The sequence below is a fragment of the Malus sylvestris genome, chromosome 3, assembly GCF_916048215.2.
Source record: "Malus sylvestris chromosome 3, drMalSylv7.2, whole genome shotgun sequence".
NCBI lineage: Eukaryota > Viridiplantae > Streptophyta > Magnoliopsida > Rosales > Rosaceae > Malus > Malus sylvestris.
In genome coordinates, this window is record NC_062262.1 from 27,206,370 (window position 1) to 27,278,458 (window position 72,089).

At 38.4% G+C, this 72,089-nt stretch overlaps 2 protein-coding genes, 1 long non-coding RNA gene and 1 pseudogene across 36 annotated transcripts in view; 2 read left to right on the plus strand and 2 right to left on the minus strand.

Moving 5' to 3' along the window:
- Positions 1 to 9,141: 9,141 nt before the first annotated feature.
- Positions 9,142 to 38,480, minus strand: LOC126617120 ((-)-germacrene D synthase-like; annotated as a pseudogene).
- Positions 38,481 to 49,188: 10,708 nt separating this feature from the next.
- LOC126615303 (uncharacterized) lies at positions 49,189 to 56,508 on the plus strand. 30 transcript variants are annotated; one of them, XR_007620731.1, is made up of 17 exons: positions 49,190 to 50,235; positions 50,347 to 50,414; positions 50,517 to 50,576; positions 50,842 to 50,916; positions 51,079 to 51,131; positions 51,354 to 51,459; positions 51,927 to 52,030; positions 52,192 to 52,292; positions 53,442 to 53,934; positions 54,128 to 54,375; positions 54,485 to 54,637; positions 54,853 to 54,917; positions 55,349 to 55,377; positions 55,588 to 55,616; positions 55,920 to 56,028; positions 56,117 to 56,181; positions 56,275 to 56,508. XR_007620731.1 is itself a non-coding variant. In XM_050283120.1 (7 exons), the coding sequence occupies exons 2-6, from the start codon at positions 54,522 to 54,524 to the stop codon at positions 56,151 to 56,153; spliced, it is 348 nt and encodes a 115-aa protein (XP_050139077.1). In that variant the 5' UTR covers positions 54,215 to 54,375; positions 54,447 to 54,521; the 3' UTR covers positions 56,154 to 56,181; positions 56,275 to 56,508. The 30 variants fall into 30 exon arrangements, 2 of the variants coding, with proteins under 2 accessions (XP_050139077.1, XP_050139076.1); XR_007620749.1 differs by having other exon boundaries at positions 55,357 to 55,377; XR_007620739.1 differs by lacking the exon at positions 54,853 to 54,917 and having other exon boundaries at positions 49,191 to 50,235; positions 54,102 to 54,208; positions 54,325 to 54,375.
- Positions 56,509 to 61,887: 5,379 nt separating this feature from the next.
- LOC126617121 (uncharacterized mitochondrial protein AtMg00810-like) lies at positions 61,888 to 62,901 on the plus strand. Its single transcript, XM_050285174.1, has one exon. The coding sequence runs from the start codon at positions 61,888 to 61,890 to the stop codon at positions 62,899 to 62,901; it is 1,014 nt and encodes a 337-aa protein (XP_050141131.1).
- A 6,353-nt stretch (positions 62,902 to 69,254) lies between these two features.
- Positions 69,255 to 72,089, minus strand: part of LOC126615304 (uncharacterized) — a 21,081-nt gene continuing 18,246 nt past the window's right edge. For 4 of the 5 annotated variants that reach the window (XR_007620758.1, XR_007620759.1, XR_007620761.1 and 1 more), the window contains one exon: positions 69,255 to 72,089. This exon is cut by the window's right edge. This is a non-coding gene — a long non-coding RNA (uncharacterized LOC126615304). The other variant, XR_007620760.1, reaches the window with a different exon arrangement.

Genomic DNA, 72,089 nt, shown 5'->3' on the forward strand with positions numbered 1-72,089 from the left:
CCAGAAGCCAGACAAGTCATTACGTCTGTATACTGGCCGTTTCAGCCATGAGTATTCCTGTTGTGCCGAGGCAAACGACAAGATTGCCCTCAAAGCCTTCACGGCAGGCCTACATGACTGTTTCTTCAAGTACATGATCAATGCCAACACTTGTAAGACTTACTCTGAGGTGATGGCACATGCTTACAACCATGCCTCCGCCGAGGTAAGGACATATCAAGGGAAACCCTCCATAACCACCCCTTATGAGTAAGTAGGGAGTAGAAGCTAGATCCAACCAAATGAGAAGACCTCAACCTTCCAAAAGGCAACGGTGCCTCCCCCTGCCTTACTTAATACTTTGCCAAGTCAACATACATATCAATCTCATGGCAAAAGGAAAGATTTCTATCCTCACTAGTCTCATTTTAGTAAAAGGAGTAAGGGACACTACCGCGATAACCAAGGGTATCGTCATGATAATCCTCGACCCCAGACAATCAACACAGTGGGTCAAGCACGTGTCAGGACAGCCCTTACCCCGAGGTATGAGGCATACACACATTTGAACGCCACATGCGTGGCCATTTACCTTAACATAGCACACTTGATACGGAAGCCAAAGCCGAGGCACCCGGATTACAAGTCCACGAAGAACATGGGCACGTTTTGCTGCTACCACGAGCATAACAGCCATGACGACGAGAAATGTATCACCTATCGTGATCATATTGAAGCTTTGGCACGTGAAGGAAAAATTGATCAATTCCTCTTTCACCCTCTAAGGGGTAACCGTAACCAACGCCAGGTGAATGTGATATATTTTATAAATGGTGGCACACCCATATCTAAATCTTCCAACAGGGCCATGAAAAATAGTGAACGAGCTTTAAGGTTTGGCCACCAAGTGTTTCACATGGAAGACATCAGGGGAGGTAAGTATCAAAAGCCTAACACATAGCCAACTTTGAAGTACGACGAATCCTGGTAGACACGGGGGCTTCAATCAATATCATGTTTGCTGAAGCTTTCAGGGCACTTAATCTAGCTGAACACTTGCTTGATCGCTTGATTTCCCTTCTGATAAGCTTATCCGGTGATATTGTGCAACCTTTAGGGAGCATACAGTTACCTTTCACCATTGGTATAGGCCCTTACACAGCTACTATTACCATTAACTTCCTGGTGGTTGATTGCCCAACGGCATACAATGTCATCTTCGGACGCACAGGCATCAATGATCTCAAGGCCATAGTATCCACAAATATGTTGTTGATGAAATTTCCAACCCCCTATGACAATGGTTACATCAGAGGAGATCAACTTAGTGTACGATCATGTTACAACACTTCGGTCAAGCAACACCACCTGCCTGTGCCCAAGGAAACCATTTCTATACATGACCAAGTCATAAATACCAGCCCAAACGAAGCCAACTTGGATCTTCAAGGTGGCAACAGTCAACCCGACGATCCTTGAGATGACTCTTTCACCAGCAAGCACAACCCACTGAAGAGTTGAAGAATGTCTCTATCTCAAAAGATTATCCGGATCGCATGGTGAAGATCGGCCCAATGCCTGCAGAGAAGGGCAAAGTTCGCTATGCAATCGTTGCAGTTGACTACTTCACAAAATGGGCCGAAGTATAACCCTTGGCAACCATTACTGAGAAAAAAATCGAAGACTTCGTATGGAAGAACATCATTTGCAGATTCGACATTCCTAATGAGATAGTCATTGACAACGGGCGACGGTTTGACAACAATAAGTTCAAGATGTTCTGCTCTAAGTTCAACATCAACTTATGTTTTGCCTCTCCAGCTTATCCCCAATCTAATGGACAAGTTGAAGCTATCAACAAAATAATCAAGCGAACTTTGAAAACTAGCTTGGACAAGGCTAAAGGTTGTTGGCCAGAATTTGTACCCCAAGTTCTTTGGTCACACCGCACTTCGTATTGGACATCAACAGGAGAAACCCCATTCTCACTTGCCTTTGGTACAGAGGCAGTTGTCCCAGTTGAGCTTGAGCAAGTAACGTTCCGAGTCCAGAACTACGTGCAAATCGAAAATGACAAACAACTTACCCTCAACTTAGATCTAGTCGAGGAACACAGAAACCAGGCTCACTTGAGAAATGTCGCCTACAAGCAGCGCATCTCCAACTACAATGACTCAAGGGTCAAACCTCGTTTTTTCAACGTGGGGGACTGGGTATTGAAGAAAAGATTACTCTGCGCCAGAGTCCCGAGTGAAGGAACACTTGGTCCAAACTGGGATGAACCGTTTGAAGTTGTTGGCATCAGTCGCCCTAGCTGCTACAAGCTTAGAAGCTCCGATGGCAAGACCCTTGGCCATCCATGGAACACTGATCACTTGAAGTACTATTACAAGTACACTCACATTGTACAAGTGTTAAGCTTGAACCGTTCGGCATCCTATGTAACGAAGACTATTTGGCATGAATTCAATAAAGAGGTGATTTAGACAACTCGTTTATAATCCTCTTACATTCCTGGCAATGAAACACTCGGGTTCAAATCTTCAACATGAATGCTTCAAACATGAAACAAAGTCTAAGTATATGTCAACAAGACTATACAAACAAACGAACAGTTTCACAGTATATTCATTCAATCATACATTCCAACACATTCATACATAAGCCAACTGTGCTTTGAAAGGGTTTAACATACTCTGTGTCATTCGACACTTGCTATAATGTGCCTAGACACCTTGCCCTTATTCTCACCAACCAGGTGATGAAATGTACAACCCGTACTCTCCTTCATGCCACCAACCAGGCGATGAAATGTACAACCCGTACTCTAATATCATTTGGCAACTTGCCATTCATGCCACCAACTAGGTGAAGAAGGAACTCATCTTCATGCCACCAACCAAGTGATGAAATATACAACCCGTACTCTCATTCATGCCACCAACCAGGTCATGAAATATACAACCCGTACTCTAATATCATTTGGCAACTAGCCATTCATGCCACCAACCAGGTGATGAAATGTACAACTCGTACTCTCCTTGCCACCAACCAAGTGATGAAATGTACAACTCGTACTCTAATATCATTTGGCAACTTGCCACTCATGCCACCAACCAGGTGAAGAAGGAACTCATCTTCAAGCCACCAACCAGGTGATGAAATGTACAACCCGTACTCTCCTACATGCCACCAACCAGGTGATGAAATGTACAACCCGTACTTTAATATCATTTGGCAACTTACCATTCATACCACCAACCAGGTGAAGAAGGAACTCATCCTCGTGCCACCAACCAAGTGATGAAATGTGATGAAAGGTGATGAATGAACTCACCTTCGTACCACTAACCAAGTGATGAAAGCAACTCACCATTCATTCCACCTACCAGAAGACGAATGGTACAACTTGTACATGTGAACTCCTAGCATTCACAAATAATAAAAAACCCTCAAGCTTGACAACTCAACTAGGGGAGCACTTATGCCCAACAAGAGTTATAGTCACCAACAAAGTCTTATTGCAAGCCAATAACAACTTCAGTGCATGGCATACGAAGATCAAGCTATTCAGCCTTCTTGCATCTACTTTAGACATTTCTTATCTGTAACAATGCAAACACTACAACTCGTAGAAAGCTTCACACACTTTTGATCAAGACAGTGTGAAGCAAAGCCAATTCATGGTGCCAACAAGAGCTTCATCAATGGAGGGCAACCACAATTCTCAAAAGCTTCACACACTCTTGATAGAGACCGTGTGAAGCAAAACCAATTTATGGTGCCAACAAGAGCTTCATCAAAGGAGTTCAACCAAAATTCTCAAAAGCTTTACACACTCTTGATCAAGACAGTGTGAAGCAAAACCAATTTATGGTGCTAACAAAAGCTTCATCAATGCAAGGCAACTACAATTCTCAAACATTCGAAGCAAATTCAAGATTGTTCGAAGCAAATTCAATTTATATGGTTCATCCAAACCTTCGACTACTACAAGGTGTGGCTTGCATCACAATTTCTTACTCAACAGTATGGAAGCAAAATTTGTATATGTTGTCTTTCCCACATTTTCAAATTTCTAGTTTCCAAAAAAAAAAAAAAAAAAGGGAAATTCAACAAAGCTTCATCAATGGAGGACAACTACAAATTCTCCAAAACTTCACACTATCTTGATCAAGATAGTGTGAAGCAAAATCAATTCGTGGTACCCAACAAAGCTTCACCACAAAAGCTTCACCAACAAAAGTTTCATCAATGGAGGACAACTACAAATTCTCAAAAGCTTCACACTATCTTGATCAAGATAGTGTGAAGCAAAATCCATTCATGGTACCCAACAAAAGCTTCAACTCCAAAGCTTCATCTACAAAGCTTCAACGCCAAAGCTTCAACTCCAAAGCTTCACCCACAAAAGCTTCAACACAAAAGCTTGACCCACAAAAACTTCAACACAAAAGCTTCACCCACAAAAGCTTGACCTACAAAAGCTTGACCCACAAAAGCTTGACCTACAAAAGCTTCACCCACAAAAGCTTCACCCACAAAAACTTCATTGACAAAAGCTTCACCAACAAAAGCTTCACCCACAAAAGCTTCACCCATAAAAGCTTCACCCATAAAAGCTTGACCTACAAAAGCTTCACCTACAAAAGCTTAACCCACAAAAGCTTTAACACAAAAACTTCACCTACAAAAGCTTCACACTATCTTGATCAAGATAGTGTGAAGCAAAATCAATTCATGGTGCCCAAAAAAGCTTCACCTACAAAGCTTCAACCTCAAAACTTCACCTACAAAGCTTCAACACCAAAGCTTCACTTACAAAGCTTTAAAAAAAAAATATATATATATATATATATATTTTTTTTTTGGGAAATTCAAAAATTCGGAAATTCGAAAATTCAAAAAATCGAAAAAAAAAATAATTTCGAAAAAAAAATAAAATTGCCTAGGCCTCATTTTCTTTGGGCCTAACAACTTTCATAACAAATATATATGAAGAAGGAGTTTTGGGCTGCCACTTAGAAAGGAAATGCCTCATTCGTCAACTCCCTCGACCAGAGACTTGGGGACTCTTATCATATGCTACTGCACCTTGATACTCGGAAGTCTCACGACCACTCAATGACTTGGATTTTTCAAGTCTCCAAACGAGAAGTTTTCCTCACTCAGGAAATTAAGGGAGCACTACCTCAATCTACATGCTTCACTCACAAAGTTTCAACATACAAGCTTCAACAAAAGGAAAAATTCAAAGAACTTAGTGAAGAAGACCTTGGTGTATTTAACACAATACGTTGAAATGAAGCAAAACTTGTTTATTGATATCTCCGATAAGTTACAAATATGTACATATATATGAATCAAAATAAACAAACAAGAGAGATTTCACAAAGGTTGCTCAGGAGAAGTCTTAGAAGTCGGCAGAGCCCCAGAAAGAAGAGGCACCAGAGGGTGATTATTCGGAGCCTCAGTACTAGGCAGAACCCCAGAAGGAGGAGGCACCGAAGGTTGATCATTTGGAGCTTCATTACGCGGTACAGCCCTAGAAGACGAAGGCAATAAATGCCTTTGGAGCAAACCCACAAACCTCTGATGATCAAGTAAAATCTGACCATCAGATTCATGCAGTTGGTCGAGCTTCCTCTTCATGTTTGTAGTATAGTCATGTGCGAGCCTGTGCAACTGTTTATTCTCATGCTTGAGCCCTCTTATATCCTGTTTGAGACTTATCACTTCAGCCGCCAATGATTCAACTTGGCAGGTTCGAGCAAATAGGCGTTGAGCCTTATTAGACACAGAACCTGCACACTGAACACTGAGAGCTAAAGAATCCTTAACAGCCAACTCATCAGACCGTTTGGAAAGTAGTCTGTTATCTTTGGGAGTGAGAAGGTTCCTGGCCACCACCGCAGCGGTCATATCATTCTTCATCACAGAGTCCCCAACGGTAAGATGACTAGTAGACGATAAGAAGGATGGGCGCCATATGTTGTCTTGAGAAGGCATGGCTGCCTCTTCACCAAAGTTCAAGTCAAAACGACGATCAGATGGGCCAGACATTCTCAAAAATGATGAAGGAGAAATGAGGTGTAATAAATCTCTAAAGTAAGGGGAAACTTCCTACAAGCAATAACTCTCTGAATATACTCCTTGCACACAATTGGTGCCCTTATAAAAGAAAGGGCAATAACGCCATTGGTTCAAAAATCGAAAAGGCACCACTCTCCGAATTTCGAAAAGGCACCACTTTCCACACGCAACATCAACTCATCGGGTACCACAAATAACTTTGCCAAAGATCTCTGACAAAGTTTAGACACATAAATTTTGAAGGTCCAGCTACCCTACTATTACCCACAAGGGTAAAGGAACAGCACCACTGTTTGATAACAAGAAAGTCCTAATGTGTGTCAACCTCCGTGCTCCGTGGCAAGGCAGACTGAAAAAAATGCCCAACTTTTACTCACATTCGAGAAAACACTCCTAACAAGATTGCTTGCTAAAAAATTGAAGAGGAACCACTCTCCAAATCTCGAGAGCCAGACTCCCAACATAATTACTTTCTAAAAAATCGAAGAGACACTGCTCTCCGAATTTCAAGAGTCAGACTCCCAATAGGATTGCTTTCTCAAAAATCGAAGAGGCACCGTTCTCTGAATCTCGAGAGCCAGATCCTCGACAAGATTGCTTGTTCGAAAATCGAAGAGGCTCCACTCTCCGAACTTCGAGAGCTAGATTTCCTTGGATAAAGCTTGTCTGCAATCTTCACACGCAACATCAGCTTTCCAGATACCACATACCATTTTTTCAAGGCGCTCTGACAAAGTTAAAACATGTGAAGCTTGCAGCTTCCACTACATTGCTATGACCAAGAAAGGTAAAGAAATAACATTATTACTTGCTCAAAAATCGAAGAGGCACCACCCTCCGAATCTCGAGAGCCAGACTCCCAACATGATTACTTTCTTAAAAATCGAAGAGGCACCGCTTTCCGAATCTCAAGAGCCAGACTTCCAACAGGATTGCTTTTTCAAAAATCGAAGAGGCACCGCTCTCGGAATCTCCAGAGCCATATCCCCGATAGGATTGCTTGTTCGAAAATCGAAGAGGCATCGCTTTCCGAACTTCGAGAGCTAGATTTCCTTGGATAAAGCTTGTCTGCAATCTTCACGCACAACATCAGCTTTCCAGATACCACATACCACTTTTTCAAAGTGCTCTGACAAAGTTAAAACACGTGAAGCTTGCAGCTCCTACTACATTGCTACGACCAAGAAGGGTAAAGGAATAGCACTACTACTGGTTGTTAGGGAGACTCCTATATATGTCGACCTCCATCCTCCACAACCAAGCAAACCTGCAAATAAAAAAAAATGCTCAACTTTTCTTCACATCCGAGAGGGCACTCTCAGCAGAGTCTCTCGAAATACTCATCTTCTTTTCCTCCCGATAATACCTCTGCAAAAAAGCCACACCAGAGCAAGAGTATCTTATATCATCAGGGTTAAAAGGAAGAGTATCCCATATCATGCTTTTTCCCTGTCTTTTCCATTGGCCTTGTTCTTACCTGCAAGACAAGGAGAAAGAGAGCAATCAGTCAGCACTTGGAATCAAGCTTCTAATCAGGAACTGACTGCCTGGAACCTCTTGCCTGATTACTTACCTGGCATTGCTCTCGAGTACTCATCTTCAACATCTTATGCTTCCAGAGAAGATACAACATCTGCCTGAGGAACAAATAGGGCAAGTGAGAAGGATACAAGGAAGCATGTGGAGACAAGCGTAACAGAACACGTGCCAATACATCCACTACTTTGTCAACAACAAAAGTATCCCATATCATTAGGGTCGAACGTACTCTAGATTTGATGGACTTGTTTTGACCTTCAAATTCTTGAGTCGGCCTTATACTCTAGAGGAAACTAGAAAACCCTCCAGCCTAGTTCAATAATAAGCCGGTGGAAAGTTACTTCTTCAAAAGTAAAAGTACCTCATATCATCTCTTCTTCATTTGCTTTTTCTTATCCTTGGTGCTATTTACGACACAAGGAGAAGGAGAACAATCAACCGGAAGCCGAAGTCGAACCTTCGATCCAAGTTGCTTGCTTGGAAGTCTGATTGCTTACCTTGTCTGTTACCTCCTTCGGCAAATCTCCTAGCTTGGTGACTTGGGGGACTCCTATTATAGGGTTTGTATCGCGCTTGACCAAGCCCGAAACTACAAGTAAGCTTCAAGTGAAATTGATACATTACCTTGTGCATCTTCATCGATTAAAGATACCACCCCTGGATGGAGGAAAAGTACTTCCAGAGAAGATGCCACACTACATATGAGACAGATAAGGCAAGTGAAAATGATACCACACTTCGGTACTTAAAAGTTTCGTGATTACTCAATGGCTTGGATCTTGGAAGTCCCTAACCGAGGGGCTTCCCTCACTCGGGAACTTAGGGGAGCACTGTTTGTACCATACTTGACTAATATCGAAACTACTGAGCACCGGTCAACGTTATACCGTCAAGGACCCAGAAGAGTTTCCCTCCAACCAAGAGGCCAATCACAGTGCGACACGTGTCGACATCAGAAGCCAATCATAGCGCGACACGTGTCAACATCAGAAGCCAATCACAACACGACACGTGTCAATGTCAGACTGAAACTAGAAACTCTCTTCTATAAATAGAGATCATTCTCACAATATTTTCGAATGTCATTTGTACTAAATCATTCACTAGTACTCACTAAAGGAGAGCTTGAACCTATGTACTTGTGTAAACCCTTCACAATTAATGAGAACTCCTGTACTCCGTGAATGTAACCAATCTGGGTGAACCACGTACATCTTGTGTTTGCTTCCCTGTCCCCATCTATTTACTTACTTATCCACACTAGTGACCGAAGCAATCTAGCGAAGGTCACAAACTTAACACTTTCTGTTGTACCAAAGTCCTCGCTGATTTTGTGCATCAACACTTTCCATTCGAAAAATCACCATATCTTCCATAAAAATTAAAGTTTCCAACCAAATTACCGTGGCCATATTATTTTTAAAATTCCTAGCTATACTTATAATTGTCAAACCACTAATTTCATTTATCTTCATCAGTGACTAGTTGGCTGGAAAAGATTGTACGATACCTAGCCAATACACATCATACTTTCTTTTCCTTCTTTTTTTTTTTTTTTCATCCTCACAGCCCACACAAGGAGCTTTTCTTCCAGAACACTGGGCCTTTGTGCCCATCTATTTCTCACATCCACAGGCCTTTCTAGTCCAATTTCTCATTCACGGGCCTTTTTCACCCAATTTCACATGCACAGGCCTTTTCGCCCAATTTCACATTCACGGGTCATTTTCGCCCAATTTCACATGCACGGGCCTTTTTCGCCCGTTGGATATTGACTAATGTGAATGGTTTAAAAATTAAAAATATGATGATTTTCCTAACGTTACTTATCATATGATAATAGCTAGCCGCTTGGAAATGTTAGTGAGACTTACTGCTTCTCTAGCATAGTGGATGCGATATAAGTTCCCCTCATTTCGAAGCTTTTCTTCCATTTCTGTGTATGAATCCAACATTGCCTGATAGCAAACTTTCATGTACTGTGGCAGACGATCCATGGCAGAGATATCCCACCTGATGGTGATCGGAAATTCAAAATAAGAGCATATATAATAACCAAAGCCTCCTCCAAAATCCTTTTAAATTTACTAATTAATGTAAGACTTCTGCATTCACGTAGGATACCACTGTGCCTTCACTTGTGGCCCAAGGTCCGTTTAAAAATATCAAAATATATCAACGAAATATTGTATATATATGGCTAATCAAGGAGACATATTTGTTGTAATTTGTCTGTTTGTTAAATCATGTAATTGTGTAAACTTAAAGTAGAATCATAATAGCATTTAAAAATTAAATTTTCATAGACTTTGTATTACCGCTAAGATAATAAAACTTATCATAATTAGGATTTATTTTTGTTTTTAAGATAAAAGAAGAGATGAAGAGAGTGAAAGAGAACATGGGAGTGGAAGAAAGAGAAGAGAGGTTTATTTTTTATTTTTTAAAATTAGACGTTAAAATTATATGTGGTTGATGCTTTAAAAAAAAAAACAAATTTTGTCACTTAGTACTACGGTTTAATGATATTCCTCGTTACTTGTAAGTTAGAGGTCTTAAGTTTGATTATCGCCAAAGATATATTTGAGCCACATTATTGCTAACCGTTGTGAGGCTAAGCTCACCCCCTCCCCTTAATGTAAAGAATGTCGTTTTTTTTTATTTTTAAATTTGTTCTTATAATTACTAAATTGCCCATAATTTTATTTCTATTTAGTTTTAATTAAAGTGTTAAAATTATAACTTCCTAAAGTTTTGATTAACAACCAAAGTTCTATTAATATGTAGTTTAAATAAATAAGCAAAGGATCATAGGGTTTATATATATAATTCTCATACACTTGACCCGTTCCCTCTCTCCTGACCCAAGTTTTTTTTTTTAATATTTTTTTTAACAAATGATATTATCTACACTAAGGGGTAAGGGTAGACTTAGCATCACAATGAGCTAGCAATAATATGATTCAAATTCACCTTTGGTAAGAAATGAACTTAAGACCTCTCATTTACAAATGAAGAGGAATATCACTACACCGTAGTATAAAGTGGTCACTTTTAAAGTTAGTTTTACAGTAATATTCAATTTATAAATATAAATTATTGTAGAAAACCATTATAAATATATATAAAATCATGGTGCGTTTTATTTCTTGTTCATTAACCAGTCCAATCAAACCAAAAGTTCTTTGAATTTTTTTTTCCAAATAATAGATATGAGTACAAATTAATGAACATATTCTAAAGTCACATTTAAAAAAAAATTATTATTGACACTTCTCATTTTTCACTCTAAACTTTCTATATTTACAAAAAATAAATACAATGTAAGGAGTGTAAAATGAGATTTTTAGAGTAATAATAACAATTTTGTAAAAAATTTCTTCTTTTTTTTTCACAACTTTCATCCTTTCTAATTATGAGCTGTTACCAATATTGTCACATCCCAGACCAGATCCGTCGTAATATGATATTGTCCGCTTTAGGCCCCGACCACGCTCTCACGGTTTTATTTATGGGAAATCAGACGAGAATTTCCTAGTGGGTCACCCATCCTAGGATTGCTTTTACCTGAACTCGCTTAATTTCGGAGTTCTGATGGAATCCGAAGTCAGTGAGTTCCCAAAAGGCTTTGTGCTATATGGAAGTGGACATGTACATATAAGACACATCATCCTCTCTCCGTTGGTCGATGTGGGATGTTACAAATATGAATATTTCCATTGAAATTTCCCTATTTTAGCGCTTGAGTCAAGTGATATGTGTCATCATTTGTAAGTGATTATTAGCGAATGATGATGTAAAAAGGGAATTAAAATTGGAGATTGAGCTAAATTCCAAACCTCTCAACAGCTTCGGTAAAGAGCTCTAGTTCTTCAAATGTGCCATAGACATCATAGATGTCATCAATACCCACAATAAGGCCAATTACTTTGCTTAGTGTCATCCGAGCAAAGTCATATTGAGGTTCAAAGTAGCACCCTAACCCCCAAAGGTAGCTCTCAACAATTCTGTCTCTTGCAAAAGGTAGTTTGCTTACAAAATCCAAGTCCTTCGACCACCTGCATCAGTTAATTAAGTGGACAACAATTTGTTTAAATAGCTAGTAGAACTAAGTAGTCAGATTCTTTAAATTTAAGTGTAGTTAATTGGTTTTGTGTAACCTTGAAATTTCACTTAGTTCTTTCTGATGGACTTGCTGCAAGAGATTGAAATCCAACTTTGCAAAAGTTAAAGAGAGTTTCATTATGTGAATCGTCTTCCTGGTAAATGGACAAGTAACGCCTTGCTTCTAGCCTTGGGTTGCCCTTCCAAAATGGCTGGTACAATGCATGAGTTACGAGTTCCGAAAGCGGGGAGCTCAAACGATTTTCTACCGACTTCAAATGAGTGGTGGTGAAGGTTAATGCCTCTTCTAGTATATCCTCACCGTGTACCCTTAGCTGTGTTGCTTCGTACAAGCTTAATAGTCCGATGACATTATTGACAAGTGACTCCTTAAATTTGCCATCATCGTCCTTAAACTTGTTGAACATTTCTGCTTCCCAAATTCATGCATTATTAGGCCTAGCAATTCCTGACACGACCCGATAACCCGACACGACACGACACGAAATTAACAGGTGTTCGGGTTGACACGATAACGAAACGGGTCGTTATCGGGTAACCCGATAAGCACCTGTTAAGATAACGGGTTGTTTCGGGTATACACGTGGGTAACACGATACACGATAAGCAGAATATTAATTTAATGATTTTATAACCCTAAAAAAATACTATAATTACTATATATATTAATTTAACAATTTTATACGCCTAAAAACTATAATTATATATATATATATATATATTAAATTAACTATAATAATTATAATAATTATATATACTATAATAATTATACCCCCAAAATATTAACTATAATAGTTATATATATATATATATATATATATTAAATTTTAAATTAAATTTTATACCCCTAAAAACTATAATAATTATACATACAAAATAAATAGATTTAAATCTACTTAATAAATAAATAAATACACACACACACACACCATTGAACTTCATGGGATACGAAACTAATTTCAATTATTCAACCGTCAAACTTGTTTGTATATGCTTCGAGATCGAATCAGCAAAAAATTACAAAAAACAAACATTCACAGATCAAGTAACGAGACAAAACTTTTCGACGGTTATAAACGAAAAATCACGATTTAACGGTTATTTTAACTCCGATTTTGATGATTTTTTACAGCTACACTCCTTGACCCTATATGAATACAATGAATGAATTTGATCTTCAATTTAAAATATTTACACTAGTGGATACCACAAAATCTTATGTTATACTTGATGAAAGTATGAATAAACTCTTAAGTGTTAGTGAATCTATTGTTTTGATGGAATACGCATTCTACGAAACTAGTTTCAACGATCCAACCGTCAAACACGTTTGTATATACTGATGTGTAAAATAACTAAACACACAAATTAAACCCTCTTTTTATCAATTGTAGTAAAGTATGTAAGTAGGGATCGTTCTAGGCCGGGGATTAGGAGGGATTGCTAAATCACTTGGAAACTGACTTGAAAACGTGAAAACAAAGTTTAAAACACTAACTAGACTCAAAGAATGCAAAACTATACTTTAAAACACTAAAACAAACCAAAAGACTCAAAACAGCCCCTAAACACTCAAAACTACCTTAAAAACACAATCTGGGCAGTTTTGGGACTCTCACACAAACTTGGACGAATTTTGGTTTTCTAATGAACTAAAACACTTAAAAACAAAATCTAAGACAAGTTCTAATTAATATCACTCAAAGAAATAAGTTGGGGTTGATTTTGGACGAAAATAATTAAATTAAGACAAGAACAAAGTAAACAAATTCTTAGACAAATTTGGGTGAATTAAAACACTCTAAAACACAACCAAAACAGAAATTAAACACTTTGAAACAATAAAGTAAAAGGGGGATTTTGGTTTTAATGAATTTGAAAACAAAACAAACTTTGTAAAACAAAACAGATTGTAAATGAATTTGAATGAAACTTATGGATGGAAGGCTAGCTAGGAGGTTCTTCTCCACACATGTCACACTTGCATACAAAATGATTTCCAGTTGCTTTTCGATAAACTATGAATACTCAACGCCCCAAATTAACCGTGAATTGCACTAATTAACCCTCAGTTTTTCCACAAGTTATTAGGTTGGATGATCGCATACGACAACCCAAAACATTCCCTACAAGTTCCCTACATGAATTGCATAATAGAGATACAAGCAAGAATCATTAAGTTCTATGAAAAACATAAGCATTGACGAGGCACTCGTTACTATGATTTGCATGAAACTTATGCCAAGAATTTACTTAACGTGATTGTGACTAGCAACCTTCACTACTTGTGAATATAAGTTCATAACGATTAGGTGAAACTCCCTTATATTCTAGCGTCAAATTCATGCATGAAAATTAAGCGTGCACTCTCAACCAACATACACAAATCAGTTTTTATACGAACGGATAAGTAAATTGAATTCACAACTTATGAATCACAATTGGATGTAATCAAATCATATTGCAAGCATGAACATAGTTTCGAATCACCCCCTAACTAAGAGGGGTTTAGTTCCTCATACTCACAAAGCAAAGATACATAAAATTAGACATTAAAATCAAAGGAAAGAAAACACCTAAAATGCTCCAACTTGGTAGCAAGTGCATCCAAGATTCCTCCTTTCCCTTGCTTGCGGCATGAAGCTTGTGGACAGATTTTTGGGTGGATTTATGGTGTAGAATGGATGGGGAATTTTGTGAAAGGGTTTAGGGTGAGAGTGGAAGAGTGTTTGATGGTTGGGGAGTGGTAGAGAACTAGGCAAAGAGGGTGGAAGAAGGTGGAGTGGCTGTTATGTTTTCTAGGCACTAGAATGGTGTTTTTGGGGTGTTTTGCTTCCTAGGGTGTGTATGGACGAATTTTTGTGATAAAATGATGAATATGGGGGATTGTCCTTTGGCCAAGGGGTGTAAACATGTATTTATAGGCCCCAAAAACCTTAGAAAATCAGGTTAGGTTAAGGATGAAATGCATGGTAATTTGTGTGTGTGGTGTGCAATGGTCCAAGGGTGAAAATGAAGTGATGATGCAAAGTGTGAAGGGTAAAATGGAGTGGTCTTGAAGCTAGGGAGCATGAATGATTGTGTACATTGCATAGAGATGGAAAGGGAGGTGAAAATGTGTCAATAAATGGGTCAAAGGTGCAGCAACATGTGGTACACAAGGCATGGGATTCCAAATGTGAATGATGGAGCATCAATTGGTGCATGTAATGGATGTAAATGTTGTCTAAAATCTAATGAGTGAAGGGAACAAGAGGTATCAAGCAATTGAGTGTAATAATTAAATGAATTGAAGCATGAAATTAGAAATTATGTAGGGGACAAGAGTGATCAAGCATGGCATGGAATCCAAAGGGAATTCTATGTGGTTTGCATGGCAAGGAATGCAAGTTGGGGTGACAGATTTTTGGGCTGTTTTCTTCATCTTTTGGACCATAATTCTTCATATTCTTGGCCTCTTTAGTTCTCAAATTCGTCCATCCACTTGGCCCATGCATTTGCTATCCATTCCAAGCCCGAAACATGCTCCAAAGGCCTCCAAAATGCATCTTCTTGCATACTTTGTACTTAGAGTCTGAAAACACACGAAAATGACTTTAAACATTAAAATAACTAAGGAAACACGACATAAATGCACAAGAACAAGCCAACTAAGTCGCATAAATATGCTCCTATCAAATTCCCCCACACTTAGCTTTTGCTAGTCCTCGAGCAAAACAAAGAGATAAAACGAAACAAAGTAAATAAAACACAACCTAAACCTTCCAACATTTGCCTCAGGGATTTCCAATGCACATGACATGTTAAAAATTATTATCCCCACAGATTTGAGTCATCTTCACACTTAAGCACGTACTTAATCATAGTCACCACTTACTTGTTCACAATTAATCGATTAAAATAATGTTTTTGATGTAGTAACATGCCTTAGAGAAATCACTCAATTCCTTACAAGATATGCACTCAATTTTCACTCAGATTTTCTAACTACACACCCTATACTAGTTATATGTGAGAAGATTGATGTAGATATGAAAACGAACGCTCACATATATGTATCACAAAGAAAGCAATTTCTGGAGTTAATAAGCATGTTTAGATATGATCTCATGAATGGAATGCTACTACTTAGATGCGAGAACCAGTGACACCATATGCTCATACCAAATTCAAACTCCACATATTGAAACGCATGACACTCAAGATGAAGTTAAGGGTTGTAACGGGGCTTGGGGTGATGGCTAACAAATGAAGGATAAGGATAATAATCGTTCTTAAAGCAATAGCAAGTAAAGTAATGAAATTGAAACTTAGAATTCACTTAGATTGCAGAAATCAGCTTTTAGACACGAAGGGAAAATTCAAGCAATAATTAGGGCCAAATTCAATGTTTTGGACCCTTTCTTCAACAAGCAGCACTTTAAAACTCTTTTTTTTTTTTTCTCAACTCTTCTTTTCTTTTCAACAAGCATAATAACTCACACTTCCCCCACACTTGTTTTCTGCCATACATTAATCAAAAGAAATTCAATTTGAATCATGTTTTACTATGCTTCAAGAACAAGGGTATGGATGGTCCTAAACTAGGCTAGGTAAGGATAATGTGGTTTAACAAAGAATGTAGGCTATCAAGGCTCAATGGGGTTAACTTAAACATATAACGATATGGGATACATGGCAGTTTGGCTTTGGTGGTGGTAACTACACAACTTCATCTTGAATATGTGTTATGCAAATCAATAGCATGCTTTGAATGAAATAGGCATGAGTTCTAGCATTTGGAACTAAATGATGAAACGCCTTCTAAGTAATAACCAAGCACAGAATAATGAGATCATGCAACGACTTTAGAAAACAATAATGCACAGATTTTAACTCTCCAAATAAACATTTAGGCTCAAGTCTCACAAGGTTGTAGCGTTAGTTTGAGTTCTTTCCTTCAAGCATGTTACAAAAAAAACTAATTTTTTTTTTATGATTACATGTGATTTCATAAGTTATAACCACAATCACGCATAAATAAAGAGTAAATCAAACTTTCATCCATGTTTATAACTCTCTTTAACGGTCATGCAATTACAAACTGAATCCTCATCATTGTGTTGGAAGGTACCCTAAGACACAAATAAGCACACAAAAACAACTCTTTTTGGGATTTTCAAAAACAATTTTTCAAATTTTTATGAATTTTCGGATATTTATGTCAAAACACACTGAAATACTCCAAAACAGCTTAAAAAAATACTTAAAACAGTAAGGAACAACACTAGAAGTAATGGGTGATAATTTTTTACGAATTTTATGCAAAACACTAGTTACCCCCCCCACACTTAAATCAAATATTGTCCTCAATGTTTCAAGCATATACTCACACCAAAAACAAGCAAATAACAAACGACAAATAAACATGACAAATATGGCAAAGTAAAAACCAGACAGAGTAGAGTTTAAGAACGCAAATCTGGTTTTGGAGATAGTTGATCTTGTTGACTTTCCACAGCTTTTATCTTGAACTGGTTTGGAATTCTGAGCGGGGAATATCAGAGTGCAGTCTGCATTCTTCTCTGCTTGTTTCTTCTGCACGGTGGGCAGGCACGAGGCAAAGGTGTTGGTCTGTTTCTTTCTTCAATCTTTCTAAATGCCCCCACCTCTTGCTCTCTTTCTCCTTGTCCCTAGTTGAGGATGAATCAGCATGTTGTCTCCACATGCTTCGAGGTATCATCTTCACTTCCCTTATGCGTGAGAGACGAAGCGGAAACATAAGATGATGAGTACTCGAGAGCAGGTGCTGGCTGGAGAAAGGACAGGGAGAAAGCATGATATGAGATACTCGTGCTCTCAACCTTTATGATATGAAATACTTGTGCTCTGGATGGGTTGTTTGCAGGGGTATCCCAGGGAATAAGGAACACTGAGTGACTCGAGAGGGTTTGTTGGAAAGCCATTTCAGAGAGATGAAGAAGTGCTGAGAGGGTGTGTCTTTGCTGTGGAAGGCGAAGGTAGATACTTATAGGGCTTTTCTTCACAACCGAAAATATTCTCTCACTCATTGTCGGCAGCCGGTGGATGGATGAATAGTACAAATTACGCGCTTTCTGACAAAGCTGCCCGTAATTTTCGCAAAGCTGCAAGTTGCATGTGACGAGTGACGACACGTCTGGACAAATTGATCTTTTGAAATCCGGGGTTCGGCTCGTGGTTTCTGAGCAAGCCCATTTTTTGAGAAATGAAACGCCTCTTTTGAGAAAAGAATCCGACTTTTGAGAAATGAGCCTCGACTCTTCGATTTGCGAGAGGACGCTTCTTCGATTTCTGAGGAGCGCTTCTTCGATCTCTGAAATCCCATCGCGTGCTGATTTTTATAGAGGTATGTAGGACGTTCAAAGCACTCTTGAATTTCTGCCTGTAAAAACTCTCGTTTTGCACTTCTACGATCTTGACTTGTCCGATCTCCTCTTTCTTTAACACCTCTGAAAAATGTCTGGCCCTTCCGACCGTCGTTTTGACTTGAACCTTAGTGAAAGAGCAGCTCATCCCTCTCCAGACAACATATGGCGCCCGTCCCTCATATCCCCTACTGGTCATCTCACCGTTGGGGATTCGGTGATGAAAAATGACATGACCGCTGCAGTGGTGGCCCGGAACCTTGTCACCCCCAGAGATAACAGATTGCTCGCTAGACGGTTTGATGAATTGGCGGTTAAGGAGTCTCTGGCTCTTAGCGTGCAGTGTGCGGGTTCTGTGTCCAACATGGCCCAACGCCTATTTGCTCGAACCCGTCACGTTGAATCGTTGGTGGCTGAAATACAGAGTCTCAAAGAGGAGATTAGAGGACTCAAGCATGAAAATAAACAATTGCATAAGCTTGCACACAGTTATGTCACAAACATGAAGAGGAAAATTGACCAGCTGCAGGAAACTGATGGTCAAATTTTACTTGATCACCGGAGGTTTGTGGGTTTGTTCCAACCGCATCTGCCTTCGTCTTCTGGGGCGGCACCGCGTAGTGAAGCTCCAACTGATCAACCTCCGATACCTCCTCCTTCCGTGGCCCCACCGACTGCTGAGACTCCGCCGACTACTGCAACTCCGCCGACTACTGCGACCTCTCCCAAGCAGCCTTTGTGAAGGCTCCCCCTTGTATTATGCTATGTTTTTTTTATTTCCCAGTTTGCTGTTCATTTCCACAAAGTTTAATGTTAAAATCCTTTGCATATTTGTTAATGTTTCAAAATAGAAAATCACAACAAAAAATAATTAAACAAGTAATAAAATTGATAATCAAGCAGAATAAATGGGTTGCCTCCCTTAAAGCGCTTGCTTTAACGTCTTCCAGCCGGACGATGAACACAATTATTCCCCACTGGAGCCCACGGCATGGAATTGATCCTTGAATGGACGGTGATACTTGACATGATCCGGCAATGGTTTAAATTCTAGTGTAGGTGCCTGAATCATCAAAATCAACAAGTTAGTATATACTAAAATCGAAGTTGGAGAAGATGACTTACTTGCTTGCTCCAACACAAACTCAATTACGAACACCACATCTTTGAAGGTTGCAGGGATATGGGACTTGGCTAGATTTGGTGTTTTGAGAGTTATGACTTGTCCCGTGTCATAAAATCCAACTTCTTTGGGAATTTTCGTCTCAAGTGTATCTTCTTTGATGAATTCTAGACATTCCCCATCCGCTTCTTGCTCTTGATTCTTTGGAAAGGTTTCGAAGATGCCTTTCTCACCTTCTTCTTCCTTGGATTGCATGATCCTACAAGGAATAAGGACATTTGGTGAAACGGGGTCAAGACAAATTGAATTTAGGCTTACCTTGGTTGTAGTGGACGGCATAGATGGCATATGGGGCTGCGGCAATGGTGGTTCTTCCATTGCCGTGGTCTTGTTACTCTCCTCCTCTAAAAGCAGCAGCTGTTCATCCATGTTTTGGCTTGGTTTGGATGTCTTCGGTTCACCTCCAACCTCCATAGCACTTCCCAAAGTGATAGCATCATGGATTTCAAAATCTTCCTTCAAATTCTCAACAGTTGAGTTGGAGAATTCACTTTGCTCTTGAATTTGTGCTGTGAACTCCATAATTTGCCCAAATTGCTTTTCCAATTCGCCCGTCTTCTTGGCTTGATTTTGTATCTCTTTGTTTTGATTTTCTACTTTCTGGTTCAAAGAGGTGAGTAACTTATTAAACATATCATCATCCAAAGACGTACCTGAATTGAATTGGGCAGATTGTTGTGGTGACTGTGACGGTTGATATGGCCAGTGATAGAACTCCTCCGATGGTGGCATTTATTCTTCTTGTTGTGAGCCCTGCACCCTAGAGTTTAATTCATTAAGAATTTGATTGTAATCTATTGACGAGTCTGAGTTTGATTGGGCATATTGTATATGAGGTTGTGGTGGCTGCATAGGTCCTGAATAGAACTCCTCATATGGCTGCCAATATCCTTCATGTTGAACTTGTTGAGCTTCCCACCACATAGAGTTTGAATGATCACTCCAATCTCTTTGTGGGCATTGATTGGCTTGATATCCTTGCCTATAAGACGCACCAAATGTAGGGACACTTTGCATTGTGGTCCTTTCGGCATACTGTGACAATTGAGAAGTAAGATTTGCCAATTGAGTTTGAATGCTAGCAAAATCCATGTCTTACTTCTCTAGTACCTAAAATCAAAGAAAGAAAACTAAATCAAATATCAAAAGTAAAACAAAAGACATGAAAAAGAAACAACGGGGGATTAGCAAAGTTGCTAATCCCCGGCAACGGCGCCAAAATTTGATGCGTAAAATAACTAAACACACAAATTAAACCCTCTTTTTATCAATTGTAGTAAAGTATGTAAGTAGGGATCGTTCTAGGCCGGGGATTAGGAGGGATTGCTAAATCACTTGGAAACTGACTTGAAAACGTGAAAACAAAGTTTAAAACACTAACTAGACTCAAAGAATGCAAAACTATACTTTAAAACACTAAAACAAACCAAAAGACTCAAAACAGCCCCTAAACACTCAAAACTACCTTAAAAACACAATCTGGGCAGTTTTGGGACTCTCACACAAACTTGGACGAATTTTGGTTTTCTAATGAACTAAAACACTTAAAAACAAAATCTAAGACAAGTTCTAATTAATATCACTCAAAGAAATAAGTTGGGGTTGATTTTGGACGAAAATAATTAAATTAAGACAAGAACAAAGTAAACAAATTCTTAGACAAATTTGGGTGAATTAAAACACTCTAAAACACAACCAAAACAGAAATTAAACACTTTGAAACAATAAAGTAAAAGGGGGATTTTGGTTTTAATGAATTTGAAAACAAAACAAACTTTTTAAAACAAATCAGATTGTAAATGAATTTGAATGAAACTTATGGATGGAAGGCTAGCTAGGAGGTTCTTCTCCACACATGTCACACTTGCATACAAAACGATTTCCAGTTGCTTTTCGATAAACTATGAATACTCAACGCCCCAAATTAACCGTGAATTGCACTAATTAACCCTCAGTTTTTCCACAAGTTATTAGGTTGGATGATCGCATACGACAACCCAAAACATTCCCTACAAGTTCCCTACATGAATTGCATAATAGAGATACAAGCAAGAATCATTAAGTTCTATGAAAAACATAAGCATTGACGAGGCACTCGTTACTATGATTTGCATGAAACTTATGCCAAGAATTTACTTAACGTGATTGTGACTAGCAACCTTCACTACTTGTGAATATAAGTTCATAACGATTAGGTGAAACTCCCTTATATTCTAGCGTCAAATTCATGCATGAAAATTAAGCGTGCACTCTCAACCAACATACACAAATCAGTTTCTATACGAACGGATAAGTAAATTGAATTCACAACTTATGAATCACAACTGGATGTAATCAAATCATATTGCAAGCATGAACATAGTTTCGAATCACCCCCTAACTAAGAGGGGTTTAGTTCCTCATACTCACAAAGCAAAGATACATAAAATTAGACATTAAAATCAAAGGAAAGAAAACACCTAAAATGCTCAAACTTGGTAGCAAGTGCATCCAAGATTCCTCATTTCCCTTGCTTGCGGCATGAAGCTTGTGGACAGATTTTTGGGTGGATTTATGGTGTAGAATGGATGGGGAATTTTGTGGAAGGGTTTAGGGTGAGAGTGGAAGAGTGTTTGATGGTTGGGGAGTGGTAGAGAACTAGGCAAAGATGGTGGAAGAAGGTGGAGTGGCTGTTATGTTTTCTAGGCACTAGAATGGTGTTTTTGGGGTGTTTTGCTTCCTAGGGTGTGTATGGACGAATTTTTGTGATAAAATGATGAATATGGGGGATTGTCCTTTGGCCAAGGGGTGTAAACATGTATTTATAGGCCCCAAAAACCTTAGAAAATCAGGTTAGGTTAAGGATGAAATGCATGGTAATTTGTGTGTGTGGTGTGCAATGGTCCAAGGGTGAAAATGAAGTGATGATGCAAAGTGTGAAGGGTAAAATTGAGTGGTCTTGAAGCTAGGGAGCATGAATGATTGTGTACATTGCATAGAGATGGAAAGGGAGGTGAAAATGTGTCAATAAATGGGTCAAAGGTGCAGCAACATGTGGTACACAAGGCATGGGATTCCAAATGTGAATGATGGAGCATCAATTGGTGCATGTAATGGATGTAAATGTTGTCTAAAATCTAATGAGTGAAGGGAACAAGAGGTATCAAGCAATTGAGTGTAATAATTAAATGAATTGAAGCATGAAATTAGAAATTATGTAGGGGACAAGAGTGATCAAGCATGGCATGGAATCCAAAGGGAATTCTATGTGGTTTGCATGGCAAGGAATGCAAGTTGGGGTGACAGATTTTTGGGCTGTTTTCTTCATCTTTTGGACCATAATTCTTCATATTCTTGGCCTATTTAGTTCTCAAATTCGTCCATCCACTTGGCCCATGCATTTGCTATCCATTCCAAGCCCGAAACATGCTCCAAAGGCCTCCAAAATGCATCTTCTTGCATACTTTGTACTTAGAGTCTGAAAACACACGAAAATGACTTTAAACATTAAAATAACTAAGGAAACACGACATAAATGCACAAGAACAAGCCAACTAAGTCGCATAAATATGCTCCTATCATATACTTCGAGATCACATACGCCAAAAATTGCAAAAAACAAACATTCAGAGATCAAGTAACGAGACAAAACCTTTCGACGGTTATAAACGAAAAATCACGATTTAACGGTTATTTTAACTCCAATTTTGATAATTTTTTACAGCTACACTCATTGACCCTATATGAATACAATGAATAAATTTGATCTTCAATTTAAAATATTTACACTAGTGGATACCACAAAATTTTATGTTATATTTAATGAAAATATGAATAAACTTTTAAGTGTTAGTGAATTTATTGTTTTGATGAGATACGCATTTTACGAAACTAGTTTCAACGATCCAACCGTCAAACTTGTTTGTATATGCTTCGAGATCGCATACGCCAAAAATTGCTAAAAACAAACATTCGGAAATCATGTAACGGGACAAAAAATTTCGACAGTTATAAACGAAAAATCACGATTTAACGGTTATTTTAATTCTGATTTTGATGATCTTTTACATTTACACTCCTTGACCCTATATGAATACAATGAATGAATTCGATCTTCAATTTAAAATATTTACACTAGTGGATACCACAAAATCTTATGTTATACTTGATGAAATTATGAATAAACTCTTAAGTGTTAGTGAATCTATTGTTTTGATGAGATACGTATTCTACGAAACTAGTTTCAACGATCCAACCGTCAAACATGTTTGTATATACTTCGAGATTGCATACTCCAAAAATTGCAAAAAATAAACATTCAGAAATAGAGTAACAGGACAAAACTTTTTGACGGTTATAAACAAAAAATCACGATTTAACGGTTATTTTAACTCCGATTTTGATAAATTTTTACAGCTATACTCCTTGACCCTATATGAATACAATGAATGAATTCGATCTTCAATTTAAAATATTTACACTAGTGGATACCACAAAATCTTATGTTATACTTAATGAAAATATTAATAAACTCTTAAGTGTTAGTGAATATATTGTTTTGATGAGATATGCATTTTGAGAAACTAGTTTCAATGATCCAACCGTCAAACTTGTTTGTATATGCTTCGAGATCGCATATGCCAAAAATTGAAAAAAACAAACATTCAGGGATCAAGTAACGGGACAAAACTTTTCGACGGTTATAAATGAAAAATCACGATTTAACGGTTATTTTAACTCCGATTTTGATGATTTAATACAGCTACACTCCTTGACCCTATATAAATACAATGAATGAATTTGATCTTCAATTTAAAATATTTACACAAGTGGATACCACAAAATCTTATGTTATACGTAATGAAAATATTAATAAACTCTTAAGTGTTAGTGAATATATTGTTTTGATGAGATACGCATTTTGGGAAACTAGTTTCAACAATCCAACCGTCAAACTTGTTTGTATATGCTTTGAGATCGCATATGCCAAAAATTGCAAAAAACAAACATTCAGAGATCAAGTAACGGGACAAAACTTTTCGACGGTTATAAACAAAAAATCACGATTTAACGGTTATTTTAACTCCGATTTTGATGATTTTTTTACAGCTACACTCCTTGACCCTATATAAATACAATGAATGAATTCGATCTTCAATTTAAAATATTTACACTACTGGATACCACAAAATCTTATGTTATACTTGATGAAAGTATAAATAAAATCTTTAAATGTTAGTGAATCTATTGTTTTGATGGGATACACATTCTACGAAACTAGTTTCGACGATCCAACCGTCAAACTTGTTTGTATGTGCTTTGAGATCGCATATGCCAAAAATTCCAAAAAACAAACATTCAGAGATCATGTAACGGGACAAAACTTTTCGATGGTTATAAACGAAAAATCACGATTTAACGGTTATTTTAACTCTGATTTTGATGATTTTTTACAGCTATACTCCTTGACCCTATATAAATACAATGAATGAATTCGATCTTCAATTTAAAATATTTACACTAGTGGATACCACAAAATCTTATGTTATACTTGATGAAAGTATGAATAAAATCTTTAAATGTTAGTGAATCTATTGTTTTGATGGGATACATATTCTACCAAACTAATTTCGACGATCCAACCGTCAAACATGTTTGTATATACTTCGAGATTGTATATGCCAAAAATTGCAAAAAAAAAACATTCAGAGATCAAGTAACGAGACAAAACGTTTCGATGCTTATAAACGAAAAATCACGATTTAACAGTTATTTTAACTCCGATTTTGATAATTTTTTACAGCTACACTCCTTGACCCTATATGAATACAATGAATGAATTCGATCTTCAATTTAAAATATTTACACTAGTGGATACCACAAAATCTTATGTTATACTTGATGAAAGTATGAATAAAATCTTTAAATGTTAGTGAATCTATTGTTTTGATGGGATACGCATTTTACGAAACTAGTTTCGACGATCCAACCGTCAAACATGTTTGTATATACTTCGAGATTGTATATGCCAAAAATTGCAAAAAATAAACATTCAGAGATCAAGTAAAGCGACAAAACTTTTCGACGGTTAAAAACGAAAAATCACGATTTAACGGTTATTTTAACACTGATTTTGATAATTTTTTTACAGCTACACTCCTTGACCCTATATGAATACAATGAATGAATTCGATCTTCAATTTAAAATATTTACACTAGTGGATACCACAAAATCTTATGTTATACTTAATAAAAATATTAATAAACTCTTTAAGTGTTAGTGAATATATTGTTTTGATGAGATACGCATTTTACGAAACTAATTTCAACAATCCAACCGTCAAACTTGTTTGTATATGCTTCGAGATCGCATATGCCAAAAATTGTAAAAAACAAACATTCAGAGATCAAGTAACGGGACAAAACTTTTTGACGGTTATAAACGAAAAATCACGATTTAACGGTTATTTTAACTCCAATTTTGATGATTTTTTACAGCTAGACTCCTTGATCCTATATAAATACAGCAAATGAATTCGATTTTCAATTTAAAATATTTATACTAGTGGATACCACAAAATCCTATGTTATACTTGATGAAAGTATGAATAAAATCTTTAAGTGTTAGTGAATCTATTGTTTTGATGGGATACGCATTCTACGAAACTAGTTTCGACGATCCAACCGTCAGACATGTTTGTATATACTTCGAGATTGCATATGCCAAACATTGCAAAAAACAAACATTCAGATATCAAGTAAAGAGACAAAACTTTTCGACGGTTATAAACGAAAAATCACGATTTAACGGTTATTTTAACTCCGATGTTGATGATTTTTTACAGCTACACTCCTTGACCCTATATGAATACAATGAATGAATTCGATATTCAATTTAAAATATTTACATTAGTGGATACCACAAAATCTTATGTTATACTTAATGAAAGTAAGAATAAACTCTTAAGTGTTAGTGAATCTATTGTTTTGATGAGATACGCATTCTATGAAACTAGTTTCAACGATCTAACCGTCATACTTGTTTGTACGCCAAAAAATTGCAAAAAACAAACTTTTAAAGATTAAGTAACGGGACAAAACTTTTCGACGGTTATAAACGAAAAATCACAATTTAACGGTTATTTTAACTCCGATTTTGATAATTTTTTACAACTACACTCATTGACCCTATATGAATACAATGAATGAATTCGATCTTCAATTTAAAATATTTACACTAGTGGATACCATAAAATCTTATGTTATACTTAATGAAAGTACGAATAAACACTCTAGTGGGTCACTTTCATTAAGTTTTGAGTTTCATTGGCAAGGTTTAAACTTTTGAGAAAGGCTTCACAACCTTGAAAACAAAAACGGTTTCATTTGTCATATCCTTGCACATTTAATATTTGTAATAGATTAGTAGTGTATGGATGTATTTTTTATGAGGCTCTTATTTTCGAGTGTAGATGTAGTCCTTAAACGACAAATGTGTTTTAATGTTTTGAAGTATTATTTATGTGACAATGTGTGGTATGTGCAAATTTAAGGAAAAAAAAAAATTTCTTAACGGGTCATAACGGGTCGGGTCACTTTACTCGTTGGGTAAAGTGACCCGACCTGTTAAGGACCCGTTAAGATAACAGGTGTGACACGACACGACCCGTTAAGATAACAGGTGTTACACGAAAACGACACGAACACGACTGACACGACCCGTTTGCCAGGAGCATTATGTAATTGGAGAAAAAAATAAAATTAAATCGAAAGTTATATAATTAAGTGTGAGTGTCAAGAAGGGAGGGACTTACCACATGATATATCATAACCTTGTTGTCTAAGCAATCGAAAATATAGAGCATCTGCGTGAAGGTTGTGATCGTCATCCCTCCCTTAGTGTTGGTGACTACCATCGTAAGAATCCTTGCGAATTTACTACAAAACTTCATCAATCTCATCCTCAAAATGGTAGGAAACGCTTAAGCGTTGAATCGTATCGACCAAGTCCAGCTTATCTGAACGCTTACATGGTGTTGGAGCCAATATCATTCTCTTCATATTTTCCTTTTGTTTGTACCATACTGAGAGCCTCCGTATTTAGACCTCGTATAAATACTTGGGGGACTCAAATGTAATTATGTGATAAATGAAGGGGCAAATTTGTAATAAGTGAGGAGCCCTTATTCTATAAAAGGACTCATCACTCTCCTTATTGAAGAAAGCCAATTCTTAGGCCTGAGATCCCCAAACTCGCTCACATTCAGAGAGCCTCATTCTCACATTACAGAGTCTCTCTCCCTCACAATCTTCTCTGAGAAATACAATAATCAGTGTGGACGTAGCCCAAACATTGGGGTGAACCACGATATATCTTATGTTATTTACTTTCTTGCAGATTCACAATCGGATTTACGTTGTTCCAAGACCCCTCCGGTTTTGTGCATCAACATTTGGCGCCGTCTGTGGGAATCAACACGAAAAACTATGTCGGTTCTCTTTCATTTTTTCATCTCACCACTATGAATCTGCAAAAATCCCAAAAGCCTTATACCTGCAAGCTCCTGAAAAATCCACCCTAGAGTAGTCATCCCTGTAAAAGGAAGGGCAGCAACCACAGCAAACCTAGTCAAGGCTCCGACAAACACAAACCCAGTAAAAAACAGAAGTGGGCTGAAAATAAGCAGAAACGGCCAGCTCAAAACCAGCAGCGTCACCGACGCCAAGAAGCTCAACCTCATCAACCCCATAAGTAACCCTCTGATTGCTAAGTCAGTGAAAGCAGCCAAAAGCACTTTTGTGCCTGAGGTCTGCAACTTTTGCTGTTGCTGTCTATGCTGAATCTTCATTGTGCTCTGCTTTATATATACTTCGTGAAATGAAGATCCGTATAATTCTCAACTCTCTGGGTTTTTTGAAGTGGGAAAAGTTGTTTTATATTGAGGTGTTGTAGCTGGGTTTTGCTTACCTGTAGGTTTTGATATCTGTTGTTAACTTGTTATATATGTGGCAACTGCTGGAGTTCATGTGGGACACGTGGCAGTGACTTAATTGTATACAAATGATCCGGCGTTTTGTCCAAAACCACTGGGTTGTTTTATCGACGCGGCTGTCCAAAACCACTGAGACACCCTAGAGTAGTCATCCGTATAATTTGGGGCCTTACCAAGACAGACTGAGGACATTCCCTAACATGCGTGGTAAATCTTACAACCCATTGATTTTTCGGATTCTGATGCGGATAAATGTCCGTGTTCGTTTTGTTATTTTACTTATTGCGCTTGGAGTGGTCTTTACATTGGAGCAAGTACTTCTCCTATCATTGTGTTCGTCTTTGCAATTTGTATTATCAGCTTTCTGGTGTCTATGCACCTGGCGAAATGGGTTCTTACAAAAGATGAGGGACCTCTGGAGATGGGTCAGATATTAGATGCAATACGTGATGGAGCTGAAGGTTTCTTCAGGACCCAGTATGGGACCATCTCTAAGATGGCATTTTTACTAGCTGTGGTTATTTTCTGCATATATTTATTTCGCAGACCGACACCTCAGCAAGAATCATTTGGTCTCGGGAGGTTCACTTCAGCTTATATTACGGTAGTTGCATTTCTTTTGGGAGCTTTGTGTTCTGGTGCTGCTGGGTATGTTGGGATGTGGGTTTCAGTTCGTGCAAATGTTTGAGTCTATAGTGCTGCAAGACGGTCTGCAAGAGAGGCATTACAGATAGCTGTTCGTGCTGGTGGTTTTTCTGCTTTGGTGGTTGTTGGTATGCTGTACTTGGTATAGCCATCCTGTATGCCACATTTTATGTTTGGTTGGGAGTGGATTTGCTAGGTTCAATGAAGGTTACTGACTTGCCTCTTCTGCTTGTTGGATATGGATTCGGTGCTTCTTTTGTTGCCTTATTTGCTCAGTTGGGAGGTGGAATATACACCAAAGCAGCCGATGTTGGAGCAGATCTTGTTGGAAAAATAGAGCAGGGAATTCCTGAAGATGACCCTAGGAATCCTGCTGTGATTGCAGATCTCAGAGGGAACGAGGAGAAGGTTATGGGGCCTATGTTTCCGAGGCTTCATGTGAATGATGCAGATAAAAGAGGACCAAAAGCTGGAATAAGATGGCCCTTTATGAGCAGCTGAGTATCCCATCTCAGAGGTTCAATCCTGGAGTGCTGCCTCTTAATGCAAAAGCTTGATCAACCCATCCGAAGGAGGGCACGCTGTTGACCACCCACATGCAAAAAAGGGAAGTTTTGCTCTACGAGAGCACATGGGAAACAAAAACAAAAGCAACAAAGATGCAGAAGAAAGGAAAAAGCAATCAAGTGAGCTGCGGGAAACAAAGGCAAAAGCAAGGAATAAAAAGAGAAAGGAAAGGATTATACTTTAGCTTTTGTCGACCACCAAAGCAGAAGATGCCATTAACTTTTGAAAAAGAAAACTTTCATCATGCATGTTCCCACTTTTTTGAAGAAGCCATTGGAATACGCACATGGAAAAAGATCTACAACAACCCAGTACGCAGTAGGTGCAATACGCACCAACGATCTGCAACTGTCGAAACCTTTGTTTTGAATGATGTAATTTATTTTTCTTATTTTTCGGAGACATCTGTATGAACCCCATCAGAGGGTAATCATAAAAAAAAAAAAAAAAAGGGCAAGCCCAAAATAATGGGCTGGAATGTTGTGTGAAGGGCGAATGCCCATATGCCCAAAAGAGCCAGACCCTCTATTATCACTAACCAGGTGATCAAAAGTACGTCTAGTACTACAAAAAATTATTCGGCAGCCTGCCGCTATTATCACACACTAGGTGATCAAAAGAAAGCCCAGTACTCCAAAATTATTCGGCAGCCTTCCGCTATTATCACCAACTAGGTGATCAAAAGTACACCCAGTACTCCAAAATTATTCGGCAGCCTGCCGCTATTATCACCCACTAGGTGATGAAAAGTACGTCCAATACTCCAAAATTATACATAAGCATCACTCATGTCATTCATACATAAACATTAATGAGCATCACTCCTGACAATCATACATAAACATTCATGACCATCATTCATGTCAACAATCATGAGCATCACTCATGTTAACATTCATGAGCATCACTCATGTCAACATCCATAAGCATCACTTATATCAATCAACATAAACATTCATGAGCATCACTGATGACAATCTAGGTTCAAAAGCTTCATTTACAGAGCTCTAGCTTCGAAAGCTTCATTTACAGAGTTTTAGCTTCGAAAGATTCATTTACAGAGCTCTAGGTTCAAAAGCTTTATTTACAGAGCTCTAGTTTCGAAAGCTTCATTTACAGAGTTTTAGCTTCGAAAGATTCATTTACAGAGCTCTAGCTTCAAAAGCTTCATTTACAAAAGCTCCGGCTTCGAAAGCTTCAGTTATAGAGCTCTAGCTTCAAAGCTTCACTTGCAAAGCTTCACCTACAAAGCTTCAGTGTAGGGTATACAAATACTGCCTCCGAACAACCGCCACTTCGGCCCATACATGGATTCAATTTGAAGTCTCCAACTAACAGACTCTATTGACCGAAGACTTGGGGGACTACATTATGTACCATATATTGGGCCTCATGAAAAATACTTGGGGGACTTAGCCCATTATTTATGTACTGAGGAGCGAGCCCTTATTCTATAAAAGGGACTCCCTCATTTTCATTAGAGAGCACCCATTATTCATGTACTGAGGAGAGAGCCCTTATTTTATAAAAGGGACTCCCTCACCTTCATTAGAGAGCATTGTCGCCAGCTGAGCAACCGCATCGCCGCGAGCATCACTCCTAACCCATCACTTATGTATTGAGGAGCGAGCCCTTATTTTACAAAATGGACTCCCTCACCATCATTAGAGAGCATCAGCTCTAGCCCATCATTCATGTATTGAGGAGCAAGCCCTTATTCTATAAAAGGGACTCCTTCACCTTCAACGTCACAAGCCGAGCCAACCAAGGCAACATAAGCCACAAGCAAAGCAGCCTCGCAACATGTGCTACTTCTAGTTGAGCATCATTTCAGATTGAGCACCGCCTCATATCGAGTATCAGTCCTAGACGACATCTAGTTACTTCGGCCAACACATGGATTGAATTTCAAGTCTCCAGCCAAAAGACTCTCTTAACTGAAGACTTAGGGGACTACTGTTTGTACCATACTTAGGGCCTCCGTATTTAGACCTCGTATAAATACTCGGGAGACTTAAATGTAATTATGTGATAAATGAAGGGGTAAATATGTAATAAGTGAGGAGCCCTTATTCTATAAAAGGACTCCTCACTCTCCTCATTCAAGAAGGCTAATTCTTAGGTCTGAGATCCCCAAACTCCCTCACATTTAGAGAGCCTCATTCTCACATTACAGAGGCTCTCTCCCTCACAATCTTCTCAGAGAAATACAATAATCAGTGTGGATGTAGCCTAAACATTGGGGTGAACCACAATACATCTTGTGTTATTTACTTTCTTGCATGTTCACGGTCGGATTTACGTTGTTCCAAGACCCTTCCGATTTTGTGCATCAACACCTTTAATTCTTGGACAAGTTTCTTAGCTTCAATATTTTTTTCCTGCAAACACAAACTGAAAAGGGAATTATACTTTTCCTGCATGGGGCACATAATTCCAAACTATTAATCTCAGTGAATTTCCTACTACCACTGAAGCATATGATAAAAAATAATCTCCCCAAAAGTTAGGGGGAAAATTAGCTGAACGTCAATTAACATCACTGGGAATTGTTTTTGAGGAATGAGCTTGAGATGGTGATGACATTTTATTCCTAATTTGGAGAAGGTGAATAGGCTTTTTAGTTGCATGAGTTAAAGAGGTGGTGTGCTATGTTATTTATAGTGAGTGAAACAGTGAAAAACAAAAAAGGAAAAAAAACTGAGGTAAAAGTGTTTTCATTACTAACTTGTTTCACATGTTTAACACACTTTTAAAAGTGTTTTCATTACTAACTTGTTTCACACGTTTAAGACGTGTTGGAGTAAATATGTTTTTATTTAAATATTTAATATATATATTTATGTTTTGCTTAATTACCAATATTCTATACATAACAGCCAATTTATTTTGGCCTTATCAATTAGATAAGGAGTTATCTTCTCTTAAATATAAAACGTGGGATTCCTTTTCTATATAGAGAAGATGATCATGTTATTAAGCATATTCAAACTGTTTTGTCCTTTTCACTTTGAATTTGCCTTACGTTTTAACTAATATTTATGCTGATAAATATTCAAACGTTTTGACTAATATATATTAATAACATGTAAAACAACCCATATACATAGAAAAGCATCAGATGTACTTTATATATATTTTAACCGTTTTGCCCTTTTCTATGTGATTACTTTATGTTTTGGTTTTTCCGTTTTGTTCTACTTTCAAAGCCCTCATTAATCTCTCAAATTCTCAACGTCGTTTTCTCTCTAGTATATATAGTAGTCCTTGGATACAATGAAATTATGGAAAAAATATATATATTTTCTGATATATAGTTTTGAAAAGCAACATATTGAGAGGGTGTGAGTTCGAAAGTTCTTCCACTGTGCAAGGAAGAACTTTATCAGACGAAGAAGATTCAGGACATTTTTATCCTGGAGATGACGTGATGTTTGTGAACTGCTTGCACACTTTGGGTAGAGCCGCGAAACGTCTTAAAGAGAGCGACTTAGTACGCGACTCATCCCAAGAATCATTCACCACTCAAGGCTTCTACATTTTTTGGGTAACTTCGTTCCTTTCTATTTCAGTTTACAACAATTTTAAGACATATTCTATTTGTACCATACTTGACCAATCTCGAAACTACTAAGCACCGGTCAACGTTATACCGTCAAAGACCCAGAAGAGTTTCCCTCCAACCAGGAGGCCAATCACAGCACGACACATGTTGACATCAGAAGCCAATCATAGCGCGACACGTGTCAACATTAGAAGCCAATCATAATACGACACGTGTTAATGTTAGAATGAAACTAGAAACTCTCTTCTATAAATAAAGATCATTTTCTCACAATATTTCCTAATGTCATTTGTACTAAATCATTCACTTGTACTTACTAAAAGAGAGCTTGAACTTATGTACTTGTGTAAACCCTTCACAATTAATGAGAACTCCTCTACTCCGTGGACGTAGCCAATCTGGGTGAACCACGTATATCTTGTGTTTGCTTCCCTGTCTCCATCCATTTATATACTTATTCACACTAGTGACTGAAGCAATCTAGCGAAGGTCACAAACTTAACACTTTCTGTTGTACCAAAGTCCTCACTAGTTTTGTGCATCAACATTTGGCGCCGTCTGTGGGAATGACACTTATTCTCACTCTCTTCAGTTTTGTTGAGCTGGTTTCCACCATTCGTACACTCTCTTTTGACCAGACATCCCTCTCCAACATGGGGAGTGAAGGAAGCCACATCACATTTACAAGGAGGATACTCGACACCCCCTCCAAGCAAAGACAAAGCAGAAGCTTAGCTTGCAACTCTATACTGGAAATGAGGACCCGATTGAACACCTTAACCTCTTTGAGTCCACCATGGCATACCGGATGCACACCGATGAAGAACGATGTCTTCTTTTCCCCTCCACCCTCTCTGGCGGAGCTCTAAATTGGTATTGTCGTCTTCCATTTAAGACGGTAGACTCATTTAAGGAATTGAGGAAACTGTTTGTTTCTCAACACATTTTCCAGACCGATCGTTTGCATTCTGCAGATGACTTGTACATTATTCGCTAGAAGCTGGACGAGTCACTACGAGAGTATGCCGGTCGCTTCAGCCATGAGTATTCTCGCTGCACTGAGGCAGATGACAAGACCGCCCTCAAGGCCTTCACGGCAGGCCTACGTGATTGTTGCTTAAGTACATGATCAATGCCAACACTTGGAAGACTTACTCTGAGGTGATGGCACAAGCTTACAACCATGCCTCAGCCGAGGCAAGGACATATCAAGGGAAACCCCCCACAGCCACCTCTTATCAGCAAGTAGGGAGTGGAAGCCAGATCCAACCAAATGAGAAGACCTCGACCTTCTAAATGGCAGCGGTGCCTCCCCCTGCCTTACTTAATACTTTGCCAAGTCAATAGACATATCAATCTAAGGGCAAAAGGAAAGATTTCCATCCTCACCAGTCTCATTTTAGTAAAAGGAGTAAGGGACACTACCGCGATAACCAAGGGTATCGCCACGATAATCCCCGACCCCAGGCAGTCAACACAGTGGGTCAAGCATGTATCAGGACAGCCCCTACCCCGAGGTATGAGGTATACACACCTTTGAACGCCACATGCGTGGCCATTTACCCCAGCATAACGTACCTAATACCGAAGCCAAAGCCGAGGCACCCGGATTACAAGTCCATGAAGAACACGGGCACGTTTTGCTGCTACCACGAGTATAACGGCCATGACGACGAGAAGTGTATCACCCTTCGTGATCATATTGAACCTTTGGCACGTGAAGGAAAAATTGATCAATTCTCCTTCACCCTCCAAGGGGTAACCGTAACCAACGCTAGGTGAATGTGATATATTCCATAAGTGGTGGCACACCTATATCTAAATCTTACAACAGGGCCATGAAAAATAGTGAACGAGCTTTAAGGTCTGGCCACCAAGTGTTTCATGTGGAAGACATCAGGGGAGGCAAGTATCAAAAGCCTAATTGGGATCCAATATGTTTTTACCCTGAGGAAGAAAGAGGTATCATCTACCCTCACAACGACCCACTGATCGTGGAAGCTCACATAGCCAACTTTGAAGTACGACGAATCCTGGTAGACACGGGGGCTTCGGTCAATATCATGTTTGCTGAAGCTTTCAGGGCACTTAATATAGCTGAACACTTGCTCGATTGCTCGATTTCCCCTCTGATAAGCTTCTCCGGTGATATCGTGCAACCTTTGGGGAGCATACACTTACCTTTCACCATTGGTACAGGCCCTTACACAGCTACTATTACCACTAACTTCCTGGTGGTTGATTGCCCAATGGCATACAATGTCATCTTTGGACGCATAGGCATCAATGATCTCAAGGCCATGGTATCCACACATATGTTGTTGATGAAATTTCCAACCCCCTATGGCAATGGTTACATCAGAGGAGATCAACTTAGTGTACGATCATGTTACAACACTTCGGTCAAGCAACAACACCTGTCTGTGCCCAAGGAGACCCTTTTTTTACGTGACCAAGTCATAAAGACCAGGCCAGACGAAGCCAACTTAGATATTCACGATGGCAACAGTCAACCCGACGATCCTCGAGATGACTCTTTCACCCAACAAGCACAACTCGCTGAAGAGTTGGAGAAGGTTTCTATCTCAAAAGATTATCCGTATCGCATGGTGAAGATTGGTACCACATTGTCACCACCCATTCGGTTGGCATTGATCTCTTTTTTGCAAGAGAGCACTAAGGTCTTTGCCTGGTCATACGAGGACATGTCAGGCATCTCTCCCGATATAATCTGTCGTCGCTTAAGTATTGACCCCAAGACCAAGCCAGTGAAACAGAAGCGAAAATCTTATGACGCTGAACGGTACGAGGCAATGAAGGCAGAAGTTGAAAAACTCAAAGGCATAGGTTTCGTCCGCGAAGTTAATTATCCAAAGTGGGTAGCAAATGTTGTCCTTGTTAAGAAGAATCCGACCAAGGAAAGTCTCCTGCTTCAAAAGGTCTTGTGGAGAATGTGTGTCGATTACACCGACCTAAACAAAGGATGCCCGAATGATAGCTTTCCTCTTCCTCTCATAGACAGACTTATAGACTCTACGACAGGGTGTGAAATACTGAGCTTCATGGATGCTTACTCAGGATACAACCAAATCCTCATGAACCATCCTGACCAAGAACACACAGCCTTCACTACTGACAGGGGACTATATTGCTATAAAGTCATGCCCTTCGGCCTAAAGAATGCAGAAGCGACTTATCAGAGACTGGTCAATTCAATGTTCGCTGAATAGATTAGGAAAAACATGGACGTTTACGTTGATGATATGCTAGTCAAAAGCAAACATGCTGACCAACACATCACCAACCTATCTGAAACTTTCACCATTATGAAGAGGTATCGAATGAGGTTGAGCCCCAACAAATGTGCCTTCGGCGTAGTCTCTGGAAAATTCTTAGGCTTCATGATAAGCCAACGAGGCATTGAGGCTAATCCCGAGAAGATCAAAGCAATCCTCGACATGAAGGAACCGGTAACTTCAAAAGACATCCAGAGCTTTACTGGCAAGGTGGCAGCCTTAACTAGGTTCATCTCTAAGGCCACAGACAGATGTGCTCTTTTCTTCAAAGCACTTAAGGGAAGTAAGAAGTACATTACATGGACTGATTAATGTGCTGAGGCATTCAAGAACCTCAAAGACTACATGCGTAAAGACCATTTGCTCTTCAAACCTGAGGTTAATGGCACTTTCATTATCTATCTGTCGGTATCAGCTTCAGCAGTAAGTTCCGTTCTCATTCGAAATGATGGAAACGTCGAACGACCTGTCTACTACGCTAGCAAGGCCTTACAAGATACGGAGACACGATACTCCAACATTGAGAAATTGGCTTTAGCATTGGTCATGTTTGCTCGAAAACTTCACCCTTACTTCCAAGCACACTCCATCATCGTGCTTACCAATCATCCTCTTCGACAGATACTCCAAAGTCCTGACACTTATGGGTGAATGATCAAATGGGCGATAGCATTGGGTGAGTTTGACATCTCCTACTAACCAAAGCCAACTGAGAAGGGCCAAGCAGTGGCAGACTTCATCGTTGACTTCACATATCCTGTTGACATTGTTTCGACGCTTAAAGAAGTGGTTTCATTACCTTCAGAAGCTCAGAAAATAGAACCAACAGCCCCAGCATGGAGTCTATATGTTGATGCTCGTCCAACCAACAGGGTTGTGGAGCAAGACTAGTCCTTACGACCCCTGACAAAGTGGCGATGGAGTATGCTCTTCGTTTCAAATTCAAGGCGTCCAACAAGGAGGTCGAATGTGTAGCCCTCCTAGCAGGCTTACGTTTGACCAAACACCTTGAGGTCAAACGAATTGATATCTTCAGTGACTCCCAATTGGTGGTTAACCAAGTCACCAACAACTTTGACGCTAAGGATAGCTCCATGGCAGCATATCTGGCATAAACACAATTGTTGCTCAAGTACTTCCACAACCAGATCACCCAAATTCCTCTAGCGGCAAACAGTCATGCAGATGCTTTGGATTGCCTCGCCTCAGCGGTGGAAGACAAGATTGGGAGAAAAATTCAAGTCGAATTGTTGGCAGCACCAAGCATCATGGCTGCGGAAATGTGCAACTTACAACAGAGGGATAGTTGGATTACCCCAATTTATAGATTCCTTGCTCATGGCACCCTTCCAAATGACAAAGTCCAAGCTAAGCAGATTCGATAGAAGGTTATCCGTTACTTGATCATTAATGACCAACTCTACAAGCGGGGTTTTAACCTACTATACCTAAGATACCTTATGCCCGCACAGGCGGAAACTGTCATTCGAGAAATACATGAAGGAGTCTGCGGAGATCATGCTGGATCTCGATCACTAGTACACAAGGCTTTTCGCCAAGGATATTACTGGCCAACACTCCACCAAGATGCCATCAGAATATCCCGCTCATGTGATAAGTGTCAATGCTATGCAACTATTCTTCACTCCCTTCTCGAGTCGCTCAATCTTATGATCAGCCCTTGGTCCTTCGCCCAATGGGGACTTGATTTGATCGGCCCAATGCCTGCAGGGAAAGGCAATGTTCGCTATGAAATCGTTGTAGTTGACTACTTCACAAAGTGGGCCGAAGTATAACCCTTAGCAACCATTACTAAGGCAAAAATAGAAGACTTCGTATGGAAGAACATCCTTTGCAGATTCGGCATTCCCAATATGATAGTCACTGATAACAGGCGACAGTTCGACAACAATAAGTTCAGGATGTTCTGCTCTAAGTTCAATATCAACTTATGTTTTGCCTCCCCAGCTCATCCCCAATCTAATGGACAAGTTGAAGCCATTAACAAAATAATCAAGCGAACTTTGAAAACCAGCTTGGACAAGGGTAAAGGTTGTTGGACAGAATTTGTACCTCAAGTTCTTTGGTCATACCGCATTTTGTATCGGACACCAACAGGAGAAACCCCATTCTCACTTGCCTTTGGTACAAAGGTAGTTGTCCTAGTTGAGCTTGAGTAAGCAACGTTCCGAGTCCAAAACTACGTGCAAAGCGAAAATGACAAACAACTTACCCTCAACTTAGATCTAGTCGAGGAACACAGAAACCAGGCTCACTTGAGGAATGTCGCCTACAAGCAGCGCATCTCCAACTACTATGACTTAAGGGTCAAACCTCGTTCTTTCAAAGTGGGGGATTGGGTATTGAAGAAAAGATTACTCTGCGACAGAGTCCCAAATGAAGGAACACTTAGTCCAAACTGGGATGGACCGTTTGAAGTTGTTGGCATCAGTCGCCCTGGCTGCTACAAGCTTAGAAGCTCCGATGGCAAGACCTTTGGCCATCCATGGAACGCTGATCACTTGAAGTACTATTACAAGTAAACTCACATTGTATAAGTGTTAAGCTTTAACCGTTCGGCATCCTATGTAACGAAGACTATTTGGCATGAATTCAATAAAGAGGTGATTTAGACAACTCGGTCCTAATCCTCTTACATTCCTAGCAATGAAACACTCGGGTTCAAAGCTTCAACATGAATGCTTCCAACATGAAACAAAGTCTAAGTATATGTCAACAAGACTATACAAATAAACAAACAGCTTCATAGTATATTCGTTCACTCATTCATTCCAACACATTTATACATAAGCCAACTGTGCTTTGAAAGGGTTCAACATACTTTGTGTCATTCGACACTTGCTACAATGTGCCTAGACACCTTGCCTTTATTCTCACCAACCAGGTGATGAAATGTGAAGAAGGAACTAATATTCATGCCACCAACCAGGTTATGAAATGTACAACCCGTACTCTCCTTTATGCCACCAACCAGGTGATGAAATGTACAACCCGTACTCTAATATCATTTGGCAACTTGCCACTCATACCACCAACCAGGTGAAGAAGGAACTCATCTTCATGCCACCAACCAGGTGATGAAATGTACAACCCGTACTATCCTTCATGCCACCAACGAGATGATGAAATGTACAACCCGTACTCTAATATCATTTGGCAACTTGCCATTCATGCCACCAACCAGGTGATGAAATGTACAACTCGTACTCTCCTTCATGCCACCAACCAGGTGATGAAATGTACAACCCGTACTCTAATATCATTTGGTAACTTGCTACTTATGCCACCAACTAGGTAAAGAAGGAACTCATCTTCATGCCACCAACCAGGTGATGAAATGTACAACCCGTACTTTAATATCATTTGGCAACTTGCCATTCATGCCACCAACCAGGGGAAGAAGGAACTCATCATCGTGCCACCAACCAAGTGATGAAAGGTTATGAAGGAACTTACCTTCGTACCACCAACCAAGTGATGAAAGCAACTCACCATTCATTCCACTTACCAGAAGACGAGTGGTACAACTTGTACATGTGAACTCCTAGCATTCACAAATAATCAAAAACCCTCAAGCTTGACAACTCAACTATGGGAGCAATTATGCCTAACAAGAGTTATAGTCACCAACAAAGTCTTATTGCAAGCCAACAACAACTTAAGTGCATGGCATACGAAGATCAAGCTATTCAGCCGTCTTGCATTTGCTTCAAACATTTCCCCTATGTAACAATGCAAACACTACAACTCGTAGAAAGCTTCACACATTCTTGATCAAGACAGTGTGAAGCAAAACCAATTTATGGTGCCAACAAGAGCTTCATCAAAGGAGTTCAACCACAATTCTCAAAAGCTTCACACACTCTTGATCAAGACAGTGTGAAGCAATACCAATTTATGGTGCCAACAAGAGCTTTATCAATGGAGGGTAACCATAATTCTCAAAAGCTTCACACACTCTTGTTCAAGACAGTGTGAAGCAAAACCAATTTATGGTGCCAACAAGAGCTTCATCAAAGGAGTTCAACCACAATTCTCAAAAGCTTCACACACTTTTGATCAAGACAGTGTGAAGCAAAACCAATTTATGGTGCCAACAAGAGCTTCATCAATGGAGGGCAACCATAATTCTCAAAAGCTTCACACACTCTTGATCAAGACAGTGTGAAGCAAAACCAATTTATGGTGCCAACAAGAGCTTCATCAAAGGAGTTCAACCACAATTCTCAAAAGCTTCACACATTCTTGATCAAGACAGTGTGAAGCAAAACCAATTTATGGTGCCAACAAAAGCTTCATCAATGGAGGGCAACCACAATTCTCAAAAGCTTCACCCACTCTTGATCAAGACAGTGTGAAGCAAAACCAATTTATGGTGCCAACAAAAGCTTCATCAATGGAGGGTAACTACAAATTCTCAAAAGCTTCACACTATCTTGATCAAGATAGTGTGAAGCAAATCAATTCATGGTACCCAAAAAAAGCTTCAACACAAAAACGTCACCCATAAAAGCTTCAACTCCAAAGCTTCACCCACAAAATCTTCACCCACAAAAGCTTGACCCATAAAAGCTTGACCCACAAAAGTTTGACCCACAAAAGCTTGACCCACAAAAGCTTGACCCACAAAAGCTTGACCTATAAAAGCTTGACCCACAAAAGCTTGACCCACAAAAGCTTGACCCACAAAAGCTTGACCCACAAAAACTTCACCCACAAAAGCTTCACCTACAAAAGCTTGACCCACAGAAGCTTGACCCACAAAAGCTTGACCCATAAAAGCTTTACCCACAAAAGCTTTACCCACAAAAGCTTTACCCACAAAAGCTTCACCTACAAAACTTCAACACAAAAGCTTCACCTACAAAGCTTCAACACAAAAGCTTCACCTTCAAAAGCTTCACACTATCTTGATCAAGATAGTGTGAAGCAAAATCAATTCATGGTGCCCAACAAAGCTTCAACCTTAAAGCTTCACCTACAAAACTTCACCTACAAAGCTTTAATATATATATATATATATATATTTTTTTTTCAGAAATTCAAAAATCCAAAAATTCAGAAATTCAACAATTCAAAAATTCGGAAATCCGAAAATTCAAAAATTTGAAAAAAAAATTTTGAAATAAAAAAAAAATTGCCTAAGCCTCCTCTGCTTTGGGCCTAACAACTTTCATAACAAATATATATGAAGGAGTTTTGGGCTACCACTTAAAAAGGAAATGCCTCATTTGTCAACTCCCTCGACCGGAGACTTGGGGGACTCCTACCATATGCTACTGCACCTTGATACACGGAAGTCTCACGACCACTCAGTGACTTGGATTTTTCAAGTCTCCAAACGAGAAGTTTTCTTCACTCGGGAAATTAAGGGAGCACTACCTCAACCTACATGCTTCACTCACAAAGCTTCAACATACAAGCTTCAACAAAAGGAAAAATTTAAAGAATTTAGTGAAGAATGCCTTGGTGTATTTAACACAATACGTTGAAATGAAGCAAAGCTTGTTTATTGATATCTCCGATAAGTTACAAATATGTACATATACATGAATTAAAATAAACAAACAAGAGGAAGCCTTCACAAGGGTTGCTCAGAAGAAGTCTCAGCAGTCGGTAAAGCCCAAAAAAGACGAGGCACCAGAGGGTGATTATTCGGAGGCTCAGTACTAGGCAGAACCCCAGAAGGAGGAGGCACCGAAGGTTGATCATTTGGAGCTTCATTACGCGGTATAGCCCCAGAAGAAGAAGGCAATAAATGCCCTTGGAACAAACCCACAAACCTTTGATGATCAAGTAAAATCTGACCATCAGATTCCTGCAGCTGGTCGAGTTTCCTCTTCATGTTTGTAACATAGTCATGTGCGAGCCTGTGCAACTGTTTATTCTCATGCTTGAGCCCTCTGATCTCTTGTTTGAGACTTATCACTTCAGCCGTCAATGATTCAACTTGGCGGGTTCGAGCAAATAGGCGTTGGGCCATGTTAGACATAGAACCTGCACACTGAACACTGAGAGCCAGATAATCCTTAATAGCCAACTCATCAGACCGTTTGGAAAGTAGTCTGTTGTCTTTGGGAGTGAGAATGTTCCTGGCCACCACCACAGCGGTCATATCATTCTTCATCACAGAGTCCCCAACGGTAAGAAGACCAGTAGGGGATAAGAAGGATGGGTGCCATATGTTGTCTTGAGAAGGCATGACTGCCTCTTCACCAAAGTTCAAGTCAAAACGACGGTCAGATGGGCCAGACATTCTCAGAAATGATGAAGGAGAAATGAGGTGCAATAAATCTCTTAAGTAAAGGGAAAATTCCTACAAGCAATAACTCTCTGAATGTACTTCTTGCACACAATTGGTGCCCTTATAAAAGAAAGGGCAACATGGTCGTTGGTTCAAAAATCGAAGAGGCACCATTCTCCGAATTTCGAAGAGGCACCACTTTCCACACGCAACATTAGTTCCTCAGGTACCACAGATAACTTTGCCAATGATCTCTAACAAATTTTAGACACATAAATTTTGAAGGTCCAGCTACCCTACTATTACCCACAAGGGTAAAGGAACAGCACCACTGCTTGATAATTAGAAAGTCCCAATGTGTGTCAACCTTCGTGCTCCGTAGCAAGGCAGACTGGCAAAAATGCCCAACCTTTACTCACATTCGAGAAAACACTCCCAACCAGATTGTTTGCTCAAAAATCGAAGAGGCACCACTATCCGAATCTCGAGAGCCAGACTCCCAACAAGATTACTTTCTAAAAAATCGAAAAGACACTGCTCTTCGAATCTCAAGAGTCAGACTCATAACATGATTGCTTTCTCAAAAATCAAAGAGGCACTATTTTTGGAATCTCGAGAGCCAAATCCTCGATAGGATTGTTTGTTCGAAAACTGAAGAGGCACCGCTCTTTGAACTTCGAGAGCCAGATTTCCTTGGATAAAGCTTGTCTGCAATCTTCACACGCAACATCAGCTTTCCAGATACCACAGACCACTTTTTCAAAGCGCTCTGACAAAGTTAAAAAATGTGAAGCTTGCAACTCCCACTGCATTGCTATGACCAAGAAGGGTAAATGAATAGCATTATTACTTGCTCAAAAATCAAAGAGGCACCGCCCTCCAAATCTCGAGAGCCAGACTCTCAACATGATTACTTTCTCAAAAAGAAAAAGTATGTCATATCATCTCTTCTGCATTTGCTTCTCCTTATCCTTGTTGCTGTTTACAACACAAGGAGAAGGAGAACAATTAACCAGAAGCCGAAGTTGAACCTCCGATCCATGTTGTTTGCTTGGAAGTCTGATTGCTTACCTTGTCTGTTACCTCTTTCGGCAAATCTCCTAGCTCGGCAACTTGGGGGACTCCTACTATAGGGTTTTGTATCGCACTTGACCAAGCCCAAAACTACAAGTAAGTTTCAAGTGAAATTGATACATTACCTTGTGCATTTTCATCGGTTAAAGATACCACCCCTGGATGGAGGAAAGTACTTCCAGAGAAGATGCCACATTTACGTATAAGACAGATAAGGCAAGTGAAAATGATACCACACTTCGGTACTTAGAAGTTTCATGATTACTCAATGGCTTGGATCTTGCAAGTCCCCAACCATGGAGCTTTCCTCACTCGAGAACTTAGGGGAGCACTATTTGTACCATACTTGACTAATCCCGAAACTACTGAGCACCGGTCAACGTTATACTGTCAAGAACCCAAAAGAGTTTCCCTCTAACCAGGAGGCCAATCACAGCGCAACACCTGTCGACATTAGAAGCCAATCATAGCGCGACACGTGTCAACATCAGAAGCCAATCATAGCACGACACGTGTCAATATCATCAGGGTTAAAAGGAAGAGTATCCCATATCATGCTTTTTCCCTATCTTTTCCTTTGGCCTTGTTCTTACCTGCAAGACAAGGAGAAAGAGAGCAATCAGTCAGCACTTGGAATCAAGTTTCTAGTCAGGAACTGACTGCCTGGAACCCCTTGCCTGATTACTTACCTGGCATTGCTCTCGAGTACTCATCTTCAACATCTTATGCTTCCAGATAAGATACCACATCTGCCTGAGGAACAGATAGGGCAAGTGAGAAGGATACAAGGAAACATGTGGAGACCAGCGTAGCAGAACACGTGCCGATACATCCACTACTTTGTCAACAGCAAAAGTATCTCATATCATCAGGGTCGAACGTACTCTAGATTTGATGGACTTGTTTTGACCCTCAAATTCTTGAGTCGGCCTTATACTCTGGAGGAAACCAGAAAACCTTCCAGCCTAGTTCAATAATAAGCCTATGGAAAGTTACTTCTTCAAAAGTAAAAGTATCTCATATCATCTCTTCTCCATTTGCTTTTCCTTATCCTTGGTGCTATTTACGACACAAGGAGAATGAGAACAATCAACCGGAAGCCGAAGTCGACCCTTCGATCCAGGTTGCTTGCTTGGAAGTCTGATTGCTTACCTTGTCTGTTACCTCATTTGGCAAATCTCTTAGCTTGGTGACTTGGGGGACTCCTACTATAGGGTTTGTATCGCACTTGACCAAGCTCGAAACTACAAGTAAGCTTCAAGTGAAATTGATACGTTACCTTGTGCATCTTCATTAGTTAAAGATACCACCACTGGATGGAGGAAAAATACTTCCAGAGAAGATGCCACATCTACATATGAGACAGATAAGGCAAGTGAAAATGATACCACACTTCGGTACTTAGAAGTTTCATGATTACTCAATGACTTGGATCTTAGAAGTTCCCAACCGAGGGGCTTCCCTCACTCGGGAACTTAGGGGAGCACTGTTTGTACCATACTTGACTAATCCTGAAACTACTGAGCACAGGTCAACGTTATACCGTCAAGGACCCAGAAGAGTTTCCCTCTAACCAGGAGGTCATTCACAGCGTGACACGTGTTGACATCAGAAGTCAATCATAGCGCAACACGTGTCAACATCAGAAGCCAATCATAAAACGACACGTGTCAATGTCAGAATGAAACTAGAAACTCTCTTCTATAAATAGAGATCATTCTCTCACAATATTTCCGAATGCCATTTATACTAAATCATTCACTAGTACTCACTAAAGGAGAGCTTGAACCTATGTACTTGTGTAAACCCTTCACAATTAAGGAGAACTCCTCTACTTCGGGATATGTATCAAGCACAACTCATGCCTCGAATTGCGTAGTAATTTTTTGTACACTTTATGGTTGCATCTAACCTCCCCTTAGACTGCCTACGTACCCTAACCAGGGATCAAGCCATTTGTAGTTCACCGTTTCACTACACTCAAACATTCGTCACGTAAATCGTTATGTCTCAACAATATACCACAATGCATATCATGCAATATTTCAAAGAATAAATGACGAAACACAATCATATTCTCTAACCATATTGATCAACAAGTCTAATCATAATGCCAACAATCACAACCAACATCATTCAACAATCACATCATCAATAACACATACAAAACACCGAAATGCAGGGCTAGAGTGACACAGTTCGGCCAAAGCCTACATATCTGAAAAATGGGATATTAGACCACTCAACGAAATCCAACAACATCGGGTTCCGGACCACTCAAGGGAATCCAAACCATGATATGATTTCGAACCACTCAATGGAATCGAGGAGTAGAAGGGATTTCAGACCTCTCAACGGAATCCGAGTGGATACGATTCCAGACCACTCAACAAAATCGCGGAGTACAATGGGTATCATAGCACTCAAAGAAATCCAAGGCAATATACAATTTCAGACCACTCAACGAAATCGAAAATCACGAGGGACCAGACTACTCAATAGTACCCCAGCGGAGACCTAGTTCTGGATCACTCAACGGAATCGAGCAGAGGGCCAAGGAACATAACAACGGCTCGAAGAAATAGAACATGAATCAAGTGCTCAATTTACAAAGGCTCATCGAAATGAAACAAAGTACAAGTACTAAAATTAGAACGTTCAAGGAAGCAAGAAATGAATAGTAAAATGGGATATGAAACAAGTTTCGAAGCAACAAACCCCATGGCAATGGGTTAACGACCCACTACTAGCCCTCACATTTCATCATATTATACCATCTATGCAAATCAACCACATTTCAAATATGCACGTCAAATCACATATCACAATCATCATCAGTACAAAAGCCAAATCATGTTTAATAAACATAGGTCTATGGCTAAATATATAAAATCACATTTCAATAGAAATCACATTATAAAACCAAGTCATATTCACAAATGATACCAATATAAGAAATCAAGGTAATAACCCTATCATATATATTCAAGTCACTCTCTAACTAATGTGGGCCCTCTATACTTTACTTAAGTTTCTTGTAGTACTAATTTTAGTATTTAGAACGTTTCGAGACATGTTGACTAAAAGTCAACTCTCAGTCAAACGTAGGGTCCACAATCCTACATAATTCGATTAGGAAGATCCGTCCATTGGATTTCAGATCCGTAACTTTCTAAGATCTACATTTTGATTCTAAAACAACAAGCTAAAATTCCATGGCGATCCGACAGTCGGATCTCTGCCAATTGCTAGAATTAGGTGGCGGTCAACAATTAGTTTTACAAACTTAGAAATCGAATTTGGGAAGATCCATACGTCAGATTCCTGATCTGTTAGTTTCTAACATCCTCAAATATTACGTTCTATAATGCATTAAAGTTTGGTGACAATCCAACGGTCGGATCGTCGATTCATATAATAATCAAATGGAGTTCTCTAATGAAAATGGGTTCAAACGATCAAATTACCTCAAGTGAATATCAAATATGAAACTAGGACATCAATTTAGCATAAAATAGCATCGTCGGTCCACTGGCCATGCCCCGCCACGAGTGGCGGTTTCCAACGAACGGAAATCCGATTTTCAGACTAACTCTAAAATTTACCAAATTTTACAAACAAGTAGAGTTCAATGAGTGGTCGAAGTCCAATTCAGCCGAGAAACACCTCAAATCTGCCTCGATTTGTCGGAAACCTTATAAAAGGGTGCACTTTGATTCGACCTCTAAACGAGCTTCAACGCCTTCACCACTGCTTGGCCTTGTTCCTGGGGTTGAGGTAAGTCTATTCATGGTGAGGATCAACGACAATAGTTTTCAAAGTCACCAGAAAAGGAGAAAATTTGCCGGAAAACCCTCGGCTCTTTATGGCTTCAACTTGGAAAAATGGGTGATAAAATGGGAACTCTAATGACACCAAGATGTTTGGCTCATCGAGACCTTTCCATGGACACCAAGATCACCCAAAACGGGAGGGAGATGGGGCGGGGTCATAATTGATGGTTCGCGGGTCGAAAACGGGTTAGGGGGTTGGCTGGTTCCCCCTCTCCTTCATTTCCCTCATATCTCATTTTCCTCATTTTTCACTTCCTCTCTTTCCCATCTCCTCATTGGCCCAAACTCCCTTCTTTTTCCTCCTTTTCCCCCCTTCTCTTCCGTCCATCTCTCTCCTTTCTCTCCTCCACTCTTCATCATAACCGTCCACGTGGCTTAATTAGATTGCTTTAGAAAATCAGAAGCCTTCTAGATGAGGGCCAAAATTACAACAATGTCCCTATTTTAAATGTTAATAACTCTTTCATTATAACTCCGTTTCACGAACGGTCTGCGCCTACGCTTTCGTGAGATTGAACTCTATTCAGAAATATAAATTGTGACCTTGAAAGGTCTATGAATTTTAAATAATTAATTTCCAAACTTCAAACTTCGTAACTAGTTTAATTAAATCTAAATTCAAATTAATTAATATAAATTCTAAAAAAATAATACAAAATATGAATAATACAAATACATAGACCATAACAGCGAAATCCAGGAATGGGATTTCACAAGTGCACAATACAAGAAAGCCACCTGAAAACCGTAGAATTTGAAGGAAATCATTTGGAAATTTACACTTTTTGTTAGTCAATTTTTTTTTTTGGATGAAGACAATGTTGTGAACTTTAAGCAATCCTTCCTCAAATACATTTGGTGTTTTTTGATTTTGAACATAACCAAACAATGGAACAATATTTTTGATATGGTAACAATGAAATGATCAGGCATTGCATTCTCTCATGGTTGCTCAAAATATGCTAAGATACAAAAGCGGGTGTGTTCAGTTTAGCATGTTACGAAATCGAATTTTATATAGGCTTTGTAATATAAGAAATGGGCTGAGATTTGGTGCCATAAATAGACTTGTAGATGCGTATGCATTGCTCGAACACAACTATCCGCATGAATAGCCTTTAACACAAAATTTAAGAGTTTTACTAAAGACAAGTAAAGAATTAGTGAAAAAATCTTAAAATGATATAAATAACCCTGAACACAAGTCTCGCACATGATTTATTTTGGATGAAAAACTTAACGGAGTTAGGGTGAGATAACAAATTGATGATTTCTCAAAGTTGGTATGACAAAGTGCTTAAAATTTTAGTTAATATGATAAATTGAAATATGGATACAAGTTCATATAACATTTTAAAATTTTTCCCATATATAAATAGTTGGCAAGACTCTAAATATTTCGATGCTTCAACTTCGAACTATCCACTGTTGTGTCTCAAATATTATATTATATTATACACATACTAAAACCCTGTTATCTGGCACTGTTTGCACTGTTTATAAATAGTGAAATGACGGAAATGCCCTTATTTTCTTCTCTATTCCCCGTTCTTTTTCCTCCTTGGCACAGTGAATTAACGTGTTTGTCCATGCTGCCCACGTGTCGATCATCGTCGACTGCTCCCCTTCCACTGCATCTCGAATTTTCCTTCCGCTTCCACTTTTTTCTCTCACAAAGCTTGGCTTTTCATTTGCTTCCGGTAGTCCTCCATTTGCTACGAACTCCAGTTCTCTCTCTCAATTTTGCACGAACCAGAACATAGGCTGTTTATCCCTTTCCGATTCCAAAAAACCCTAATCCCTTTTTCTGTAAATTGAATTAGTACTAGCTGAACAGAGTTTCTCTCTGCAACTCCTCTCCCACGAGCTTGAACCTCAACTATGGAGGGAAGCTCGCTTCTCTTCTTCTCCCCATTTAAATCCCCCCCTCTTTCTCCTCTTCTTCTTCTTCCTTGCTCTTCGGAAAATCCCGCCTTCTGGGTTTAATCCCCATTTCTCTCATCCCAAATGTGTGCATGTCGGATCTCCGTCCCAAATCCTGACGCAATAACACTTCAAAGGTAAAGTTGTATTATTATTTTCTCTCTGTGATTTCATGCATGCTTCCATATATATTGAAATTGTCTAGTTTACTAATGGATGTTTCTGTATGATTTTGCATGTCTCCCTTGATAAAAGCTTGAGCAAAATATGCTTATGAAATCGATCTGATTTAGCTTTATAGATGTGTCTGCATCTGTACTGCTTATTTGCTACCCATATAAACATATAGCTTTATATGAGGTTGCCCCTCATTTGCAAATGTGTTTTATGCGATGTTTATATATCTAGGCACTGGAATTAGTGTTTTTTGTTTTTATTTTGATCCTAGGGGCTCAAAACAGAATTTTTTTGTTGTTGTAAGTATATATGTGAACATATAATATCAGCATTTGGAGTGAATCGGGTTCATTTTAAATTTTCTTAAATTTATTGATTATCAGATGACATAGTTAACAGTTTTTGTGATTTTAAAACAATTGAAGGTGAGATTTACATAATTAAACAATCAATTAAAAATTTTAGTTTTACCTGACTGATTTCTTTGTTGGGTTTATTACTGCTCGATGTTAACACTCAAATATGGTTTTTGCGCAAGTGGTGATCGGCCTGCCTGGGTTAGGAAAGACCACTTATTGCAATGGCATGTCTGAGTTCCTCCAGCTCATCGAATGTAAAAATTTTACTTTGAATTCCCGGTTTTCAAGTTTTTCCATGACTTCAATTTTGGTTTTTGAATCTGTCTGAAATATTTACAATGGCACTGTGTTGTTTTGGTGTGCAGGAAGGTCGCTGTGGTAAATTTGGATCATTCCACTGATGCATTGCCGTATCCAATGTCGTATGTTGAGGGTAATAGAGTAGAGCTACTGGTCCACCTTCTTTTATTTGGTGATTTCTACATTTTAAATCCTACTCATTCTGCTTAGTTTTTGTTCGATTTGGGTTTTGTAGTTCAAAGCTGATTTGGGGATTTTGAAATGGTGGACACCGGGCCCAGTTACACCATTTCAGGTACTTCAATTCCAATGCTAGGATTGTGCATTTCTTTTGCGTAATTTTTATCTTCTGCTGATTTCGATTGAATTCCAAGAAATTTTTTATGTGCTTAGTTTAATTTGTAGTTGTCCAATTGTTATGAAGATCTGTGAATGTGTGTGAATTATTGATTTCTGACTTTTGTTGAACAATATGAAATTGCTTTTTGTTTTAAGTTCTTGATCCAAAGAAAATTGCGTTATTTTGTAATGGCATTGCCATTTGTTGTGGAACCATGCAGGATGATATCATAGTGGATCCAATGGAGTCTCCAGAGATTGTTGATGATCCATTCCAAACTATGTGAGTTTTCAAGGTAAATAATCTCTCACCATATACTTTTCCACTTACTGGGATTTACTTAATTTGACCTATTTTCTTCAGTTTGATTCAAATTAAAATTAAATATTTTTTTTTAAAAATAATTTGGAAATTAGGCCTTTTATTTTGTGCGTTTTGTTTGTTATTTCATTCTCAGTTGAAAAGTGGGAGTATAGCTCAGAGAAAAACCCTTGATTGAATAAATTACTGGTATGGTTCCTCACATAAGAAAAAAACTTCAAATTTTCTTTCCTCAAAATTTTGGTTTTTATTAATTTTTTTTCCGCAAATTGTAGTTTTTCTTTGTTGCATTTTTCAGCTACCCTCCACAATGAACGACCTGCTAAAGCTAATGTATTTGATTTGAAAAGAACAAGACTAATTTTGTCATTAGTATCTGCATTTTCACATCAATGTAACTGACTGATGCAGAAGAGCCAATTTAACATCAGCAGATATGAGGGAATCTGATTTCAGTGGTTCAACTTTCAATGGTGCATACATGGAGAAAGTTGTCACATATAAGGCAAACTTTGAGGTAAGAACTTCGCACTTTACAAATCGATACTAAAAAGTGAACAAAGCATAAATAGCTTTAGCTACCTATCATCCAGTATACGTTTGCATCATGAGATCACCCAAAAGACACAAAACCCACCTTCACTGTCAGTTCATTTCCATACAAGTTATCTCGGATTGTTACAGCATTTAGGCCATGCTTAATATGAAGGACTAGACTACACATGAATGATTAAGAAGGGCTATCCATAAGGGGTTGATGTCTAAAGCGTATCCCTAATCTTATCCCCACTAATCCCCTTACAAATTGTAAGCAGACATATTGAAATTTATGTATATAAACTTTTTTTTATAAGAACAGATGTAATTTAGAATCATACATGTGTCAACATGGTGTTAGTATATTATTGAACGACACTATAGATTAATTATGATGCTGAAAGAAAGTTGCTCATTACTTGCGTATAATTTATTTTGTTTGTTCAGGGAAGAGCATGGTGGCATGTGCTTTGGGTGGGAGTTTGTACTGTAGGGGAAGCTGTCGTACATTCTTGAAGTAGAACATTGTGCAGAGAACGTTTGGAGGATTGGTATGTATGTCTTTGCCTCTTTTTAGATTAAATAAACCCTTTGTTTAGATTAACTATGGCTTCGGCTTCATTATGTATTCATGAAACTAATTTGTGCAGTTTTTCAATTCATCTGGGGTATTTGTTATTTGAAGGACGCTAAAATTATTTATGGGTTATAGGAACCATGGGTTAAGAAAATGGGTCCAAATTCAGAGTTGCGTTCTTCTTCCCTCAAAATAAGAAGAAAACACTTCCTCAGCACCATATTTTGGCACCTCAGGTATATTTGTGTTCTAAAGCCTTCTACTTCTTTAAGTTTCTTCTTAGCTATTATTTTGCCCATATGTGATTTGTAAAGTGCAAGATTTGATTTCATGTCCTGAGTACTTATGGTTTTGTACAGTGCAAACTTGAGCTTATTGATCCAATTGGGTAGAACAGTATACTTAACCAATTTCATATCCTCTTGGCCAAAGGAGAGTATAATACTTGCCACTGAGAAAAATACTTTATATAATTGCGATGTGTTGGTGTGTGGCATGCTCTAATTAGGGATATTTTTGTGTTATAAGAAAGCCAGAGAGTCGCATTTTTGTTTTTTTTTGGATTTGGTTAATGTTTCAATCGTAAACGTGATTACGCAATGAAAGCTGAGGACACACAAATATTACATTGAGTTTGGAATTTGTAAGTTACAAGCTCATGGAAAGTAAGCTTTTGTAATTGTCTAATGACATGGTCAAAGAGTTGTCCACCTTATGTTTACAATGGTCGTCAATGAACACTGTAGTCTCATTCCATGGGAGAAATTTCAAAGTAAGATGTTAAATATCTGAAATAAGCCTAATGTGGAAATTTATTTCATTGTTTCTTTTTTTGTATGAAAAAACAGTTAGTGTTGAAATTTTCTTGGTGCTTTGTTTTATAAACATTCAGGATGGGGATTATTTAGCTTTCATTGATTGCCATCGGTTTTTAAGTTTTGTCTCTGCTTTTCTTGGTGCCTGTAAAGCTCCCTCTTCCTCTTTCCTTCCCTCCATTTTTTTCTTATAAGTTTCGTGCTAACATCAATTTGTGCATCGATGAAATAGGAGCAGCTAGATTTTGAACAACTATTTATATGTATGTAGAGTTTTCAACAACTATTATTTACATTTTATAAATACTTTGTACATGTTTTGTATATATACTTTTTACATATTTACACACAATGGTTACAACACATTTAGTTACCCATTCTAACACATACAACGCTTATAATCAAGTTGGCATTCCTGCGGCATCGCGCAGGCTAAATTTCTAGTATATACTAAACGCCTAACTTTCTGGTTAATTCCCTTTGTGTCCTTTTTATTGTTCATTCGCCAGTGTTCTTCCCTTTTTGCCCTTTAGTTGTCTTTAAGTTTAGCTTTTTGTGTTTATTATACAGTAAAATGGCGTTTTTGTCCCTGCTGTTCGATAGAAATGTCTCGATTTCTTCTGGAAGCCGAGCTCCTGATATCCACGCGTCCTCTGCTTCTCTGAGATGTCGACGTGTTGCATGGTTCCAGGAGTTCTCGAGCCTTCCTTTTTGGATTTCGATTTTGATCCCCGCCTCACAAAAGCTCTTCGTGCTCTGATGGCTCTCAGATCTCTAGTTCTCTGTTTCTCTCTCTCTCTCTCTTTCTCTCTCTCTTTATCTCTCTCTCTCTCCCTTTCTTGCTAAAAACCATGATTAGCAACCTGAAGCGAGAAACTTAGTTTTCTCTTCCTTCCTGCTCGACTTGATTTGAACAAAAAATCTCTTGCACGAAATCAATTTTCTCCCCATCACCAATTTCGACCGCATGCACACCTATCAAGCCCTAGAATCCAACAGAACTCACCCTCGTCAAGCCCGTTTTTGCTCTTTCACTCGCTGCCCAGAAAATCAAGTTCTCAAGGTTCGATGTTTCATCGATTTCCTCCGCCTCAAAGATTATTTTGGTCTTTTGTGCATACTGGTTTTTTATTTCTATTAATTTTGGTTTTGTGATTAGTGATTTTTGTTCTTAGTTTTACTAAAATTTTTGAGTTTTTCTTTCTGTTGTTTCTATGGTTTTTTGTTCAGCATATTTCAATTACTCTCTCTTGCAGCGGAACCACCGCGACCACTAGGGGCCACTGCCGCGTTAAATTATGGGCTTCAATCGTTTTCTAAAACCTTCTGTATTCATGGTAAGTTATTCTAGGCTTTATTCCATATTCAGATCATCCCCAATTTCGAAAGTTTAGGGAATTGATTCGTTTCCGTGTTGCATGTTTAACATTCTTATGTGTGATGCTGAGTTGAGGCTATACGAACTGGAATCGTTGAGGGTAGGCTTGAATTTGGCCAAATTTGGGTAAGAACTGTTAAAATCTAATCCTAATTTTCTATAAAATTCCCTGTATATTTATTATTTGTTTCCAACAGCAGGTGATCAGGAGTTTTATTTGATCTTCTCTATGCAGAACCAGAAAGACCTTGGAATCACACAGTAAATCAATAATGCAAATGGACAGATCCCATCAGAGCACTCTGTTACCCCTCTGTTACATGATTTTGTACATCCGTTATATGCTATCTCCCGAACGCTTATCCGCCTACTGCCTATTACTATGGAGGTAAAACTTATGGCTGAACTCTTTTTGCTTGAGATTAGTTTATTGGTGGATCTCTTGAAATTCATGTGTAATTTTTTAAAACGAAATTCATGTGTGTTCATGAGAATTTGTATACTTCCATTCAAGACTTATAAAAGGAAGCTTCTCCTGATGGTAATTTCATCTTTTATAGCCTCACCTTCACACCATTCTTCACTGAATTTGTTAAAAAACAGGAAGAAAGAAAGCAGCCTACAATTTTATAAACTATTGTCCATATGCCTTTTTAATGGTATCAATGGTAAGTTGACAGTTAATATAATTTCACACTTTCATTATATTGTGCATTAAGTTTATAACTAACTTTATATTTTGTTTTCTTCCTATAGAAGGCACCCTTCTCAACATCAAAAGTCAATTAGTTTAACAACTATCAAAGCTCTTAAAAAATCTTATCAATGGTTGTAACAGCATTGATAGCCAGTAGAAAAGTACAAACAATTTCTTTCTTCATAATAATTATTACCATAAATCATTGGTCTACGATTTTTCTTTTCTTTTGCAATTATTGCTTTCTTTGCTTGAATGAATTTGTATTTTTTTCCCTTTGCAAATATGAATCTTTGCTATTTGTAAATGTTTTTATGCATAATTTACAAAGTTTATTTTCTGGAAATTCTGTAGTCTATAGTATGCATATTCATTGAATAATATGTGGCGATTCCTTTACAGCACTGCAGGGCATGCGGCTTCTGGAACCGGTGAGAAATTGCAGCTCCCCTGGGCTCGATCCATTTTAGATTTGGGGGGTCTGATTTGGAGGAAAAGAAAAGAAATAAAATTTGGGTTTTGGATTGATGTGGTGTTTAATTTTATTTAATTTTTATTCTAGCATGTTTGATTTGTTTTGAATTTTTGCATGTTTGATTTTTTTTTTTTTTAATTTTCACTGTTTGTTTTGTTCATTACAGGCTTACAATGTTCGATTAATTTCTATGGGGTGAGTTGTTAATTTTTCCTCTATTTATTCATGTTATTTTATGAATGCTTAAATGTTCTGTATCTAATCTCACTAACACTTTGAGTGTATTTTTAACAATGGTTGTCACTATTTTTTCCTGTTAATTTTTAAGTCTCTGTGTGTTTTTCACTGCAAACTTTGGACATCGATCTGTTTTGTTGGTGGTTTGATATGTTTTGTGTGGTGTTTTTCAGTCAATTGACTCAATTCATATGATTAATTCCCATGGTTTTCATGCCATATTGGTTGAATTTATTATAACTATATTTGATTTTGTTGCAGCGATATCCTCATATAAACAAGTGGAAGGTTTGCAGGACATTAACCAATCAGTTGAGATATTAGTTCGTTTACTTTCTGCTGTCCCTGGTTGGAGTGAGAAAATGTTTAGGTACTTTATAGTTTTGAATTTGTAGTTAGGAAGATTTAACAATACCTTTTTTTGTTTGCTTTACTTTGTTACGTCTTGATAAATGCAGTTTCAGCAACAAGTTGCTGAAATTATCACTTATATAGCCTCCACTGCAAAACAGTAGTACTTTTGGTTTGCTTTCTGTGTCTCCTTCACTGTTTCTATTTTGTGGATGTACATATAGATGTCAACCCTAGCATTTAATGGTGTTGTTCACTTTGATAGGTATATGTAAACGGCTCGCAGATATCAGATCCAGACAAATGTGATGAAGTGCCTTACGGCTTTTTCCAAATCCTTAGGTCCACGATTTGTTTTTGAAAGTGGAAGTTCTGGTGTGATATTTTTAATTCTCATCATCTTCAGTGCAAAAGTTTGTGTGCAAGTTTTTTGTTATAGTTTTATTTTTCTGTATGCATTATGTTTATCCTGAGCCAAAGGTTGCTAATCTTTTATTGATGAGTGTGTGCTGCTTGGTCTCCAATGATTGTTTATATTTACCAAGGGTATAATGAGAGGAAAAATCCATTCCAATAACTTGGAATGAACCTCCACTAAATTGTAGGGAATCCAATTAAGATGCTTAAGTCTCTGCGTGGAACTCCCACACCTGGGACTTGCAGCCATGTTTTCCTTAAGCAATAGGGACGGGATGCACGAGATGCAGCAATTGGAAACATGGCTGCAAGTCCCAGGTGTGGGAGTTCCACCCAAAGACTGGAACACCAGAAGAGGTTCAGCAAATTGAAGATGCCCACAAGGATTTCTGAAGCAACCATTTCGAAAGGTGGCACAGCTCGGACCTCTTCATGAAAATTCCGGTTCTTTCATTTGGGTTTTTCTTAATTTCATCGGTACTTTATTCTCAAGAAAGTGAATATACAGCATATGGGTGGGAAAAGGGTATTTATTTATTTAGTTACTGAAATTTGAATGTAGACTGTTCAAATTATGGTTGCGGTGTTCTGGATCATTGAATTATGTATAAAATCAGTCAGAACTGTGCTCAATTTGATAATGTTGAACAATTTGGTCGGGTTTTCACACAATATTGTAGGATTGTGTAGTGTTAGGCATTGCAAGTCTGAATGATGTTTTCCATTCGTGTGATCTGTGTTGAGATACTGTGTAATCCACTTGAGCTCTTTGAGTGTTTTTGTATGAAACTCATAGTTGTCGGAGAGTTTTAACCATCCTCTGAATTAGTGTCCTCGATCATGCCTAATTTGTTAAACCCTTTCCAATATAAGTGGTTTCAGGCCAAATCATGAGTTTTGACGTTAACATGTTTTGGAACCCTACTTTCCATGTAATCCAGAAGATGAAAACACAGAGAATCTGTATATCATGGTTAAATATTATGAATAAGTCTTGACATGCCAAAAGATTGCTGCATTTTCATTTAGGAACTTCATAGCCTTTCTTCTTAGTAAAATGAATTAATCAAGATTGTTTTTTCTTTATTATTTGGTCCATTTGGTAATTGTTGAGTGACTGACTAAGTATTACTTACCAATTGCAACAGCTGCATATTGAGGGGCCAAATAGCATGATTGTGGACTGTTTTGGTTCTTTATTGAACATTAGGATGTAATTAAATTTTGACATGGATTACACATTTAACATAGTTTTAAAAGCCGCAGCATCGTGCGGGTTCAATTTCTAGTGTAGACTGAAGTCCAAAGTCCAAACACAAAAGCATGGGTGATGTTCTATTTTTAGGGGGTATTGCAATTACTGCGAGCCTCGAAGTTGTCAATATTTCTTTCGATCTCAACCTAATAGCCAATTAAATGTAAGCATTAAGAATGGATTCGAACACTCAATATGAAATATAATAGAAGATTTATATAACTGTAAACTTCGAGTATATGTGGCTAAGCTACATCTTTAGATCTAGCAATAGAAATTTAGTTCAGGTGATATTAAAATACAAAATAATTGAATTCAAAAGCATAGAAAGAAACAATCTAAATTCCAATCTTGGCTCACTTCCATGGCAAAGCTTGAATCTCCAAGCTTCCACCTTGCTCTCGGCTTCTCTCTCCCTCTCTGTATGTGCGTGTAGGTGCCGGGAGAGAGTCTCTCAATCCTTATGCTGCGACTAATAAATGCTTCTTCTCCTTCTTTTCCTTATTCCTCACATACAAAAGAATAAAAGCCGCAAGCGGCACTTCATTTGGTTTGATTTCTCGAGGAATTGTACTAGAATTTGGTTTAATTTTTCTTTGTAGGAGAGTTTGCTAGTTGGATTGCTCTCTATAGAAGAGTGATTGATTTTAATTTTTGGTTTGGTGTGCTATCTCTTTTGGATCTATGTGTGAAGGGTGGAACTGTTTGACTTGCTAGATCTACTCCATTTGATGTTCTGAAATTGTGGTGGTAATTAGGTGATGCAATCGACTCATAGGCATTGTATTAAGGATACTTATGTAAATGAAATAGTTGGTTAATACTTAGAGATATAGTTCAATATTTGTTAATCAGTTGAAATGTGTAATTAGTTAGTTGGAGTGGCTGATGGTGACATGTGTAAATGAGTTGTATATATACAACTATCTTGTAATTTTATCATGTGAAATGAAAAGTTATTCTTTTCTAACATGGTATCCCTTGCCTCTGTCTAACGACTTGATCCCCCTTCCTTCGTCGCTATGTTTTCTGCGACTCTTCGTTGCTACGCTTCCATTTTCTTGAAGCTTCTTGCATCTGAAACCCTAATTTCTTTTGTAATCTTCCATGGCGACCGCAGCTTCTCCCTCCTCTGACTCTGGTTCTCACACTCCTCCGATCGTCGATTCCAGCCCTAATCTTTTTTGTGCATCTCATGCTGCTTCCATCACGATCCAAAACATTGGATCTATGGTGTCGATCAAACTAACCACGACAAATTACTTAACCTGGAGTGCCTTATTCGCTCATATTTTCCGTCGATACAATCTTGCAGGCATTGTTGATGGCTCGATTCCTCCACCGCCTCAATTTCTCACTAATGCAACTGGATCTCGTGCTCTGAATCCAGCATATGTTACCTGGTTTGAGAATGATCAGAACATTCTCATCTAGATCAACTCTACACTTTCTGATTCCTTGATTCCCTACACTGTTGAAGTCAAATCTTCCCGAGAACTGTGGGCAAAATTGGAATCACGGCTTGTGACTGCTTCTCAATCGCATATTCATGAACTCAGATCTCGTCTTCAAAATCTGACTAAGGGAGATTCTTCTGCTGCACGATTTCTTCAACAAATTGAAGAGATTGCTGATGCTCTTGCCAGTGCTGGAGCTTCGATTGAAGATTCCGAGCTAATCTCTGTCATTCTTCATGGACTTCCTCCTGAATATGACTCGTTTGTTGATGCAATTCAGTTTCGCCTTGGTTTCACGAAAATTGATGACCTCCATGGCCTTCTTCTCAATAAGGAGATCCAATTAACGAATCAGAAGAAGAAAACATCTTCGTCTTCGCCATTTCAAGCCTTCAATTCCTCTGCTGGTCTTCTTCCTACGCTTCCTTCTCAAGCTCTTATGGTGGCTTAAGACTTCAATTCTCAAGGTCGTGGTCCAGATCGCACCAATACTCCAGCTCGAGGTTCAGTCTCCAATCCTCAACGAATGAATCCAAATTTTTCTGGTCATTCTTCTCATTCTGCTATGGTTGCCAGTACAACTTCTTCTTCTCCAACTTGGCTTGTGGACTCTGGCGCTAGCGCTCACATGACAAATTCGTATACTCATCTCCAGAATCCAGAACCTTACACAGGCCCTGAGCAAGTTTATATTGGCGATGGCAAAGGTTTGCCAATTCTTCACTCTGGCTTTTCTCAATTACCTACTTCTCATTACAATTTTCAGCTTTGAAATGTGTTACATGTCCCTGAATTGAAACACAATTTGCTTTCTGCAAATCAATTTCTCATTGATAATTGGTGTTCTATGCATCTTTATCCCTTTCACTTCACTGTGAAGGATATTTCTTCGGGGAAGATGCTCTTTAATGGACCAGTGCAAAAAGGTTTCTATCCTTTTCAACCTCTCAACTCTGGTTTGGTGAATGATTCTCATCATGCATTTGCTGTTTCGGTCAATGCTTCCAGGGATGTCTGGCATCAACGATTAAGCCACCCCTCTCTTAAGATCATAAATAAGTTGACCTCTGAGTCTTGTGTTTCTGTTTTTGGTAATACTCATACTATTTTCTGTAATGGTTGTACATTAAGCAAGAGTTCTAAACTACCATTTGTTATTGTGCCAAGTCAGACAAGTAAACCTTTAGAATTACTTCACACAGATGTTTGGGGGCCATCATCTGTATCTTCTGTTCATCATCACAAAGATTATGTCATTTTTGTGGATGATTTTACCAAATACTGTTGGTTCTTTCCTATGCAATATAAGTCTGATGTTTTTAGTATCTTTGTGAAGTTCAAGGCTCATGTTGAAAATATGTTGTGCACCAAAATTAAAACTCTGCGGTCTGATTCTAGTGGTGAATATTTGAGTTCTCAGTTTTCTCAATTTCTTGTTGAGCATGGCATTCACCATCAACTAAGATGTCCTCACACCTCGGAGCAAAATGGTTGCTCTGAGCATAAACATCGACATATAGTGGAGACAGCAAGGACATTATTGACAGTTTCTCATGTTCCTCATATCTATTGGGATCATGCGTTTGCTACTGCAGTTTATTTGATAAATAGAATGCCTACTGCATCCAAAGCTTCTCCATGGGAATTACTATTCAACAGATATCACACACTGAAAACATTTGGTTGTAGTTGCTTTCCTTGGTTGCAGCCTTATTCTACAACAAAGTTGGATCCTAAAAGCAAACTGTGCATCTTTCTGGGTTACCGCCTTAATCACAAAGGGTATAAATGTCTTGATCCTACCTCTCAAAGGATCTATGTGTCCAGACATGTCATCTTCGATAAGTTAAGCTTTCCTTTTCACATGCAAGTCTCTGCAGCATCCTCCCCACCATCCATTGTTACTCCCACTCACTCTATTCCATCTCAATTAACTTTTTCTACCACCATAGTCACCCCAGGTACTTCCCCTCCAGAGCATCCTCAAGTTTCTCAACCTCCTAATGTCTCTCCAATCTCATCATCTCCCATCCGTGCCTCTCCATCACCTCCACATCCACATCCACTTTTACATTCACATCTTCCCAACAATATCCATCATATGCAAATCCGAGCTAAATCTGGCATCTACAAGCCCAAGGCCTTAACTGCAACAAAACATCCTTTACCCTCTCATCTTTCTCATGACTTTGTTCTTACTACATATCTTCAGGCCTGTAAATATCCACACTGGGTTCAAGCTATGCAGGATGAGTTTCTTGCACTGAAGCAAACTGGAACCTGGTCTTTGGTTCTTTCCTCTCACTCTACCAATGTAGTAGGCTGCAAATGGGTTTTTCGAATCAAAAGAAAACCTGATGGTACAATTGACAGGTACAAGGCCCGTCTAATTGCTAAGGGATTTCACCAGCAAGCAGAATTGGACTATACATAGACCTTTAGTCCAGTTGCTAAACCGGTCACAATTCGAATTCTCCTCACTTTGGCTGCTCAATATGACTGGTTTCTTTATCAGCTTGATGTCAGCAATGCATTCCTGCATGGTACTCTCTATGAACATGTGTTTATGCAACAACCACCTGGTTTTGAAGACTCTCTTCATCCCAACCACATCTGCCATCTCCACAAGTCTCTCTATGGCCTAAAACAAGCTCCCCGAGCTTGGTATGACAAACTTCATGGCGTATTTACCTCCTTGGGATTTACTGGTTCTTAATCAGATCACTCCTTGTTTGTCAAGACAGATACAATGGTGTTCATCTTAGTTTATGTTGATGACATTATTGTCACTGGACGATCTACTTCTGCCTGTCAACAAGTTATCACTCAGCTTAGTTTTATGTTTCCTATCAAGAATCTTGGTGCTCTACACTATTTTCTTGGCATTGAGGTGAAAAGGTCCTCCAAGGGTATTTACATATCCCAAATTAAATATATTCTGGATTTGTTGAAGAAAGCTCATATGGATGGGGCAAAACCTTGTGCTACTCCTCTGAGTACATCAAAGCTTGATCATACATCCCCTTTATTGGACAATGCTGCTCAATACAGATCTCTTGTGAAAGCACTTCAATACTTAACCTGGACCCGGCCTGATTTTTCCTTTGCTGTGAATTTAGTCTGCCAATATATGCATAGTCCTCGTCATTCTCATTTTCAAGCTGTCAAACGCATATTCAGGTATCTTAAGAGCTCTCTTGATCTGGGATTATGGTTTCCTAAAAGTTCATCTTCTCTATCCATCATTGCATTCTCTGATGCAGATTGGGCAGGTTGTCCTCTTGACAGAAAGTCCACTGGCGGTTTCTGTATTTTTCTTGGCTTCTCTCTTATTAGATGGAGCGCTAAAAAGCAACCTATTGTTGCTCGCTCATCCACTGAGGCTAAGTATCAATCACTTGCCAATACTGCTGCCGAACTCACTTGGATTTGCAAACTTTTAGTGGATATTGCCTACAAATCACCCTCTATTCCACAACTGTGGTGTGATAATGTCTCTGCTCTTTCTCTGGCGAAAAATCCATTGTTCCATGCTTGTACCAAGCATGTTGAGCTTGATTACCATTACATTCGTGAAAAGGTTTTAGTTCGAGAAGTCTCTGTTCATTATATTTGCACACAGCAACAGATTGCAGATATTTGTACTAAAGCCCTTGCTAAGGACCAGTTTCATTCTCTCATAAACAAACTCTCCCTTCGCACCCCTCAGCTCAGTTTGAGGGGGGATATTAAAGATACTTATGTAAATGAAATAGTTGCTTAATACTTAGAGATATAGTTCAATATTTGTTAATCAGTTGAAATGTGTAATTAGTTAGTTAGAATGGCTGATGGTGACATATGTAAATAAGTTGTATATATACAACTATATTGTAATTTTATCATGTGAAATGAAAAGTTATTATTTTCTAACACATCGTACTCCTTATCTCAATTTATGGTGTGAGTTTTTGTTCTCACATGACATCTATGTAACACGAAGTTTAACACTTTTATTAATCTGTATAATCGTGTGGTTTCCAAAGAGTTCAGACGAGTGCTTGAAGTCTATTTATTACTTTGCAATTAGTGATGGTTTATTGTAATATTTTTAGATCTAGTTTGCAAGGATTCTTTTGGGGTTGAGCTCTTCATAATGTGTATTTGTAATGCCCTTTTATCAGAGAAACTATAATGTTTACCAACAGAAAAACTATATCTGATGTGGCATGACATAAATTGGATTGCCATCTCTCACCCTTGCTACTAAATTTAACGGACAAGGATTGTCCGCCCTCCCACTTATGGTGCCCTCCCGTGCCCTTCTATTTGTGTGGTCACGATTAAGCCACGTCAACATTTTTTATTACTATTCATTTTTGTCTTATTATCTTTATAAAAAAACAATATAAAATGTTAATTGTGACGCTTAACCGTGACCACACAAAACAAGAGGGCACAAGAGGGCAGACAATCCTTGTCCAAATTTAACAGCAGTTACGAATAAATTTTAATTAATTATTAAATGGTTTTTATTAATTTTTTGTTGTTTTAAAACATTTATTGTAACTGATTGATTTGACCATTGCAATCAATCCTATTAAAATATTCAAATTAAACACGTCATGGCTATTACTCTACTATGCTACAAGTGGACAACAAAACAGTTACTCAAACATACACGTCTTACCACAAAAAAATCAATCATGATCATACTTGGGTTTTGTTCAGGTACCAACCAAAGTGGTTATAAGTAGACACTATTTATGAATCTGGACAAATAAGTAAACATTATTTATGAAAATGGATCAATAAGTAGACACTATATATGAAATGAAACCAAGAATTAGGCAATATTTCTAAAAATAAACCAATAGGTAGAAATTATTTATGAAACTAGACTATACACTATTTATGAAAGTGGACAAACAACTAGGCACTATTTATGAAAGTGGACAAACAACTAGGCACTATTTATGAAACTGGACCAAGAAAAAAAAAACTATTTATGAAAATGTACCAATTACTATACATTATTTATGAAACTGGAACCATGCACTATTTATGAAAGTGGACCAAGAACTAGGCACTATTTATGAAACTGAACCAATAAATAATATAGTACCATTCAATTTCATAAATAGTCTAGTACCGTTCAGTTTCATAAACAGTGTAGTTCTGTTAAGTTTCATAAATAGTGTAGTACTGTTTAGTTTCATAAACAATGTCTATGATGGACGCACGGGTCCCGCTCGTCGGTTGTTTTTTTAAATATTTTTTATATTAAAATTGTGTCATTTTCATTAAAATTTAAGTTCTTTTATCATTTTTATTAAAATTTAAAGGTTTTACATTAATATTCAATCGTTTTCACTCAACAAAGTTATACCATGATATTTTGTTAAAATAAACTTAGCTCAAACTCTTTTCTTAAAAGCGGGATAAAAATAATATCCCAAAAAGCTGGGAGGATAATTAGCTGAACGTCGATTAACATCACTAGGAATTATTTTTTAGGTATGAGCTTGAGATGATGACATTTTATTCCTAATTTGGAGAAGGTGAACCGGTTTTTAATTGTATAGCGTGAGTTGAAGTTGTGTGCTATGTTATTTATGAGACAGGATCCTCGTCGGATCCTTTTTGTGAGGATTTTAGGAATCCTTTAATCATGTATGTTCATCGTACATTGTGCGGTCAGTCTTCGTCAGGTACTGTTTGTGTTCAATTTTAAATAATATAATTTAAAATGATTTCTGATTGCACGATGTATGATGAAAGAACAGAATTAAAGGATCCCCAAAATCCTCACAAAGAGAATCTGATGAGAATCCTATCTCGTTATTTATAGCGAGTTAAACAGTGGTAAAAGTGTTTTCATTAATGTGGAGCAAAAAATAATCAAGAAAATTATGGAGGCGACAGGTGTACTTTTAGGTTAAAAAAACAAAATTACCCTTGAGATACACCGGGATTCCCACGCACTTGCAACAAACAATAACAGCTCAATCAAGGTCAAATGTGATCAAAATGGTATTTATTCAAAATCCTTTCATCCTTCCCCATCAAATCCTCACCCATAAGGTAATTCACAATTATTCTTTTCAAATTGGGATTAATCACCAAATTAATTGATTAAGTACCAAATTGATTACAAGATAGCCAAAATTCCATCATAAGTGGCCGGTCCCTATTTCTCCAAATAGGGCCGGCCACACCCTATATATAGCCCCACATTTCTAAAAAAACCTAAGCTCATTATCCTCCCTTAATTCTCTAAACACTTTCTCTCTCAAATTCTAACTTCGGCACCGGAGAATGTTCGGCCAAAGCCTCTCCCATTCATCGTGGGCGCGTGAGGCTCTTGACCTTGATCTTAGGTGTTATTATTTTGCAGGTGCATTTTTGTCAAAGGAGAAGAAGGCGGAGATTTGCATCCACAAATTGGTGCTTTCATTGAGAGTTTGATTCACACGCTCAAAGAAGACTCTCGCATTCAAGGTTTCTTATTTTTTGTTCATTCGTAGATTTTTCGTACGTTCTTATTCCTAGAACTTTTCATATAAAAATTCTTTGAATAAACGTAAAAGAAAAGTAAAATGACAAGAAATTCGGAAACCATGACAAACGGAACTTCCTACATTCAAGGATTTTGACCATGATGATCTACGAGGCTCAACACGGCGATGAATGGAGTGACACCACCCTCACGGGGCACTACCATGGCTATGCCAACGGCAGCCACCGTGGCACCTCACGGGGAGATCCGAGCACAAGGTGGAAGCATCATCTTGTAGCCACAAGCTCAGGCCCATGCCATCTTGCAGCAGCAAGCTCAGTCCCGCGCCACAAGGGAGCCTAGCACGGCCTAAATTGAGCAAGCCCAGAATCAAGCTATTGTTGTAGGAGCAACAACCCCGATGTCGTGGGCCCAAGGCCATCGCGAGCCCAATGCGCTCCAAGGCCTTGCTTAAAACCAGAGGGCCCAAGTCGTGTCACTTCAAACCACATGGGCCTAAGCCCAAGGCGAGCCGACCTGAGCCACGACCTAGCTCGAGCCCAGCATGCACCCGAATTGAGCTTTAGCCCAACACCTACGTGTGCCACACGTGGAGCAACCCACTCCCGTAGCTTCCCAAGCAGCCTAAACCAGTCTAAGTCCAGTTCAACCATCCCGGCTTCAGATTTCTAGGCCAATGATTGAACCAAGGGCAATTTCACCCTATTTTTCTACAAATTTGACATTTCCCAACTCATGAAGATGCATTCAGTCTAAGTTCTTCTAACCCAAATGGTGAACAATACTTGTCTCGAAAAGTCATAGAGTTGATAAGCACCCTCACACAGGGCGCACAATAGACGACCTTGGTAAATCATCTTTTGTAGTGCAAGGGTAGACAAAGAACCTCTCCAGCAGCATCTCGGTAAGCAGTCACTCGACCAATCATGAACCGAGCGTTCTGGCAGTGTACACTCTTGACTGGGCACCCGAGATAGTGTATACTCTCGTTTTAGTGTGCTTAGGAGCGTGCACTCTTGGTTAGGTCCATGGACGAGCTTACACTCGCGGTTGGGGCCACACTCCGATAATTAACATGAGCAACCTTCCATGCGAAGTGTTCATTCGCAGCTAGGCCCGCAAGGAGCTTCCTCCACCTCACATTGGAGTAAGCAACACGATAGACATAGAGAAGTAGTCATTCAATCCAGATCAAGTAAAACCGACAACCCGCGAGGAATTTGCTCGCCTGCTAGGAACGCACCATATGCACCACAGCCGTGACATAGACGAGCCGAACACACAGAAGAGCAGCCTAGATGTCACACTCTGATCTCGACATACGTATAAGATCGACACGTGACATCACCATATTCCTGTTCATCTATCATGTCTCACCTCTGAGACAAGACCACAACACAATCAATGATTTAACCACACAATCACTTTCTTTTATTTTATGGCTATATCTAACCTCCTCGTTAGATTGCCTACGTACCCTAAGAAGGGATCAAGCCATTCGTAGTTCACTAGTTCACTAAAGACTACTGATGAGCGCAAATTGTATACTTATTTTATCCCGAAAATTACATTTACTTGTGATATATTGGATTTAAATGTAAGGAATTACATGTCATTTGTATTTTTATGGCTAAAATAACATGATGGAGAAATATATCATAACTCTTTGATCTTTAAAGCTAGTCAAGTGAGTTTGCTACTTATTTTAAATGCCCATTTATCTAGTGCTCTAACTATTTAACCATTTGTGCATTTGAAATATTAAAAGCCAAGACCACCATGTGCTAATTGATTTCAATGTGAATTGGATGTAGGATGAGAAATATAGAAGAACATGTGGCCACAAAGCTCACGAAAGGTTGCTCTTATCGTTTCATCTGCATAAAAAAGAAAAAAAAAGGAAGATTGCTGCTATCTTATTAATTTCTAAGGAGCAATTAATAGCAAGTAAAAGGCACGAGATCTTCATTGAGAAATAAAAGAGGTGTGTAAATGCACAAAGTGGCCATCAAGGAATTCAATTGTCACCTCTTCCTTTACTGTCAACAATAAATCAATGTTAAGTATTCGTCGGTTACAGAGAAGGAAAGAAGGAAGAAGAAGAGGGAAGACAAAGAAACAAAAGGAACGGCTGGGAGTTTTGTTTTGGTATTAAGGTATCAGTAATGGGGCTAAACATTAATGAGGATTAAAAAAAAGAAGTACACGGAGAAGCAATCAGATGATTCAAGAAAAAAGAAAAAAAAAGAAAAGAAGAAAGCATCGGCGGAACAAGAAGAAGGCAGTGGCAAGCAAGGGCATTTTTTAGGCTTTTCTAAACTTATTTTTTTTAATTTAATTTTATGAATGCAATAATATTTCCGATTATGTTCCGGAACTAATTCTTTTCGCTAGGGCTACGATGTAGCCTAACTATGAATTCTTAATTTCTCAGTTTAATTATTTATGAATTTTCATTCAAGTTGAGTATCATTTTGCTGTGTTTATGAGCTTGATTTTAATCTTGGTGACTGGCCACCACTTTGGTTTGAGTTGAGTGTGTTTAATGCGAGTTAACACAGATGTCATGTTGTTAATTCGGTTTTAGCGTCTTGCAAATGATACCATGAATTCCTTGATGTAGATGCCATACATTAGGTTTCATGCGGTCTCTTAAGTAGTTCTCAAATCGTTAATGAACTCGTGTGTGTTTAGTAATCTAGATGCCATAGATTGTTAGCACATATGAGTATACATAGTAATCTAGATGCCATGGATACTATATGAATTAGAGGAACTAGACCCTTAATTTGGATGATTACTCATTAATAATTAACCGTAGGAATTGAGTTGGATTGGTTATGGTGAATTCGGATGCTCTAGTGTCTTTCGCAATTGATTTATAATTTGATTTCTTTGTTGTTCTTGTCATTTATTTAAGGTCATTTGATTTTTGTTTATGTTTACAATTTCAAAGTTCTTTCTCAAATCATCAATTTTTCCATTTCAATTCAAGTGCAATACAAATTAAGTTAGATAATTAGAATTATTTCAATCTTAGTTGGAACGATCTTGCGCTTACCTACTATACTACTTAACGATTCGTACACTTGCGAGCATTAAAATTTGGACTTAATTGGGTTGATTTCGGTTAATCTAATTTTGGCAACAGCTACCTCCTATGACTACCGCAAGACATTACAATAAACATGTAATCAGAATGACTATTACAAACTATATGCTTTCTTTGTATAGCATGTCTAGGCATATGAGACATATATACATATAGCTTCCGAACATGAATCATCAACTTGATTTTGGTTTCAGTATAGGCATGCGTATAGATATTTATGTTTAATGGAACATCATTCTACCATTTAAACAAACAACCTGATACGTGTAAAGGTGAAGTACTCAATCGAATAGTAATTACACCAAATTGGATCTATCAACTATTGATATCTATACCAGCCATGACATTACTACCAATATACCTTAGATATAATTGTAATCAACTACTATAAGCATACCCCTTCCAAATTGTATACCAAAATACAAAGCCAATAGTACATATAAAAGCAACAATATAACTATAATCTAATAATAAGTAGTTGGACTAGTTATAGCAAATCAAATGGTTCGTTAGAACTAATCCAATTGGATTATATAATGAAATTGAGTGAGGAAACGTATAATTTGATATATAGGCAAATAAAACTAGCTGCCTACATTTTCTCTGTATAAGTAGTTATCTATTTAGCATATAATAGTTTGAAAACAACCACCTCACATAGAATCCAATATATTTATAACTTTACTGAATTGATAACATTTATTTGCACTAGTTAATCAAATAAGCATGCCAAACCAACCACAAGAACCTGACCTGTCATATTAAATTGATCTTGAATTCAGAACATAGTTATATTCAACTAGAGAATAGGTATAATGTTTGATATCAAGGAACTGGTTCTCAGACCATAGAATAATATGCAATCCCTAAACTATAACATTTGAATAATTATTCGTAACTAGTACACCAACCAAACCATATCAATGATTCTTAATAATTAACAGAGAAAACCAAACTGTTTATCCAGGTGCCTCAAAATAAAATATAAATTCCTAGCAGTCTTAAGCTCTTCATCCGCTGAAAGGATGAAATAAATAACCACCAATAATTCAATGACCAAAACTAAGAGTCATATACTACTCTGGAAATTGCATTGTCCAATCAAGTATTTAACATCAGCATCTAACAATGCCATGGAAAAATATAGAGCCACTTAGTAGTTTTATAACTCTAATTATCTACACAAACTTAGGCTACAACACATTCAAATTCAGCAATGTTCTTCAAGTGTAGGACAAATGTGGCATACAAAATATTCAAATGTATCTGGCCTCGATTAGGGAATAACATTGATACTTATAAAACAAACCCAACTCTTACATTTCTAAAGAGAACCAAATTGAGGTTAGGATTTCAAGGTTCTTCCCTAAATATGCAACTAATCCTTCTTGCCCAGTTCCGATTCAACTCCTAAACAATACAATGAGTATCATCTTAAATATTCATGCAGAATACCAAATTAAAATTCAAAATCAATAACTGATCCCAAAACTGAAAGTTAACACCTTGAAAAAAGAACTTACGCTAGAGGAGAGCCCACGGTGAAAGAATCATTACTTTCACTTGGGTCGAGGCCAGGTTCCAGCGGGGTTGGCTGAAGTCGGGGGAGAGTCGCCGGAAAACGTCAATATGTTTGGACCTTCTTTTCTTTGTGCACCAGTTTTCAAAGTGTGGGTATGGTATCAGATTGAAGACGGCTTTGCTATGAAAGTATAGCTTCCAGCCTCGTGTGATTTCATTTATCGTATAAGGAAGTTAAGTTGAAAATAGTTTGCAAGGGGTGAAGTGGGTAAAGGAGGAAGAGGAAAATTGCCTCTCCCTCTCATTTTCCCACGCCCAAAATCCCCCTTTCTCCCGTTTCCCTTTCTTTTTGTCGATGGTTCTCCACCCTTCCTCTCTTTCTTATTTTATTATTATTTTATTCTATCATTAATATTTTATATCTAGTGATATTTTCTTTTCCCTCTACTTTGAATAAAATGATTGATAATTGTTTTGTAAAATCTTTCTTGTTCCAAGTTCCAATTTTTACTATGCCTGTACTCAGTCGTTTGTAATAACGAGATATGTAATAAATAGTGAAATTTCGGGGACGAGATTTCACACTAGACCAACAGGTTAAGATCGAGGGCAGCCAAGAGCTTCGTTACCTTAACAAAGACAAATTTAGGAAGAAGTAGAGAGGTTATTGACTGAGCGATTATGTGATTTCCAACGCAATGAGTTCACTGATAAGGCGTTACGACGGGACATGACCAACATGATTAGGTCACCTTTCACGGATGAGATCGAGCAGGCAGAGCCTCCACACAAGTTCAGCATGCCACATTTCACATCCTTCAAAGGAAATGCAGATCCGGAGAGACACTTAAAGCACTACCGGAGCACAATGGTCCTTTATTGGAACAACGACGCTCTTATGTGCAAGATATTCGCCACCACTTTGCAAGGCGAGGCACCTTGCCGCCACGATCCATCCAGAGTTTCGATGATCTTTCTTTGGTTTTCACCAAGGATATTCATCCTATCGCTCGATCAAGAAGAAGTTCGACCATTTGTTTAATGTGAAGAAAAATCCAAAGGAGTCGCTCCGTGACTATGTAAAGAGGTTCAAAGCAGAGAAGGCAAAGATAGAATGCGATGACTCGATAGCAAGTGCAGCCTTCCAAAAATGACTCCCAACAGACCACCCGCTGTTTGGAGAATTGATCATGAAAGAAGATCTAACTTTGGTAAACTCTTTCGTAGTGGCTCAAATGAAGGAGGACGGGAAGCAATACTACAAAAACAGGCAGGAGGCCAAACATAGGGATCAACCTACGACCAAAGAAGGCCTAACGTCCAAGAACTACCATCAAATCCTTTGCAACATCAAGAACGAACCATTCTTCAAGCTGTCGAAACAATCAAAGGGACATATTTCCATGTTGGACCATACTAAGTACTGCGCATTCCATCGAGGATCTGGTCACACGACTGACGGCTATTACACTTGGAAGAACTACCTAGAGGAGCTTGTGAAAGAAGGCAAGGTTGATAGATACTTGGACAAGCTAGTTGCACAGCCTAGGAGTAACGTAGATGTCTACAAAGAGCCACTGATTAAGACGATTAGGATTAATGGTATCTTCGTCGAATTCGAACACTTGGGGGTCACCAACAATTTTAAGAAAATGAATATCCAGCTGGCCCAATTAATCTCACAAGTCCAGGCAGTTAACACTCAACCTGGACCCATCGTTGGCTTCACCGAGCAGGATGTTGAAGGCGTCGATTTCCCACATGACGAGGCACTAGTGGTATCTGTTAAATTAGTCAATGCCATAGTCGACAGAATGAT

Excerpts from the sequence above, each read along its gene's own strand:
- LOC126617121 (XM_050285174.1), top strand. The coding sequence starts at position 61,888 with ATGGTGTTCATCTTAGTTTATGTTGATGACATTATTGTCACTGGACGA.
- LOC126615303 (XM_050283120.1), top strand. The coding sequence starts at position 54,522 with ATGCAAATGGACAGATCCCATCAGAGCACTCTGTTACCCCTCTGTTAC. Across the intron at positions 54,638-54,852 it reads TACTGCCTATTACTATGGAG|GAAGAAAGAAAGCAGCCTAC; the intron begins GTAAAACTTATG and ends GTTAAAAAACAG. Across the intron at positions 56,029-56,116 it reads TGGAGTGAGAAAATGTTTAG|TTTCAGCAACAAGTTGCTGA; the intron begins GTACTTTATAGT and ends TGATAAATGCAG.